The sequence below is a fragment of the Lolium rigidum genome, chromosome 4 (genome assembly GCF_022539505.1).
Source record: "Lolium rigidum isolate FL_2022 chromosome 4, APGP_CSIRO_Lrig_0.1, whole genome shotgun sequence".
NCBI lineage: Eukaryota > Viridiplantae > Streptophyta > Magnoliopsida > Poales > Poaceae > Lolium > Lolium rigidum.
Genome location: NC_061511.1, coordinates 29,332,571 through 29,402,993, shown reverse-complemented (window position 1 = coordinate 29,402,993; position 70,423 = coordinate 29,332,571). Strand labels below are relative to the sequence as shown.

General features: G+C 45.4%; 5 protein-coding genes, 1 long non-coding RNA gene and 1 pseudogene across 7 annotated transcripts; 5 read left to right on the top strand and 2 right to left on the bottom strand.

The window, feature by feature from the left end:
* Positions 1-10,300: 10,300 nt before the first annotated feature.
* On the top strand, positions 10,301-15,703 carry LOC124650135. Its single transcript, XM_047189692.1, has 4 exons — positions 10,301-11,398; positions 12,225-12,737; positions 12,819-13,400; positions 13,529-15,703. Exons 1-4 carry the CDS (start codon positions 10,301-10,303, stop codon positions 15,554-15,556), a joined length of 4,221 nt encoding a protein of 1,406 aa, XP_047045648.1. The 3' UTR covers positions 15,557-15,703.
* Positions 15,704-16,486: 783 nt separating this feature from the next.
* LOC124705631 (protein NRT1/ PTR FAMILY 5.16-like) lies at positions 16,487-19,497 on the top strand. 2 transcript variants are annotated; one of them, XM_047237341.1, is made up of 4 exons: positions 16,487-16,628; positions 16,731-16,948; positions 18,186-18,554; positions 19,179-19,497. In XM_047237341.1, the coding sequence occupies exons 1-4, from the start codon at positions 16,487-16,489 to the stop codon at positions 19,458-19,460; spliced, it is 1,011 nt and encodes a 336-aa protein (XP_047093297.1). In that variant the 3' UTR covers positions 19,461-19,497. The 2 variants fall into 2 exon arrangements, with proteins under 2 accessions (XP_047093297.1, XP_047093296.1); XM_047237340.1 differs by lacking the exon at positions 16,487-16,628 and having other exon boundaries at positions 16,858-16,948; positions 18,390-19,497.
* A 1,437-nt stretch (positions 19,498-20,934) lies between these two features.
* LOC124649831 (deoxymugineic acid synthase 1-D-like) lies at positions 20,935-22,331 on the top strand. Its single transcript, XM_047189398.1, has 4 exons — positions 20,935-21,257; positions 21,333-21,576; positions 21,670-21,852; positions 21,923-22,331. The coding sequence occupies exons 1-4, from the start codon at positions 20,935-20,937 to the stop codon at positions 22,154-22,156; spliced, it is 984 nt and encodes a 327-aa protein (XP_047045354.1). The 3' UTR covers positions 22,157-22,331.
* A 1,782-nt stretch (positions 22,332-24,113) lies between these two features.
* Positions 24,114-24,590, top strand: LOC124646823 (annotated as a pseudogene).
* A 396-nt stretch (positions 24,591-24,986) lies between these two features.
* LOC124646822 lies at positions 24,987-26,964 on the bottom strand. Its single transcript, XM_047186876.1, has 2 exons — positions 26,858-26,964; positions 24,987-26,472 (listed from the first exon to the last, which is right to left on the bottom strand). The coding sequence occupies exons 1-2, from the start codon at positions 26,962-26,964 to the stop codon at positions 25,299-25,301; spliced, it is 1,281 nt and encodes a 426-aa protein (XP_047042832.1). The 3' UTR covers positions 24,987-25,298.
* A 1,573-nt stretch (positions 26,965-28,537) lies between these two features.
* LOC124708357 (interactor of constitutive active ROPs 2, chloroplastic-like) lies at positions 28,538-35,961 on the bottom strand. Its single transcript, XM_047240026.1, has 11 exons — positions 35,945-35,961; positions 35,317-35,377; positions 34,608-34,782; positions 33,049-34,290; positions 32,639-32,716; positions 30,065-30,116; positions 29,849-29,977; positions 29,460-29,577; positions 29,164-29,350; positions 28,956-29,069; positions 28,538-28,869 (listed from the first exon to the last, which is right to left on the bottom strand). Exons 2-11 carry the CDS (start codon positions 35,334-35,336, stop codon positions 28,744-28,746), a joined length of 2,241 nt encoding a protein of 746 aa, XP_047095982.1. The 5' UTR covers positions 35,337-35,377; positions 35,945-35,961; the 3' UTR covers positions 28,538-28,743.
* A 15,105-nt stretch (positions 35,962-51,066) lies between these two features.
* Positions 51,067-53,279, top strand: LOC124708808. Its single transcript, XR_007005330.1, has 4 exons — positions 51,067-51,159; positions 51,287-51,667; positions 52,087-52,215; positions 53,143-53,279. It is a non-coding gene; the product is annotated as an uncharacterized LOC124708808 (long non-coding RNA).
* The last annotated feature ends 17,144 nt before the right edge of the window (positions 53,280-70,423 follow it).

Genomic DNA, 70,423 nt, shown 5'->3' with positions numbered 1-70,423 from the left:
ACTCTTATTTTCAGAACCTCTTCAGCGTCGTGAGGGTAGAACAAAGAGTTAACCAAATCTTCGTTCCATCCATTTGTACCATTTCCAAGCAGTTCTTTAACTCTCTTTATCCGTGTGTTTTTCTTCTTCCAGTGATCTTAAGACTGCCATTGCGCCTAATCCAATTATCTCTCCATATCTGGATTTTTCCCCATTTCCGACTCACCAAATGATCCCTCTTTTTATCAAATCCAGTCCATGTTCCACTCCTTTCCAGCTTTGTGAAGTGTCTTTAGGAAAGACAGTGTCCAGAATGTTTCCATGTGGATAATATTTGGCTTTTAGCAGTCTGGTACATAGAGATTCAGGTTTGTTCAATAATTTCCATGCTTGTCTAGCAAGAAGGGCTTGGCTGAAGCATCTTGAGTCCCTAAACCCCATTCCTCCCATACATTTTGGGTCAGTTAGCGTATCCCAAGATTCCCAGCGCACCTTCCTTTTATTTTCTTCCTCTCCCCACCCTGATCATCTTCATATAATCATCATGGAAACTTGCAGATAGTTGGAACACTCCCATCACATACATGGATAAAGCTTGTGCAACTGCCTTGATCAATGTCTCTTTTGCTGCCATCGACATGTATTTCTCAGCATAGTTCAGTGAGCCTTTTTCTGTATCTTTCTTTTAATGGTTGGAATCTCTCCGCATTCATTCTTCCATCCAGGGTCGGCAGACCGAGGTATTTTTCGTCAAAGGAGTTGTGTTCCACTTCTAGGATTTGCTTTACGCTTTGTTGTATTTCTTCAGGGCAAGCTTCATTGAAAAGAATAGAGCACTTGTTCTGGTTTATGAGTTGTCCAGAACCAACTTCAAAAATTCCAATGGCTGCTTTTATCACTCCAGCTTGGGTGGCATCTGCTTCAAAAAACAGAAGACAATCATCGGCAAACAAAAGGTGTGATATACCCGGCGCCCTTTTGCATATCCTTAGGTCTTTTAATTCCTCTAGATAGACAGCATGTTGCAAGACTTTTGAAAGTCCTTCAGAGACGAACAAGAATAGGAAGGGAGAGAGAGGATCTCCCTGCGTAATACCCCTTGTTGGTTTGAAACCACTTGTTATTCTCCATTAACTTTGACCTTGTATTTTACAGAGGTGATGCAACTCATAATCCAGCGAACGAAAGTGGTGTGGAACCCAACCTTGGTGAGAATAGTCTCCAAGTATCTCCAGTACACTATTTCGTAAGCCTTGGTGAGGTCAAGTTTGTAAGTGTAGAAGCTGCCCCTTTCCTTCTTGTTTCTTTGGATACTGTGGAAGCACTCAAACGCAATTAAGGCATTGCCTGTTATCAGTCTACCCGGTAAAAAAGCACTCTGGGCTTCATTGATCATCTCATCTAACAAGGGTCTTAGTCTATTTACAATGCATTTCGCAACAATTTTGTAGACAACATTGCAAAGTGATACCGGTCTGAAATCCTTCAAAGTCTCTGGATCATTATTTTTTGGGATTAAAACAATGACCGTCTCATTTATCTCATATGGCATTACTCCTTCCTTGAAGAATTTTTTAACAGCCGCAATGATTTCATCTTTTAGAATTTCCCAGTTCCTCTAGAAGAACCTTGCTGGAAAGCCATCAACTCTAGGTGTCTTTAGAGGGCCAATCTGAAACAGAGCATCCCCTATTTCCCTGTCAGTAAAATATTTGGTTTGATCATCATTCATCTGCTGATTTACCTTCTGTTATATAAGTTCCTCAATAAGCTCCGCCTGCTCCGGTGCAACAAGCATGTCCGTTGTGTACATTTTGGTGAAATAGTCATTAGCTAGAGTTTCCAACTCATTTTGCTTCACAACTGTTTGTCCCTCCTCTGTTTTCAGAATCCTTATTTTGTTCTTTTTTGCACGCCAAGTGGCCTTTCTGTGGAAATATCTAGTGTTCTTGTCACCATGTTTTAGCCAAGTTGTTCTAGATCTCGGTTTCCACATTATCTCCTCTTTCAGGAGCAACTCATCGAGCCTACGATTCAAGTTGTCAATTTCAACTGAGTATTCTCACGGTTGTTGATAAGATAACCATTGAAGCATGTTTTTTATTTTGTTTATTTCCTTTGAGACAGCTCCAAAGTTTTCTCTACTCCAACTTTTAAGGCAAATCATAGTTGATTTTAGCTTTTGATGCACATTCTGAAGACAGTCTGCACGCACATGCATGTCCATTCCATGCTACATTGATTTCTTCCTCTAGTGACTCAACTCTCTCCCACATCATCTCATAACGAAAACATCCATTTCCTATTGGGAACTCATCATTTTTTGTAGATTTATGAGTATTGGGAAATGGTGAAGATATCAGATGTTTTACTTTATATTAAATTATTAACACATACTACAAAGTTATAGGCATGTTGCACATACATCCAAAATATTCCCTCCGTTCCTCGAATAGATTTTTGATCGAGAAAAGTCTCTAAAATATAAGATATATTGTGTTGGACAACTTGTATGTCGTTTTCGTATCTTTTGAAAAATCCTCTATTTTATCATGTCAATTGTCTCAAATCAATCCTGCCAAAACCTTGCATACTTTTCTCTCCACATGCATTTTCTTAATTTCCGTGCCGAGGGAGTATGTATTAATGTGTGCAGTGATCGTTTATGGCCATGGGCGGCGTGAAGAAGCCGCGCGCACCGCTTCCGCCCTGGCACCGTCGCGCTTGGGGAGATCTGCAAGTACCAGAAGAGCACGGAGCTGCTCATCCGGAAGTTGCCCTTCCAGCGCCTGGTGGTGCGGGAGATCGCGCAGGACTTCAAGACGGACCTCCGCTTCAAGAGCTCCGCCGTGTCGGCCCTGCAGGAGGCCGCGCGCCGAGGCCTACCTCGTGGGCCTATTCGAGGACACCAACCTCTGCGCCATCCACGCCAAGCGCGTTACCATCATGCCCAAGGACATCGAGCTCGCGCGGCACATCCGGGGCGAGAGGGCATAGGGCCGTTGCTTCCTCCCGTGTTTGTTCTTTGAGGTCTAGCTAGATATGTCTCTGATGTAACAGTATTATGATGTTATCATCCTGAATGGAAAGCTACCCATCTGATCCTAAAAACGAATGCTTCCTCCCGTGTTTCTCTGAATTCAGCAAGTGATTTCTCTGCTGAAAACGTTTCCAATTTGTGCGCATTCCATCATACCTAGTCTTAACTTTTCAGCATTATAATTTTGAGTTCACCGTGAGAAAAGGAAAGGGGAATACGAAGGAGGTTGAACTGCTTTTGTACGAGCAAGGGACGGACATCGGGGAAGGAGGCTCAGCCAGTCAGCCACCACCTACATATCTCGGACACGAACACAGTTCACCTCCTCGGATGGATGGAACTCGGCGAGCGGGAGGGCGGGAACACGCAGTGGCGGCCTCGGGAGGATGGAGGACAAGCTCGTCTTGGACCTGGAGTTGGACCAGGGAGGTATGGGGATGGGGTAAGGAGGTGTGACGCCGCCTCAGCCCAACAGCCATGGCGCACCATTGAACCGGCAAGGAACCAAGAGAGGCTCGCCGACCTGATGGTCAAAGCCAAGGAACCGCCTCGAAACCTATCCACGCGTTTCCAAGCGACCCAACACACGCGCGTTGTTGCGCTGGCAGGTAGACCGAGAACAAACGAGCACGCCACGCAATGCGGTCAGCCGCCAACATGTAGGACCAAAACCAGCGATCAAGGCCAGCAAAACACTGGGAGCTTAGAGCTCTTTAGATATATTTAACGATGGCATGAAACATATTTTTGATTGCTTGAAATATTCATTTTGTCAAGAGCACGCAAATCTTGTGCCATATTTTTGTGGAAGGCAAAAAATTGTTTACAAGAGGGCATTACACGCTGCAGACAACGGCTATAACCCACTACGTACACCTACTGCCATTCCTAACTAAACTCCAGTGTATAGATATAGATACACTAATATTAGTTGTGACTCCAACGTGTCACACACTCTATGGGTCTGTCACTATATCAAATATCTAGAGTGAGGGTGCTCGCTACTGCATAATTGATGTCTATGTGCTACTTAAGAACTTGTTGAAGTGACGAAAACATTGATTGCATGGTTGTTGCACCACAAAGTATCACCTAGCACTTTACTTTTCCTACACTCTATTAAAGATGACAAGATACAGAGTAGGGACTATTCGCACACAAAGCGCCCAACGCAAGCCGGAGCCAAAGCTTGGAGGTAGAGCTAAGTTGCAACATATATCACATATGCCACACCGTGTACATAAAATACTTCCTAGGATTAGGAAGCATCAGGATTTGCGACAATGACTCTGGACACAACATTGCGGTTATTAACTACAAAATTTGCTTTGCACTGCTAGCATGGCTCACATAACTTCACGTTGATGGATTAGTGCAAGGGATCCAAGGGTGTAGCACTTTTCATTTTCATTTTACTCTTATGCGCCACATCCCTATGGGGCTTACATGTTTGCACTTATTGGCGCAATAGCAGCATTTTCTGGAGTCAATTAGTACAATGTTGTTGATAGCTTCTAGAATTAAAAAAACAAGTAGCTAAACTGACTTTTGAAAATGATGTCTAATCAAGAAAAGATGGTCTGTGTTCTTGTGCTCTGATGTAGTAGTCTCTAATGTTACCATCTTGACATCATCAGTTCGAAGCTAACGGTCTGATCTTAAACACAGATGACTGTTTCTCTGAATTCAGTAAGAAGTCGTTTGGAAGCCAGGTTTTCATTTCATTTGTAGCATTTTGAAATGAATACATGTATTCATTTCATTTACATTGTAATTTCAGAAATGGACACTTGTTTGGTTGCCACAGGAATTGTAAATGGTTGCCACAGGAATTGTGAATGACAGGTTTCAGCTCGGAATTGTGATTACACATGGCATCATTTTGCTGGATTTCCCAAATGAAATGATGACCCAATTCTGTGGCAACCAAACAGCCCACCTATGGAATTTTAAAATGAATTCCAGAATTTCAGGCTTAAATGATGGATACCAAACAACCTCTAAGTGGTTTCTCTGCTTAAAACCATTTCCAAATTACTTGGATTCCATTATACCAAGTCCTAACTTTTCAGCATTATATGCTTAAGTTCAGCTCAGTCTGTTCATCATTGTATATTTCTGAAGCTGCTAGGGCTCCTCAAATTCAGCTTTTTGGTTACTGACGAGGCTGCATGAAATTGTTTTAGGTTGTTGATTTATCAAATACTTTGAGTATGCGTTAGGTCACTTAACTTTGGAGACTGATTTTTCCTTGATTGGACAGGTTCAGTAAATGGTCTTTCACTGATGTTACCATCTTGTTGCCATGGTTTTAAAGGCGTTAAGGCGTCTTAGAGCGGTTAGGGGGCGTTCTGACGCCTAGGCGGGCACTTTGGACACCTAGGCGCCTAAAGCGATCGATTTTCCAAAGCAGAGGGCGGGCGCCTTGACGCCTAAGCGTCGCCTAGGCGACGCCTTAGGGACGCCATCATAACCATGCTTGTTACTTCTCCGTTCGGGATTATAAGGCCGGCGCATATATCTAGGTCATAAATTTAACTAACATAATATAAGGTATATATTTTAAAATAAATATCATTAGAAAGTTTAGATGTTCTATTTTCTAATAATATATTTTTTGTTCTGTAAAATTCATGTCATGTTGATCAAATTGAGGACCTAAGATATACACGCCGGTCTTATAATCCCGAGCGAAGGTAGTACCATCATCAGTGGAAAGTTAGCTATCTGATCCTAAAAACAAATGTCCATTTATCTGAATTCAGAAAAATGGTTTGGATAGGTTTCTCCACCCAAAAACCTTTACAGAATTGCTTTGATCCCAGCCTAGTGATTCTTGAAGTGTAGGGATGTGTTCTGTGTAAGGTTAACTTGTCTGTTGTGTTAGGCTGTGGATGTAGTGTCTGGTGTTACTGTCTTGTTATCATCATCCATGGGCAGATAGCTATGTGATCTTAAACATCTTTAAATTCACCCATGGTTTGGATAGATCTCTCTGCTGAAAATGGTTTCAAAATTGCTTGGCTTTCAGCGTACTAATTATTGCCCCTGTTGTATCTAAATCACTACATGTGATGTTTATATCTTTCAGTTCAGTTCAATCTGTTCCATGCTGACGTGCATGTATATTCCCACAGCTACTCGGTCTCATCAACTTCAGGTTTAGACTAGTTAGTGATATTGCCCAAGATTGTTTCAGGTTGCTGATTTATCGAACAGTTCAGTATGCATTAGGTCACTTAATTCATCACTGGTTTTTTTTTCTTTGGCTGTCATAGTGTCATGACTCTAAGCCCAGAACTGCAGTTATGTATGTGTTCTCCTTGGAATCGTTGAGACTAATCTTTCCTCGATTGAACATGTTTATTCAAGAGCATGACTTGCTTTCTTGGACGCGCTAACTATTTAGATACTTAAATGATAGGCATTTCTCTGCTCAGAACCGCTTGAAGTTATTTATAGATACACAAATATTAGTTTTTTCTCTGAGCGTGTGACACATTTTACGAGTCTATCACATATATCATAGAAGCTAGAGTAAGGGTGTTCGCTTCTCCGCAGTTTTTGACTGAAAATGCAGAGCGCATCTACCTTTTTATTGATTATAGAGGGAAACAAATGTATATAAAGGAAACACAAAAACACTGATCTAAGCTAGAAACTACTTCTCCGCAGTTTAATGCCCATGTGCTCTGAAGGCATTATTGAAAGCGATCAAAATATCCATTGCATGGTTGTTGTCAGTTTTCCTAGTACTAAAGAAGAGAAGAAGTGGAGTAGGACTATTCACAAGCAAAGCATCCAACTCCGGTCGGAGCGAAAGATAGGAGATAGAGTTAAGCTGCAGCCATATCACATATGACACACCGTGTATAGAGGGTTCTTACGATTAGGAAGCACCGAGATTTGAGATGATGACTGTGGACACAAAACTGAATCGTTGATTAGGAAGCATCGGGATTTAAGGCGATGAATATGAACGCAACACTGCATCATTGACACAGACACTTGGCATAGCACCATGCCACTATTGGCATGGCTCACAAAATTTCTCAGGACTACAACAAGTGAGCCTCGGGCGTAGAACTTCCATCGAACTCGACGCAGATCCTGCAAGAATAAGAATCTTTGAACAATTTAACAAACCCGTAACAAGCAAAACAGAACATATCTGAGAAACCTAAATAGAACCATGCATACCTGCCGGTGTCGGCGTGTGGAGGAGGCCAGCAGGGGCAGCGGTGTGTCGGGGCGGTAGCAGCGTGGCCGAGCCGCAGCATGCAGCAGAGGGGCTGGCTGGCAGCAGCAGCAGCAGCGCGTCAGCTAGCTCGAGCCTCCACGGTGCAGCGATGGTGGCGGCGTGCCGGGGCGACAAACCCTCCTTGCACAACAAGAACAAGTAGGGGCTTATTGGAACGCCCTGACAAATACCTCTGATAGGAATCCGGTTGGATAAGATCACCATTTACCCGTACAACATACCTCACATTGGTCATGCATCACACCAGCCCCGTCTCCAGGATTTGGGGGCCCCGGTGCAACCTATAATAAGGCTGGACGTTCGGGCCGAGCCACTCGGCCCGAGCTTTTCCTGGCTCGGCTCGTTTTGGGCTCGGCCCGTGTTAGACAGAGACCGAGCCGAGCCTACTTTTCTGGACCGCGGCGGGCTGAAAGCTCGCCTGGCTCGGCCCGAGCCAGCCCGAAAGCTCGCCAGATTTTTTTTTTTGAATTCACGGGAAGGCCAAGGGAGATAGAGTGGGCTGTTTTCTGGCCCATGAGGAGATCAAACGAACGGGGTAGGTCACGACTCACGAAGTGTTCCTCACATCCTTCGTTCTGTCGTTCTCCAGAGCCACACGCGCCGCCGCCGGGAGGAAGAAGACCAGCGCCCGCGCCCAATCCAGCGAGGAAGAAGACCGTCCGCCGTCCTTGTCATCGCCCCCGACGTCCGTCGTCCTTGCCATCGCCCGGCCCCGACGTCCGCCGTCCTTGCCGACCCATGTCCCGCGCAGACTCTCTGCCTCGTCATCTCCCTGGCCACATCGCTGCTGGCACCCGCGATCTGCTGCTCCACCATGGACCCGCCTGCGCCAAGTTCGTCGAGACTCTGCCATCTTCTTCCTCGCTGCTCCACCATGGGCCCACCTGGCAGTGACCAATGGCGTCTGACTCGCGAGCCAGCCCGAGCCAGACCGAGTTTCTGTGAAACTCGAGCCGAGCCTGTTTTCCCGGCTCGTCACCACAGCGAGCCAGACCGAGCCGAGCCAGAAAACGTCGAGCCAAATGGCGGCTCGGACCGAGCCCAGCCCGAGCTGGCTCGTGTCCACCCTACCAGCTTTCATCATGTCGATCTTCAGACGAAAAAGTGTTTCTTGGTACGTTGTCTCCTAATTGTATGAAGACACTCGTAAGCCACCAAAGCATTCTCCGTAATCAACCGTCCAGGCATAAACGCGCTCTGATGCTCGGAGATGATAACTGGGAATATCACTTTGAGCCGATTGGCCAACACTTTGGAGGCAATTTTGTTTAAAACGTTGCAGAAGCTGATAGGATGGAAATTCTTCATATTCTCACGATTATTGAGTTTCAGAATCCGCACAATAATCGAATCACATTATCCTTCAGGTACCGACTTCACACCCCCCCCCCCCCCCTAAAAAAACCTCGGACAGAGGTCTTGCAAATTTCATCTTTGAAGAAATTCATGTGTGTTTGATAGAACAAGGACCCATCTGGCCCCGGTGCCTTTGAAGGCCCCATCTGGAATAAACCAAGATTGATTTCTTCATCAGTGTACGGTTTGCACAATTCTGCATTCATGTCGTCTGTTACTTTGCCACGAATTGCATCAACCACTTGATCAGTCCCATCACAAGGCTCAGAAGTAAACAGATTTTCATAGAAGTGATCCACTGTACCTTTGATATCAGACATGTTTGTGCACCTAGAACCATCGTCACGGACTAAGTATTTAATTTTATTTGTCCTCAGCCTCGCTGATGCTCGTGCATGGAAGAACGAGGTATTCCGATCACCCTCCTTTAGCCAATCAACTCGTGAGTGCTGGCGAGCCATGATCTCCTCTTGTTCAAACATTTCTCAAAGTTTTTTCTCCGCCTCCTTCACCTCGACAGTCGAGTCACCCCACAGTGCCAAGCTTAAATATTTGAGCCGACGTTCTAGGCGGTTAATTTCTTTCTTTGCCAACAGACCCAAATGTATCCATGCTCCATTGGGCGAGAGAGGTTGCAACGCCATGCAAGGTGGTTCAGGAGCATATTGTTCCCTCTCCAGGAGACTATTTCGCTGGCGGCACGTGGTGTTTGATTAATTTTTGTTGGTTGCATATGATGATACTCCGGAATGTAAACGCAGAGGACGACGAACGGAAATATCTGGATGGACGGATGGACAAATAACAGCCATGCATATAAGCGCACGACACAGTCGGCGTGCGAGCCAGGCCTAAGCAGTTATGCTCGCATTAAGGCCATCGGTGGCAGCAGCCTACTGCTCCACTGAATGCGCTCGCTTTGGCCCATGTGATGTGTTTTCTCTCAAGGGATGTGACTACGTGAGAAGTGAGATAGAGTGTGTCGTTGTGCTTCGGCAGGTGGTGGCGGCGGCGTTGGGTGCAGCCCTGTGGCTGCTGCTCAACCCTCCGGTATCTTCTGGTCGGTTTCAACTTGTGGTGGCACCCCGGAGTTTGCTCCGCATCAAGAGGGAGCCCAGGACGACGACCCTGGGCTTGGCGCGATGGGAAGAGAAGTTTTTCGTTTTGGTGCTTCCAGGTATTTCTCTGATATTTCACTATCAGAATGAGACTTGCCACCTACTCAGACAAACGAGTACTAAGAGGACAAACGTATATTTATTGGCCGGCCGATCGACGGAGACCTTACAGGACCATCAAATATGATGTAGAGACAACCGTTCTGCTCCAGCTCACATGCATGGGAAGGGACCTCTCTAGGTACGTACCAAACCAAGCATGAACAATTCAACATTTATGTTAAATAAATGGTAGTATAATTTTTTCAAAATATTTGTTTAGATTTTACAAAGCTCGACTTTGACTAAACCAGAATGCGATATAATTGTGAATGGAGGGAGTAGAGAAGAGTTGATCTAGGGATATATCTCATGTCGGAAAATGTATTTGGAGCTAGACCTCTCCTCTGGCCGGCGGCCTACCCCATATATAACTAGCTTCCTGCATGCTTCTCGATCGACTTGGTAGCTGCAGATATTCCACACCAGACACCACAAACAGTAACAATGGCGGAGTTCGCGCTTGGGCTGACCAAGACAGCGGTGGCTGGGACGGTGAGCAGGGTGAAGTCGGCGATCGAGGAGGAGGCGAATCTGCGTGTGCGCGTGCAGGACGACCTGGTGTTCATCTCGGGGGAGTTGGAGATGATGCAGGCCTTCCTCAGCGCCTCCGGTGCCGGGGAGCGTGCCTCCAAGAACCAGGTGGTGCGGACGTGGGTGAGGCAGCTCCGCGACCTGGCCTTCGACGTTGAGGACTGCGTCGAGTTCGTGGTCCACCTGGACAACAAGACGTCGCGCTGGGACTGGGTCCGACGCCTGGCTTCCTCCTTCCTGGTATGCATGTCGATGCCGCCGCTGCCCCTGGACGCGGCGGTGGAGGAGATAAAACGGCTCAAGGCGAGGGTGGAGGACGTAAGCCAGAGGAACATCCGCTACAAGCTCATCACGAGCGGCGGCGATGATCAGCAGATTCTTACACAGCCTGCCGTCGGCGGTGCATCATCATCATCATTATCATCATCATCAGCGGCGGCGGCGGCAACATTCCAGGCTCTGAGGAAGGTGTGGAAGGACACGGGAAAGCTTCACGACGCCGTGAGTAGCAGCGATCTCAGCAAGTTGATCGACTGCCAAGGCAGTGAACTCCAAGTGATCTCGCTGTGGGGCAGTCCGCAAGCTGATGCTGTCGGGCAGCTTGGGTGGAAGGCTATGGTGAAGCAGGCGTACGATGACGCAGGCACGTGCCGGGAATTCAAGAACCGCGCCTGGGTAAAGCCGACACATCCTTTCAACCCGGTAGAGTTCCTCAACACCTTGCTGTGTCACTTCACATCTCACCTCCACCACTGCCGACACGACGACATGTCGGAGCTCGTGCAAAATGTCAGCCAACACAAGTATCTCATCGTCCTGGAGCAAGAACTATCCAGCATCGCAGACTGGGATGCCATCAGACTGTGCCTTCCAGATGGCAACAACGGCAGCCGGATCATCGTCTGCACTAGGCACTTGGGGATTGCACTTGCTTGCACCAGGGAGCCATACCAGGTGTGGGAGCTAAGGCCCTTCTTTCGTGATCAATACCTTTATGCAATTTTCCCCAAGGTACGTGGCTCCCTACCTAGCTCTACTAAATTTTGATTGGTTGAGGTGAGACTAATTTGCCCAACAATTGAGTTTGAGAGAGGACTTTCTGAGCAGTGCTCAGTGCACACCCCTGGACTCCATGCTAGCTCTTTTTCCCCCTCTTAAACAACTTCTATTTTTTTAATCTCTCACACCACATAATCCTTGAATTTGATATTTTGCTAACATAATAACTAGAATGTGGAAAAAGTAGTTCAGATTTTAATGTAATTATATATATTTCAAGAATTTATGTTGAGTTTTAAATAATTAAAATTGCACAAATTCTGAATTATTTTTCCACATTTGATTTGCACTTCAACTTTTTTCCCTTAATTAAGTATTTTCCCAATAAACAATAAAACACCTTTTAAGAAATGTGGGGCGTCATTTCCTCCACAAGCACTTTGCGCTTATCTTTTTTGGCTGCAGGCTGTCACTGCTTGGTTTATTTGTCGTGCCTTTGTAGCATGGCGTTTAGCTTTTTTTTTTTCTGTGCTACGCTTGTTCTTTGCAATAAAAGAAATAGCGATAAATGGGTTGATAAATAGGTTGCAGTTGAGAAAAATGTTCGAGTCCATTGGGTTACATCTCGATTCGTCCTATTTTAAGGAGTTACACATTAGTCGCAACTGATACTTTTTTGAGTTGCATGTGGGTCGCAACTGAGATTTTTCCTAGGTCTGCGTGTGTTGTATCCTTGGAAATATTCGTTTTTCGGTTTGTTCCCCCACTTCGCTCCAATCAAGTACGACTACGCAAAACCTAAATTTGATGATCAACTCACTAATAAATTTATCTACAGGGTCGTGGACATCGCATCGGCATGGGTGAACTATATTGGCAACTTAGACGCCCTGGTGTTGTCTCTTTGTTGTGGAATCATCCTGATGACCGCAACGAATTTATGCAACCGTTGCGTGGCGACGGATGGAGAAATTATTTGAGAGGGCCAGATCCAGATGGGGTGGAATTTGAACACTGCTGCTTGTACGACGTTCCTTATAGAACAACTAGTATTGACATGCTGGTCGAGTTGACTGACAAATTACTTAGAAGTTGTTATCCAGAAGAAAAGCTCAAGACGATGAGCTCCCAGGATAGGATTGCAAGGAGTCGTAAGCTTCTAACTGAACACAACTGGCTCGTCTGTATCAGTATCATCAAGCGGGACTCCATGGACTGGGACTTGATAAAGCGGGAGCTCTTACACGAGTCTTCCAGAGGTTCTATACTTGTTGTAACAAAAGAACAAAGTGTGGCCAACTACTGTGTAGACCACGAATCTCGAGTTCTCGACGTCAGAGATCTGCTAAGGGTATGCCGTATGCAGGTACTTACTTAATTGGGCAACCAATTTATATACGTACTTACATGTGTATATACCATGTACCTGCAGGATTCCCATCATCGTGGACATGGAGATCGAGGAGGCGAAATAGAGAAAGAGGATAAATCCAAACCTGGTAATTTTGTTGGGTCTTCCAGGTGTGCCTTTTCGCTGGCGTTGGAAAATAACGGTGTGGTGTCTTTTTGGGGAATTGCTGGCGTTGGAAAGTCAGCTTCGGTCAGAGAAAGGTACTATGAAGAAAAGACACATTCTCGAAAAAAGTTCGGCTGGGTGGATGTGCCCCATCCGTTCGATATGGAGGATATGTGTCGGCGATTGCTTCTGGATTTTTATTCGGATGAAGCCAAGGAAGGTGTGGCAATTGCTATGATGGAAGGCCAGGACCCTACGCAGTGGTGTTCTAAAATTCTGCATGAAAACAAATTCGTCCTTGTTTTTGATGGTCTGCAGTCCAAGCATGACTGGGACTTGATAAAAGCAGCCCTGTTATCCGAACCTATTACTCCTGGTGGTACTACTGTTGTAATTACACGTGAAGAAAGCATCGCCACACATTGTACAGTAGGCTCTCGTGATATTCACAACATCAAAGGCCTAGATGCTGAATTAGCCCTTGATCTCTTCACGGAGGTAATGTGTGTGCTATCTACTCTATCTTTCTATCCGTTAACTCTCACTACCCATACTGATGAAGCTTCAGAGTGGACTTTGCTATATATAGTTCAAATATCGGAATAATTTTGAATTAATTGTAGCAGATAGCTTTGGACGGCAAGCAATTGTCTTCCCACGCGGCAGACATTTTAAATCTTATCATATGCAAGTGTGGTGGGCTTCCAGAAATAATAACTGCTGTGGCGAGCGGTTGCAGAGACGTAAGACTTGTCGAGGGCTCACTGGGGTTGGGAGCTTTGAATAACATAAATGATAACTTCATGTATATTTTGGAGGAGTTGCCAGATCTAAAGGGCCTGTTTTGTTGGATGCAATCCTACTTTGATTCTTGCTTGGATGAACTCAAGCCATGCATCTTCTATCTGTCTGTCTTCCCTTTGGACCAAAGCATTAGGCGGAGGCGTTTGGGAAGGCGCTGGATCGCAGAGGGTTACTCATCTGGTGGTGGTGCTGCTGCTGCGGAAAAGAAGGGAGAAGAGCACTTGTCCAAGCTCATGAAGTTGAGCATATTATACAAGGAGCAAGAGACAATAGGAAAATTGAAAAGCTGCAAGGTCAATGGTTTCTTCGGTTCATACATCAAGTCACGGCCCATGGAAGATAACCTTGTGTTTGCACTAGAGGGGTGTTGCAGCCCTAGCTCGGGACTCACTGGACAACACCTCACCATAAGAAGCAGCTGGGACAGAGACGAGGCGGTATTCAACAGCATCGACTTGTCACGGCTGCGGTCTCTGACAGTGTTTGGGGAGTGGAAGTCATTCCTCACCTCTGAAAAGATGAGGCTGCTTCGGGTGCTTGATCTGGAGGGCACTAATACTTCAGATGATACAACTTGTGTAACAGATGACCACCTGGAGGAGATGGGCAAGATGCTGCATCGTCTCAAGTTCCTGTCGCTGCGAGGATGCCAGCAAATCACCCGTCTCCCAGATTCACTAGGTGACATGAGCCAGCTGCAGACCCTAGATGTGAGATACACATCCATAGTCGAGCTGCCATCTAATATCATCACCAAGCTACACAAGCTGCAGTACATCCGTGCTGGCGCAAGAATTGACACAAGCCTCCTCCTAGGGCAAACAGAAACACAAACAGAAACAGCAGGATTACCTGTCCTAGGACCCAGTGCAGCAGTACCTGTGGCATTCGTCACTGAGTCATGGAAGAGGAAGGCACGGGCTTTGGTGGAATCCACAAGCTGGTGGCAGTGCAAGAAACAGCAGGATCTGCGCAGGCGCCGCCGTGTTGCATCGAATGGCGGTGGTGTTGAAGTTTGTCTTGCTGCTGCAAAGGGGGTATGGAGGCTGACAGACATGCATACACTTGGTGTTGTGAATGTTGCAGTTGGAAAGGGCGCCTTCCTCTTTCTGGAGGAGGTGAAGAAGCTTACCCAGCTGCGCAAGCTCGGGCTTTCCGGCATAAACCGTAACAACTGGGACATGCTCTGCAATGCCATCTCAAGCAACCTCCCTCACCTGGAATCCTTGTCGCTCCAATTGATGCTGCTAGAGGAGGAAGGCGGCAGCTTTGACTTTGCCTGCTTCGACCACATCGCCGAGCCGCCCAAGACCCTAGAGAGCCTTAAGGTACTTTACACGACGACGACGACGACCGGACCTTCAGCTGCAGGCGTTGCACGCATAAACCTTTCCTGGTTGGCCAAGTGTCCAACCTTTAGCCATGAGGTTAGAATATCAAGTCAAGAGGACATACGCCACATCGCTACTCTTCAACAACTCGGAGTTCGCGTAGTTCATATCAAGCCCATCGAGGAGCATCTCAGTTTTGAGAATGACCAAGACGGACGTGAGATATATTTCAACTATGTCGACTCCCTCAAGATCGAATGCTCCGGTACCTTGTCACCATCAAAGGTAACGTTTGGAGATTTGGTTAGGTTTAATGTCGATCAAGTCAGCATCCACTGTTGCTGCAGCTCGTCAGCTGGTACTAGTACTGCGGGGTCGTCGTCGTGTAGTTTGCAGATTGCTAAGTTCGCTCTAGAAGGAAGACTCGGTTGTGGCACGCTGACGGTAACGGGTACCTACGCCGATGGCCTCGAGCGAGACTTGCTCAATAGCATCGGGTTGGAACGTTCAGAATTTTGAGTACCGTGTGATCTGTGTGTTGGGGGTTGTAGCATGTGTGTATTTAGCTGCTCTGGGAATGTATCCCCTTTTTTTCTTTCTCCACATTTATATTTCCTGTAATAGCTGGCAGCCCCAGCACAAGGCTTCTGTATCAGTTTTCTTTGCTTGGAGTAAAAGCAGACGCCTTTGATTGTACTATGTTTCGCAAAAAAAGAGGGGGATCGGCCACAACATAGCAAAGTGTGAACATTCGACTGTTTCTCTCGGCATTTTCCTAAATATAATTTCGCCGACGTGCGACATTCAACCGCCGCCGCTGCCCTACGTTATGCTGCTGGTCTACCGCTGCCCAAGTTCCTTCCTGCTACAGCCGCATGAGAGATCACTAGAGGAGTGTGCAAGCTACGACACAGGCATGGGCAGGGACGGGAGCACCAGACAGGGGTGGCGCCGGACAATATGGTAGGGTCAGCTATGGTGAGAGATAGGGCGGCCCACGTGTGGTGTTGTGGGGTACGGTGTCGATTAGCGGTATCTGACATTGTATAAATCTAGATGTATCTAGACGCTACTTAGTGTATATTCAGATTTACAAAAAATCTCATACATCTATTTATAGATGGAGGGAGTATTATTTGACTAGATGGTCTAGATAGTTTAAATCTACCATTGTGAATCATTTTACATTATTAGTGGAGATGGAGATAAAGATGGATATGGATATGGAGATGAAGATTAGTGGAGACATAGCAAGTCCTGATTTTTTGTAGGATCGCGGCCAAGCGAACGCCCCGAAGAAGTGAATTTTTCCACCGTTCCATGCACCGTGAGTACTCGGTAGTTGGTAATATATGATCGTACCATCCTCACTCTAACCAGTCAACAATCTGGTACTAGTATATGATAGTTGAGAGCGAGCTGGGAGAGAGGTAGAGAGAGATGGCGCCAATGGGAGACGCCGAGGCCCCCTTGCTTGCTGGCGCGGACACTGATGATCAGGAGCCACCGCTCGCCGGCGTCTCCGACTTCCGCGGCCGCCCCGTCCGCCGCATCACGTCCGGCGGCTGGCACTCCGCCCTCTTCGTCGTTGGTACGTACTTCCCCAGTTTGCTGAGCGACACCCATAGACAATTCTGCAATATCTCAACCTCTGCTGATACTTACGCGCGCCACGATCGATCGCTATCTGCAGTGGTGGAGATCGCCGGCAGCTTCGCCTTATTTGGCGTCTCGACGAACCTCATCACCTACCTGACGGGCCCTCTCGGTCGCTCCAACGCCGCTGCGGCCTCCGCCGTGAACGTGTGGTCCGGCACGGCCAGCCTCATGCCGCTGCTGGGCGCCGTCGTCGCCGATTCGTTCCTGGGGCGCTACCGCTCCATCATCCTCGCCTACACACTCTACGTCCTGGTAACTCACTAACACAGTCTCCCAGACCCAGGTCGTCTCGTTCAATTTTTTTTGCCATGATGATTGCTAATCCTGCGTCAGCGCGATAGAGCATTTACACGCTGAACACGAGGCTGGGGTGATGCAGGCACAACCAGTTAATTAGTGGCAGGGTCGACCTCCAAGAGTAGTATACTACCAGTCGCATTTTTTTTATTAAATGCAACAAATATATGAACGAACAGTAAGGTACCTTTCGCAGAAAAAAAAAGAATGGTCATATTAATATCTCTACAAATTTTCAGTTGGATATATACAACTGAAAAATCACATCTCTACAATTTTTAAATCTTTTCGAACAAATCCAACAGAGAACCATATACACTTAAAGATCCCATAAAACATGTATTTAGCTGAATTCAAAATAATCATTTCAAACCAAACGCAACAAACTAAGTCTATTCGAGACAATTCTTGGTTTGGCGCTCAATGTTAATTCATTTTCAAATATGACCTTTATGCTTTCTCCTTTAGGACTTCCCCTACCAACTACGATTATTTAGTTGTAGTTTAAGATTGGTCCTTTCCATCATTGAGGTCGTATGTAAGATGTCGTTTTCTGTACATTGTAGTCGGTAATTTGGACTAGTTTTAAGATTATTGTCTTAGCATGTCTTCATCCAGAGGTTTAGGATAGAGGTTGTTACCGAGTGTGCAGGGGTGAGACGTGTGGGTATTTTACCATTCCCAAAGGGCCAACATGATATTACATCTACTTAAGCCGTTAAATACAAAATTTTGATGGCATTTTGGAATTAAAGATAGTTTTTTAACGTATCGAAAACCCAGCCAAATTAGAGAGACAAATTTGTAACTCCCTCGAAAACTTTATAATGATTTTTATGATTTCAAGTTTTTTAACTCTGTTTTAGGATTATTGGAATGTTAATAATTTTTCTAATGATCCATACTGCAACAATTTAAAAAAAAATTGATTTATTATAGTGTTGTCCAAATGTTACGTGTTTTCTGAGTTTCCGATAAACCAACAAGTATGGGACACGATTTCAGAATTACAAGAAAATATCTTGACATGTATCTGAGGCAGAGCCAATAATTATCTCAGATTTTGCAATGATCCATGTTATTACCAATTCAACTACAGTATTCAGATTTTGCAATGACATGTATTTTAGGATTATTGCAATAATTCTTGTAGGCTTTTGCAAACAGTGACAAGTTGCACATGTGCATGTAGGGGTATGGTATGATCACTATAGCGTCCACGCTCCTGGTACAACCCTCATCGCCCGCAGACGGAATCGACAACTCTCTCAAGCCTTCGTCGCTGCAGGTGGCCTTCTTCTATGTGTCGCTCTACCTCATCGCCATCGCGCAGGGCGCAGACAAGCCATGCGGCCTCGCCTTCGCTGCCGACCAGTTCGACCCTGGTCACCCCAAGGAGCGCGCATCCCGAAGCTCCCTCTTCAACTGGTGGTTCTTCTCGATGTCCGTCGGCATCTACATCGCCGTCATCGTTGTCAGCTACGTCCAGGAGAACGTAGGGTGGGGAATCGCATTCGGCTCGCTCTGCGCCATCATGCTATGCACCTTCACCTTCTTCCTCGTCGGCACCCCCACCTACCGCCTGTACAAGCCCACCCCCAGCGCCGAGATCCCATTTGCACGCTTCGCGCGTAGCCTCGCCACACTGGCCAGGAGCTCGGGCTTCATGAAGAGACACCGCCAGCGCGAGGAGGAAGACGAAGAAGCCACAGGCAAATCTGAGAAGGCGCGCGAAGTGCTACGGCTGGTGCCGATCTGGGCGGCGTGCCTGGCGTACGGCATGGTGTACGCACAACTCATGACGCTCTTCAACAAACAGGGCCGCACCATGGACCGCCGCGTCTTCGACGGCCTGGAGCTGCCGCCGGCAGCCCTGCAAACTATCGGAGCGGCTTCTGTCCTGACCTTCGTGCCCATCTATGACCATCTACTGGTCCCGGCGTTGCGGTACGCCACAGGTAATCCGTCAGGACTGACGCTGCTGCAGCGTGTGGGGACTGGCATGGCCATTTCCCTAGCCGCGGTGTCGTTCGCGGCGCTGGTGGAGGCTCGGCGGCTGGAGGTTGCGTGGAAGCACGGCTTGGTTGACGACCCCGGGGTGACGGTGCCGATGAGCTGCGCGTGGCTGGTGCCGCAGTACGCGATGATGGGGGTGGCAGACGTATTCGCCCTGGTCGGCATGCAGGAGTTCTTCTACGACCAGATGCCCGGCGAGCTGCGCAGCCTGGGGCTAGCGTTGTACCTTAGCGTCACCGGCATTGGCGCGCTCATCAGCAGCGCCCTCATCTCCTTCGTCGATCGTGTCACAAGTAGAGGCAGCGGGGACAGCTGGTTCACGGACAACCTCAATCGCGCGCACCTCGACTACTTCTACTGGCTGCTCGCCGGCATCAGTGCCGCCGACCTCGTGCTCTACCTCTGGTTGGCTAGATCCTACGTCTACAACAACCGCAAGACGACTATCTAAGCACCGAGGATGATCACTCGTGGTCTTGACACACGAGTCACGACACATAATTGTTACTCCGAAAAACATGAAAAACATGAAATCTGCCACTATCTAAGCACCGAGGAGTACATTCTTCGGTAGGTCATGAAAAACATGAAAAACAACCGCAAGACGACTATCTAAGCACCGAGGAGTACATTCTTCGGTAGGTCCGAAAAACATGAAATCTGCCACTACCTCTGTTCCAAAATGTAAAAGGTCTCTAAAAAGGCTACATTTGGGAAAGGAGTAATATTATTAAGCAGATAACATGTAAAAAGGGATGAGCTGAAAGGAAGCTGAAGAACCCTAGCTTCCACACCTACCATGAGCAAGGTTCAGCTTATTGTTACATCGTGTACCTAGCTGTTCGTCAGCAGCTACTACTGATGGTAGTAACCCTGATTATGAGTAATAAAGTTCCCTAATTCTCCGGAAAAAAATGATGATGCGCTCATTGATAGGATAAGATGCAACCATAGAGCAGTTGTTGGCTAGGTGTTGTCATGAACTCGTGACACCTTTCTTTTATTCTGAAGGGATCCTCTGTTTTTCATTGCATTTTTCAAGGATTTGGGTCTCTACTCCACTGACATGACAAATCAAACTTCTCTTGTGACATTTAACCTTGGTAAATTTTATAAACTGGCCGGCAGACTAATAATTTGTATATATGTGGTCATTCTGAAGAAGCCTAACTAGTGGTCTAGATATCAATTATTCTAGTGATGAGGACTTTTTGGATGATGCCAAGCTAGTTGCAAATCCTGTTTAGAATGCAACTGAAAGCACCTTGATACTTATCTCTTAAATAAACCGGCTATATTTTAGGGCCTGATTTGTCAGGAGCTAACTTCTCAACAATTAACCACGCAACCTTTACCAAACTTGCTTAAACTTAGGTCACAAAACGTATGCAAACTAATTAGAGCAACTCTTAGCAGAGACTCCCAAAACGCTACTACAAAACGGCAAAATACCTACTCCCCTTTAAAAAAAATGCTGACTTCAATAACATAAAAACCTAGAAAAAACACTTTTGCTTCACTACATACCTCTTAAAAAGAATCAATAATTGAGATTAACTCAAGAGCCTGATGGGCCATCTACGGGATTTGGTGAGATTAAGTGCTACTTAGCTGGATGGAGTCCTGCTTAGCATCAGCAATTATTGTTGATTCTGAATTGTTCGTCACACATGCAATTATTGCAGATCCATCCGTGTCTCACGCGAGCAGCTTCAGCAAAAAACAAAGATGAGCGCTACTCCAGTGTGGGGATACTGAGACAACAATTCATGACGTTGCGGATTTTGGCTAGGAAAGGACAAATGAGCATACCTTCAGTTGGAAGCAGTTGTTGAGACAAGCACAACAAGAACAACAAATACACCTTCAATTGCGCACCAGGCCGGCCTCCTCAGTGTGAAGCAGGTGGTGACCGGAGACGACACATGGCGCCGACAGCAGCGGCGCCAGAGGTGGCACTGCGGTCCGGGAACGCCAGGCCTATGCCAGCGATTGGCATGGGCACGTCCAAGTACCCGCTGGTGCCGGAGACCACGAGGGATGCCGTGCTTGCGGCCGTGGAGGTCGGCTTCCGCCACTTCGACACGGCCTCCCTATACGGGTCGGAGCGGTCGGTGGGTGAGGCCGTAGTGCAGGCACTGCGGTGCGGGCTGGTGGCGTCCCGGGAGGAGGTGTTCATCACGTCCAAGCTCTGGTGCACGCAGTGCCACCCACACCTGGTGCTCCCGTCCCTCCGGGAAAGCCTCCAGTAAGTATCACGCAGCAGATCAATTCGGCCTAACCGGACCACCGTCAATCAATTTTCTTGATCTCCACGATTCAGGAACCTGCAACTGGAGTACGTGGACCTATACCTGGTCCACTTGCCTGTCTGCCTGAAGCCTGGGCCAGCAGCGTTCCCGGCGAAGCGGGAGGACGCCATGCCATTTGACTTTGAGGGTGTGTGGCGGGAGATGGAGGAGTGCCACCGCCTCGGGCTCGCCAAGGCCATCGGCGTCAGTAACTTCACCACCAGGCACCTAGACAAGATCCTTGCAGCTGCCACTGTCCCACCAGCAGTCAACCAGGTTACCAGAATATCGAATACTGATCTTAATATATTGTAGCAATGGTCCGGATAGATCGTCACTGCAGTGAACTCTTGATGGTGTGATGCGCAGGTGGAGTTAAACCCAGCCTGGCAGCAGAGGAAGCTGAGGGCGTACTGCGCTGAGAAGGGCATCCACGTCACGGCGTACTCGCCATTGGGTGGGCAAAAATGGTCTGGAACAGAGGGCAACGCCGTGCTGGAATCTGAGGTGCTGACGGAGATTGCCAAGTCTAGAGGAAAGAGCATCGCACAGGTACATCGGCAGGCACTGGCAATCCAGTATCCATATGACAGTAACGGATCGCTTCTTCCTTCTTCTTCAGGTAGCGTTGAGGTGGATTTATGAACAAGGAGTGAGCCCCATCGTCAAGAGCTTCAGCAAGGAGAGGCTCAAACAAAACCTTGAGATCTTCGACTGGGAGCTGACTGATGACGACCTCGTCAAGATCTCTCAGATTCCACAGAAGAAGATTGTCATTGCTGCCAACGGAATCTTCTCGACAGAGGGGGAGTTCACTTCAGTTGATCTTTTAGACATCGAAATTGTCGAGGAATAGAATTAGGTGCATAGAACGCCTGCCTGCATCACTGTTTGCTTTAAACTGCAGGAGCTTCCTTACCGAGCGAGAACAATTAAAGGAGTGTTCAGTCCGTGTTATGCTTCGGTATGTTGGACATGTATATTGAGCAACACCTCCTGTTAAAGAGAAGCAAACATCATGAGAACCCAAACTGAACCAGAGAAACAAATAATTAAAGAAAGAGAGTGAAGCTCTATTCCTGAATGAAGCATTTATCTTAATAACAATGCATTTCTTGCACGAGAGCTCAAATAAGAATCATCTTATCTTAGTAACTCAACCATCATTGTACTCTATAAGAATCATCTTAAATCAAAAGATCACAACACGAAGGAGAGTGAAGAAGAAAGACAAGATGCACGAACATAAGACATGAATGAGCTTGATAAAAAAAAAATTGGGTGCATAAATGTTTTATGCTTTCTTGTTCGGCACACATGATAAACCTCAACCACACTACCACATCAGAAGTCCAAGCCACAAATGCTTCATGGCACAGCACAATTACTGGTGAGAGACAATTTAGATTAGGATTCTTATGCTCTGCACATTTGATGCCAATTCAAGAAACCATGGAGGTTACAGAAAACTGACCAAGCAAACTAACAATATTGCGCTGCTTTTTTTTTCTGATAAGGTCGGAATAAGATACAAGCATTCCATGCATACTGGAATTCAATTCTAAAGAGAAACTACAACTGATACAAGTCATGTTGAAGTTTCATACAGATCTTTTGTCTAGTGAACTATACACCAGAATCACCTATTTCATAAAATTAACAGTAAGCACAATGACTAATGCCTTGATGTCTGCAACACTAAAAGCAGGAGAAAATAAAAGAGCTGAATTTTTTGTTAGCTTGATTTGTTGCGTCATCACAATATTGTCATCCCAGGTTTGAATGCATAACTAAAACAGAACTGAAAAGTAGTTGAATATGCCCCATCCCAGGTTTTAATGCATAACTGAACCACCAAAGTAATGTGAGTTCAGAGAGGGGAACATAAGGCAAGTAAGGGTTCAAGATTTCACAACAGCGTCGAGGCCACCGACACAAGGCAAAGGGTTAGGTCTGGAACTCTGACGATGACTGTGCCACCACATGTGTTGCAGCATATGCTATCCCTGCTTACTGAACAAGCACCACAGTTTAGGTAAGCTCCAGATGTTAATGCTTTACAATCCTAACCCAGTCCAGTGAACATAATTTTGACAACGGGTTGATGGGCCAAGTATGGGATTCAAACAATAAATAGCCACCTTGCAAGAGTAAGTTATTGCTCATGATGCAAGCATACACCATAGATCTTCTATTACAAATGACAACAAATTCGGTTTATTGCTCATGATGCAAGCATACACCATAGATCTTCTATTACAAATGACAACAAATTCGGTTCAAAGACTAGAGCAAAACCATGACATGTAAAGGGGATTTTATGAGTCATCGCGTGTTCTTATATCACCAATCAATGCAAAACCAGTTTCGGGAAACAATTAATGGAGTGTAAAGGTTTCAGATATGATTACAAGAAATGATTTCCATAAAAAAACATGGAGTTGAGAACAAGCCTTGACATTTAAAGTGAGACAAAAAGTCATGCTAATCTGGTTTATATCTAGCAACTTATACAAGATAGCAAAATGGGTTTCACAAACGGATGAATCAAAATCTATGCTTGACATGTACAGTGATGAGGGATGAGTCATATCGATTATCGATATCAGCTGACATCTAGATGATATGTGCTAAAAAGTAAAATTGATAATAATCCAAGATTCGACTTGTAGCACCCCCAAAAGGCATGCAAACACTTCAGCAAAACAACTTAGGGAGGGGATGCAGAAAACCATACCATGGTAGCTATAAATAGACTTGCACAATGAAGACACTCCATCATCCTTCACACAAACATAAACATCAAAACCAACATGAAGACCTTACTCATTCTTGCTCTCATCTCCCTCATGGTGACCAATGTCGTTGCGCGGCTGGACACTACCTGCAGCCAGCAGCAACAAAAGTGGCAGCATAAGATGAACACATGTAGAGCATTCCTGCAACACTGTGGCCCAGTCATGGCACCACTTGTCCGACCCCAATGTGGCAGGTGAGCAGCTGCCAGGTGCTGTAGCAGAAGAGCTGCCAGCAGGTAGCGCAGATCGGTTCGGTGCCAAGCCGTCTGCAGCATGGCACAGTCCATCATGCAACAGCAGCAAGGCCAGAGTTTCGATCAGCCACAGCATTAGGTTCAGTTTGAGATAATGAGGATGGTGCTTCATAACCTTCCGTCCATGTGCAAGGTGTACATCCCAGAATATTGCACCACAATCCCCTGCAGTACAATCACCCCTACCCCGTATAGCATCCCTATTGTCGCTACATGTGCCGCTGGTGCCTGCCGCTGAAAAGAGAAGATGTGTCTTGCTAGGTAAATCGATCACCGTTAGTTGATCGATGAAGTGGTGAAAAAATAAAAGTGTCATACATCATCATGTGTGACCAGTACTATTGCAAGGTTGCAACTTGGAAATATGAACATCTGTTCTTAAATAAAGCTTTTGTTTGAATGGAACTGCATGTCGTGCAAAATTGATGAAATCTCCGAAGCATCTTAATATACTGAACCATCATTGTACACTGTATGTTCTATCATTAGATCAAAAAAAAATCCAGGACATAAAACAGAAAAGAGGAGTACACAAGGAACATATGGAGAGACCAGATAAGGGAGCACACAGCCATAGACATGATTGTGTAATCTAAAAAATTACCAGATTCGAAACAGTTTGGCATATCCAGAATGTACTTTCTGGTTCAGTCACATAACTAACCTCAACCAAGCTGCTACATCAGAAACAGACTAATCACTGCTGAGCCATACATGTTGGCTGTTACGATGTGTCACTGCGCAGGAGGATCACTGCCTCAAGAAAACATAGATAAATATTCTTGTACATGATACATTTGGTGCGGAGTCAAGAAACCCTGGAAGTTACAAGAACCTACTGACTAACTAAACCATATAAAAGGAGCAGTTGATAGTGTTTGTGTTGTAAAAGACTAATAAAAACCCTACAACTGCAACTGCTACTGAAACAACCAACGATGATCAATTACTGGCAAACTCCGTAAACCAAACTGGGGAGCACCCAGAGGCTATTTAGTGGACTGGAATGGGCAGTGGCTGCAGAACTGAATGACAAGCGGTGTGTTGAGTTGGGCACTGGTTGTCCAACCTCTATTGCAGTCCATGGCTCATCAGAATCTTGGGATGCCGTCGGAACATAAATGTAGTTACTTTTTCCTCCCCATCTTTCGGGGTTCATGCACGAAAATGTGGGGTTCCTCCTATCATTGGCAAGAAAGAGAGCCCAATTGTCCAACTTCTCCATCTTCACCCACTTCGCCGGTTGGTCCGAAAAGTCGAGGCGGAAGACTCGTAAGGTGCCAGGGAAGCCAAACAGTAGGTCCGTGCTTACCGAGAGATCAACCAAGAGAAGCATGTCACCACAGATCACCAACCATGGCTTAGAATGCAGGCCTACAAGCATGCCCTCTTCCCACACAACTGCTACTTCTTGTATGCTGAGTTGAGGCACGACGCTTATGGTATGTAGCCTCTGAACAAAGTCCATGGCAAACATCTGACCTTTGAAGAAGACAATCTGATGGATGGGTTCACCAGCAAGAGGGTGCTCTGTCCAGGAATTAGCTCCAACTTGCCACTGGAACATGGAGGTTCTCGATAAAAGGGTGAGACGTGAGTTGGGTGAGGTGAGTGGAGCCACAAGGAAGCCATAGTAGATCAAAGAGCTGCCATCGGATTGGAGTTTGGGAGGCCTCACCTTAGTACCAGTGTACACATCGAGGAGATGGCAGTGCTCCCGGTCGGAGAAAATAAGATGCCCATATGAGCAGCCCAGATAGCGCATGCGGCATGGATTAATTCTGGCCGCTGAAAAGCCAAGGGATAAAGCTCTCTTGGCAGGGTCAACAAGCTTCCATTTAGGTTTATAGTTGAAAAATCCATGGCTAATATCTGGTTCGAGTTGGAGAGGTGGGAAGGTGAAGGTATACACGGATGGGAAGGACGAGGCCGCAGCGCGCCAAGAGCGGCAGGTGCCTCTGAAAGCAAGGAGGTCATGGAATGAGCTAATGAGAGCTATGATTTGATGGAGCAGGCTGTCCAGAGGGTAATCCCAATCATGGCATCCCGAAGAGGGTGAAGAGGTAGATCCCGAGGCGTCGCAGATTTTCTTAGAAGGCTCCTCTCCAACAACAGCTTCTCTGTCAATATAGAAAAATCAGTATCAATGGACCAGAATAGAGAGATTAGGTATATTAACAAGTAAACTGCAAAAAAAATGGGTATGTGCTTACTAATACCATACGGCAAACAAAAATGACCACTTAACTGAACTCCAAATATTCCCACGGTAAGCTGTATACCAACAGTGCTAAGCTTCATTCAGAATAGGCTACATCAGAACCACATACAGCATGACATTTTGTAACCCTATTCCCCTTTCAGAATTTTCAATTCCATTTGTACAGATCATGCCCAAAAATCATGTCACCTTAAAAGTATGCTATCCTAATTCACATGTGCCATAATGGGGTTCAGAATCGCGAAGCAACTTATTCGGTCGTTAAGCAAAAAATTCGAGCTGACCTGATGCCGAGACGAGCTGGTGCCGCCTCCGGCGGCGAGGAAGGTTCCTCGGCCTGCGGCGGCCGCTCTCTCAGGCGACGACGCCGGCGGCGACTTCCTCCGGCCATGGATCCGAGCCGCCGACGGGGAGATGGAAGCGGTTCTCGCCGATCGATATGCGCGATGCGTCCGAGCCGAGGAGACGTACTTGTTAGTATGGGCTAGCCCAATCTAAGAAGTGGGCTGGTACTGTAGGCCCAAATTGCCCCCAGGAAAGTGAATTTTTTTTCTTTTGCCTCAGACAGTACAAATGCAAACGCAAAGTCTCACAAATACAATCACTTATCTTTATAAAAATGCATGAAGACATCCTACTTCTATAAACACCTTCCAGAGACTGATTACAAAAACTGATCTAATAGATCTTGAAATTAATGAAGTCTATTGATATCTCGTGAAATCATCATGTCCCGCAGAAAAAATATTCCACGCCGGCATCGACCATCCATCCAGGTACCGCGCAGTCTTCTCCAATCTATATTCCCTGGCTCCTCTGCAACGTCCTTTTTGGTTCATGATCTGGTGTACTCGTCTTCCGGTTATCATCATCAACACGGCCTCCTCCGGCCTCCACTCTCTCTACCGTCGTCGGCGCGCGCGTGCGGGCAAATGCATGTGATGCTTTGGGCGGCGACAGGCACCCCTCTCGAGTCGCACGCACATAGGAGGCGCGGGATCGGCATCGGAGATCACCGGCTGGTTGCGGGGCTGGCTGGAGGATTGGCGTGGCTGGGTCTTGGGCGGGATCCAGGGTGGCAGCCTCGGGCTGTGGATCGGTGGTGTGTCGCGTCTGGGTACCCCGGCATGGGTTGCGGCGGGCGGGTGATGCTTGGTGATGCGTCCGGTGGCGGGGGTGACCCTGACGGGCGTGGATCCGGCGTCTACGGCGGCGTGGCCGTTCTTGGTGGTGGCCAACAGGTCGTATGCGCCTCTACCTCCCGGCGGCTCAAGGTGGTGGCCCGTTTCGGGGTTGGGGGTGGCGACCGGCGGGCGGCGGCATGCGAGCCTGCCGTTCTGCCTCATAAAGATGGTTGTCCTAGCATTCCTCTTCTGCAAAGATGGTGATCTTACTGAGATCTATCTTTCTTCATCTGGCTAGAGTGGTGAGTTTGGAAAAGCTCCGCTAGCAATTCGATCGTGAACACACATGCTTTTATTCCGACCGTTTGATTCTGAAGGGAGGGACGCGACCATAGTGAAATTAGAGGCAGAACATCATGAAGGCCGGATTGAAGGACCAACAAAGGAGTTTAGAGTCTCTATAATATTGAGGGCCTTGTTTGGTGTTCCGAGTTTCGTACCACCAATATTCAAGTGGAGGTGGCAGCACAAGTTTAGAGTCCTGAACAAAAAGTTTATATGCATATTCTTTTCCCGAAGCTGCTCCGTGTCACTTAATCCATCACTGTTTTTCCTCTTTGGCTGTTATGACTCTGGTGAGCCAGAACTGCAGTTATGTATGTCGTTCTCCCTGCAATCCTTGGATGCTGGTCTTTCCTCAATTGGACAGGCTAATTCAAGATGATTTTTCTATCATACTATCGTTCAAAAACTATGGAGAATACATGCAACAATTATTCAGACAGTTAAAATAATCAACATGATTTTTCTTCGTTAGATTGCTAACTCTCATATTGCAAACAGGCTTTCCAGAAACATTTCCCAAACTTGTGATAAATATATAATGCGTGCACCTCATTATCTGTGAAGCATTGCCATAGCAACATTCACTTTCTTTTGTCACAACTAACATCTGCAATAACAGTATCTCTCCCATGAACTTAAATAGGGCAGTAGTAACCATACAAAATCGCCTCCTACAACACGTTCTCAAGGATGGTGTGGACCTAAGCGCTCTTCTTTGAAGATTTCTTGTGGATTTTCTTCCCAGGCTTCAACTTATCTGATCCAGATGAGGACTTCTTGTCTTTTCTTCTGTTGTTGTCCTTCTTCACCTTGTACATCGTGATTGCCTGGTATCAAAGTTATGTAGAGCTGTTTGTTAGATGGTGTGGACTAAACAAACAAACATACAGTGTTATTTGTTTTCAGAGCTTGCCTTGCTGACATCCAACGGTTCCTCGAAGTTCTTGGCTAGTAGGCTGTTCAAGATTTTGTCGTTTTGCTGCTTCTCCAGGTTGCCCATTCCTTTCCCTTCAGCCACAGGGAGGAACTGCGGAAAAGAAACAGTTAAGCTACTGAAACTATCAACTTACAAACGGATATGGATTCACAAAAGGTGAACAAGTTTAGAGGAGGAGAAAAACCTTTCTATGTTTGCCAGTTTTCTTAAGAGGTTTCTCGCCCGGCAACTTCTTGTCAAACTTTCCACCACTAGCTGTTGCTGAAGAAGCCATACCAGCAACATTCTCAACGTCTTCCTTTTTAGATTTTCTAGGCAGATCAGCTTTAGTTCCTGTGATCGGAATGGCTGTGGCAGCAAGCTGTATATGACTGCATAATATTTTTCAGGAAGCATTTAGATCAGAAACTTGAGTTGCCAATGTAATGAATAACAGAAAACGTAGTGTTATGAGGTACATAGATAGTAGGAAAGGATTACCTTGGCAGAGCACCAACTTTTGCGGCATTCTTTAGATTACCAAGTCTGTTCTTTTCTTGCTTATCAACCCTGCCCTTCTTCTCTTCCCTTCTTTTAGCAAATGGATCAACACCTGGTTCTGTAGAAGACCAATATATTTAATTAGAAGGGTAACAGATTGCGCAAAGAGGTGTGAAGACACATACATGGTATAACTAATTACATATAAACTGAGCACTCTTACATTCAGTCAAGTCATAAATGAAAAGAGCATTGTAAACTGATTGCTGGACTAAATCTGTGTACATATGCAAAAGCATACAGGCTGCTAAGCATTTGTATCACGGCACAGGATAACCTATGCTAAGTAAAGCTTTGCTGGCCATAGATAAAGGAGAAAGGTTGCTTACCATCTGTCATTTTGGCTTCAATAATGGGAATGTCTCTGTCGTCATTAACGCGATCATAGCCATAATTCCGCTTCCACGAATTGGTTTGCTCATCCCATGTACGCTTGTTCTTCTTGCGGTTGACAATGCCTGGAAGTATGTTACTGTTATACTAAATCCAGGCAAATAGACTTCCAACAAAAACACACAAAGAGCTGGCAAGAATAAGAATTTCACCTTTCTGCTTTGCGAAAGCCTCCCACTTTGTAGGAGGCGCTGGCCTTGGTAGCTGGTGACGGGAAAGAAAATGGTTAGACAAATATGCTCGTTTACGGATTATATCAACATATTAGAAGTTCCCGTTCGACTTGATAACTCGTTTACGGATTAGCACGGGAAAGTTCAGAACCCATACAGGCAGTAATTAAAGCAATACATCAGGGCAGCTAGAATTTCATCCTGGTATGTTACTCTTGCATCGGTAACCTACAGTATAACCTGAAAACAACGTTTCTACACAGGCTGAAGAAGCAATTCCTACCAGAGTGACTGCAGCTCGACTACTACTACATCATGGGCATAAAACTTCGTGAAACTGAGATCAACGCAATCGATACTAGCGAGCAGAGATGATAGAGAAAGAGAGACGTTGTCTTCTCACATGCTTCTCGCGGGGTAGGCGGTTGGCGGGCGGCGGGAGGCGCACGACGGGCCCGTCGCGGCCCTCGGTGGCCGGCAGCGAGAAGAGGGCGTCGGCGACGGCCTGCGCCAGCTCCGCGGCCTTGCGCAGGCACTCCTCCCGCAGCTCCGCCCTGGAGGACGGCGCGGCTGCGAGGTGGTGCGAGGGGTCGTAGGCCATGAGGTGGCCCAGGTCCACCTCGTGGTTGGTGGAGGCGGCGGGTTCCGACATGGCTGCGGCGGCGCCGGCGAGCTGCGAGGGGACGGGGCGGGGTGGAGACTGGAGAGGGGTGGAGCGAGGCTAGGGCTTCGTGGTTTTAGTAAGCTGGGCTGAGGGATGCGGTTTGGGCCTCTGGGCTGGGTGAATTCGGCCCGGTATGAATACTTCTGTGTACGTTGAGCTTGTATGGGCTGGGCCTTTGGGATTGTTTTAAATGGGCCAAATTGGTCCACTGAGCGTCACTGAAAAAGATGTTCTCCGATATTAGTTTACCTAGGCAGGCTCAACACGGGATCTAGCCGACGGCGGCGACGGCCATCGTTGCCGGTGGCGGTGGCCGTCGTTTTTGCCTGACCTCGGCGGGTTTCGTTTGCGGATAATAGCCAATGTGAGTGCAACCTCTCCTTGTCATTTATACCCTGATTTTTAATCTCATCGTTTGAGTTTACGTCTTTTGCTAGCTTACCTGATCTAACTCCAGTTCGGAAGAGCGGCTGTAACAGTGTCCGTATAAACACGAACCGAAAACGCGAACTGAAAAATAGAAATCAAACATCGCGGGAAATGTTGCTCCGATGAACCATGCGAAATGAAACGAAATTTGGCTCTACATTAGAACATAATTTACATGTACAAATCAAAATACTAACTAAACCTACTCCTGCGTGCTAATTTGATCCAAAATTCGGCCCGGGATTGTCACCGGGGCTATACGCGCTTCGGAGGAGGAGGGTTTTTGGCGCGGGGCGACGCCTATGTGAGGACGACTGCGGCCACCTCGAACGGCGCCGCCTCCGCCGAGCTCCCGCAGGTGAGAGCCGGCCCGTCTTCCTCGTCGTCGTCGTTGTCGCCGCGCGACGAAAGCGCCGGCAGCAGCGGGCGGCGCATCGGCTTCCCCATCGCGCCGGCCGGCGCGCGAACCTGCGCGGCCACCTGCGGCCGCCCACTGGTCCGCGGGCACTTGCGGCCGCCCACTTCCAAGCTCCGTCAAAGCGCGCCCATCTCACGCGGTCCACCTCTGACCGCACACCCGGCGGACGCCGGCGGCGATCCTTCGCCGCCGATTCGGCCCCCTCCCCTACTAGCCCATCGTGCGTGCGCGATTGCGAAGGGAGGGGTGGTGGCGGCGGAGCGAATAAGCCGAAGACGGCGAAGAAATTGCTCGCCGAAGGTCAAGGCTTTTCGCGGCGGGGGAGTAGGGTTTTGGAACCCAACTCACCTCCGCGCCCTGTATAAATACATGGCCGCCGTCCAGTTTCTCGGGCCTCCGAACTCTTAGCCGTCCAGTTTCTCGGGCCTCCAAACTCATTTCACGGGCTAAGCCGCGAGTTCGAGTTCCAGGCCTCTTTCAGCCCGAACCTGTATTCCGCCATTAAAATACGGGTCCAGCTCGTTTTTCGGTTGCTGTTATATTTGCTCTAAGCGGTCTAACAAAAAGGGTGTGTTAATTTAGTGTTACCATCAAATGACACAGTAGAACTCTGAGATCAAACTTCAAAACTGTAGACATTTGTAAGACTAGTACTGCTAGCTTACCTGTCTTTTTTTTTTTTTGCAGTTTGCATCTTTCCAGATGCGGAATGTATGGATCAGAGCCCGAACTGGAACAAGATGGCAGTACATGATAGTGAAATATCAAGGTCTCTCTTTCAACATAATAAAACATAGGCAGCCAAACAAAAGCAGCTGCTCCAGAATCTGATGACACCACAAAGGTCTCTCTTTCAGCTAGCTCCCAACAAAGAGGCACTTCTACCATCCATCACCCTAACCCTACAATAGCAGCTACAGATTTCTAATACTCGTCATCAGCAACCTCTACTAACCAATGCGGACTGGATCTGGCTGTTGTTACACAGAAAAGTAAACAGGTGTTTTGCACATTCGGTTTCTTGCTGCTGCTGCTACCTTACCTCACTGATGTTGACCAGTCCCAGGGTCTTCACTTGGGGCCTTTCTTCCACAGCCCGCTCATCCTCCGCAGCACACCGCTGTTCCGCCGCTTCGGGGACTCATCATCTGAGAATGGTGACCCCATCAGCTTCCCGCCGATCGAGCCATTGTACTCTGGGTCCAGCGACCCCGTACGCTCCACCATCCGGCCACCGGCATTGTTTGCTTCCCCAATACCACCGCCCGAGAGAGCGGCGGCAGCGGCCTCTGCGGCCTTGCGCCACTGGTCGGACTGCACCCGCAGCCTGCGCAGCTCCGCGTCCGCCTCAGCGCTCGCTGCCTGCGCGGCGTCCAGCTGCTCCGAGGCCCGGGCGGCGCGCCGGCTGCTCTTGTCGGCCTCCTCGGTGACGTACCCGAGCCGCATCCTCACGTCCTGCTCCGCCGCCTTGGCGAGCTCCAGCTCCGCCACCGCCGCCTCGTACCTCTGCTGCACGTCGGCCTCCTTCCTGCCCGCCTCAGACTTGAGGGTCTCGTTTTCCTCCGCCATGCTCTGCAGCGCGTTCTCCTTGTCCATCATGTTCGCCTTGAGCTCAGCAATGTCGGTGATCGACTTCATCAGCTTGGCCTCCAGCTCTGGCTGCATTTCGCTCAACCCCTCTGACCTGTGAAGGTCCTGCGCCTTGCCTGCTAAAGCTGCCACCAGCTCCTCGTTCTTGCTCTTTAGCTTGAGCTCCATATCACACAGTTGGCGCGCGCACTCTGACTTCATGTTCTCCAGCATCTCATAGGCTGTTTTTGTCTCAATGGTCATCCGTGTTTGCTCCTCCTGGTACCTCATCTCAGCCACCTCAAGCGCTGTACGCCAGTGTTCAACCTCCAAGTCAGGACTTCCATTGACACTCTTCAGAACTTCAGTCAGCGGACTGCCAAAGCCGCCATTGGCATTGCCAGCCTGTGCCTCACTCAAAGATTCATTACCTGCAGCTTGCACCTTCTTCAGATCTTCCTCGAGCGAGACTACCCGAGCTTTAGACTCACTGAGCTCTATATCCTTTGACCTCAGGCATTCCTGCAACCGCGCACCCTCTGCTACGAGTGAGTCAATGGTGGCTTTTGCAGTCTCCAGCTGCAGCTTCGTCTCAGTTGCCATTGCATTTGCATCAGCTGCAGCCTTGTCGCTTTCCCCGACATTCACTTTCAGGCCTTCAATTGTTGCAAGCCGCAGCTCCATCTCCTGCTTCAACCCTTCAAGTTCAGAGTCTGTGTACTCACATTGCTTGGCATGGGCTGCATCAGACTGCACTGTGGCCTCTAGCTGCAGCTTCAGCCTCTGGATCTCAGACATGGCTGAGTTGAGTGCAGCCGCATCCACTGATTGCTGCTTCTGCAAAGCCTCGATCTCAGATTCCCATGCACGGTCACGCTCCTGCTGTATCTTGCGCAGCTCCTGGAGACGAGATTCCTCCGCGGCGGATAACTCGGTAAACTGGCGCTGCGAGTCCGCTAGCTTCGAGGAAGCTTCCTGCTCCAGCTTCTTTGCTTCATCAGCCTCCTGCTGTGCATGCCGCCTCCGTGCCTCTGATGCAGTCAGCTGTTCCTTGGTCTTCTTCAGTTCATCTTGGAGCTGGCTGACCTTAGAGTCCAACTCGTTTAGCCGACTTGGGCGTTTCTTCTGAAAAAGTAAGTGCAAACTGTATGAGTTAACTAATTCAAAAGAATCTTGCTGTAAAATATTCTGCATTTTCTGGTGGTAAACTGACTGTAGATGATCAAGTTATCATCATACCATTCAGATAGTATCTTATTTAATTAAAATAACTTCTAGGATAAATAATTGCACACATGAAAAATTAACTAAATCGGACAAAGCTTTTGAAAAATGGAAGTGTAGCTCTAGTAAATAAAACATCTCTATGGATGGAGCAGGAAACTTGAATTCAGCTGAGGGCAGTCAGCAATGACATGACTGCAAAACAAGTAGCTTTCTACCTCAGTAATTGGGCTTCGTGGTGAACGGCGCTCAGTGACCTTGGGGCTCCTCTCTGTAGGCGTTCTTGTTGGTGTAATCCCGGGGGAGTCGGTTTCATTTCCTCCAGTTTTCGCCACACGAGACGACCGTGGAGTTGCTGGAGACGTCCTCTGTGGAGCATCTGAAGGGCCATTCCTAAAGAAGTTTAAAAGGCAAAAATCTTAGTATAAAGTATTTAAGTGTAATACCCAATGCTAGTTAAACTTTATACAGGGATTAAAACAATGTCCATGCAATGTAGTAGTAGTAGTAGTAGTAGTAGTATTTAGAAAAACAAACCTAGCAGCTTTGCTAATGCCAGCTAGGTAAGCCAATTTTGATATAATACTAGTGGCAAGCTTCACTTGGAAAAGAAAATAGGCATAATCTACAGTGTTAGCATGCTAACCCAACAGATACAAATCATAGAAAAGTACACTACAGCTATCTCCTAGTCAACACAAGAGTTGTAAATATTATTTCACTATGCAAAAGTAAATGGCTGGTTTGACCTGCACTGGTCCCAGTACATTAGACCTATTTAATACAGACAATATGCCATACCAAGTTGGTAGACACTGCCTCAGAGAAGCACATGCATGTGTAGAACCGCAGGTGTGCTTGAGCAAACACATGCACAAAGGAAGGAAGTAAATAACACATGAAAGTTCCAGGACATGTTGAGCTAACCTTGTCTTTGAACTCTGCATGGTGAGATCCCTCAGAAAATCCTTCTGCACTCACTTAACTCCTGCAATAATGACAGAAAGCAGTACTGTTGAAACACTAGAGGAACTGAAACATGAAATTAGCTATACACAAAATAATCCTACATGGTTGCCATTTAGCATGATGCAGATTACTATTAGGAAACAATTTAAAAAATCCAGCCCAGCAAGTTATGGAGTAATGCAAGATGCCAAGACACAAAATGACTAGTTAACCTGATATGTTTACAGTTTCATGAGAGCTGAAAAAGAAAAGGAGGTGGCGGCATTGCATTCATCTTTACTCGTACGCCCTGTAGCCTCAGGCAGAGGTAAACAGTGGAGCAAGTTGTACACACACAAGGACTGAGGTTGGCCCAATCTAAGGACTCTCAGGTTGAAGGAATCCAGCAAAAAGACAGCAGCAACCTACTCCCACAATCAAAATGCCCAAAATATCGCAGACATACCAACACTGAGGGCTAGAACGGGCATTTTCTTCTCCAGGGTGGTGAACAATAATGGGAGCCAGCCTTACAGGGAATGGAAGGGAGGAGCAATAGCAGGGCAGGAAGTAAAGAAACGGGGGTAAACCTTTCAAAGGGGGAAACCTTTCAAAGGGGGGTAGTAAGCTGCGGTAAGTTGCACGGTTACAGAGCAGGGCCCTGTGGTGATTACAGGCCATTATTGTGAATCCCCAATGGGTTGTAGACTAGATCCTGCTGTCGCAGGTGTAGTGGAGGAATGCATTGATGGGGAAGAACAAGTGCCAGAGGACGAACGTTTGCTGGTAGTAGTAAATGTGCAGCCCTAATAGTAACAGATGCAACAGTAAGACTGAGATTGAAACATTTGAAGGGCTGAAGCACAAAACAGATTTCTTGTGAGTTGCAACGGATCAAAACATTGTACTAATAGAAAAGAAGAAGAAAAAGATATTCAAAAAGGAAAGAACTTGTCCCTAAACCCAAATAAATAAAGCAGAGAAAAGATGGAAGTATCTAAACAAACTAACTGCAAAGTAGGGATGCAAAAGCAGAAGCTTTTCTTGATCTTTGGCACTCAAGAAACCGCGGAGAAAAAGGTGAGGCATCCAACACCAAATCTTCCAGGAGCCTCAATATACTCCCCTTCTTCCTCCTCCTACATTCACGGAATCGAACAGCGAAAAAGAAAGATCTATGTTCCTCCTCCCCTCTCCCTCCTCATACAAGACATGCTACAAATATCCAAGCAGATAAGCAAGAAACATATGCATAGATTTTCTGAAACGGAAGGGGGAGGATGGATCAAAGGTGCAGCAATGTGGAGCAAAGAAGGGGAGGAAATCTCTCTCACCTCCCTCTCGCCCTCTCTCTCCTCGGAGCCTTCTTGTTCTTGTTTCTTCTCACTCCTCCTCTTCTACTCCTGCAGTGGTGCGGCTGCGGGTGTCTGCTAGTGTGTGTAGCGTCTTCTCCTCTCTCGGGTACCGTATGGCATCCCACGCTCGCTTCCCTTTCCCTCGCCTCGATGGAGCCAGCCAGCCACGGATTTCCTGCGCCCGCTGCGCCTGTGGCCCGGTCGCCGGCACGTGTCCCGGAGCGTGCGGCTCGTGGGCCCCGCGCGTCAGTGTCTACCCGCACCGGTGGTCTCGAGGAGGGGTTGTGGCCTCGTCGTCGTCTACCGAGATGTGTGACCTGACGTGCTGACATGTGGGGTACATGCGTCGCAGGGCCCGGCTTGACAGTCTGTGTGGAGGCAGGATATTGGAAAAAGTACGTCTGGCTCTGGAGAACTCGACATGACATGGTGAGTCAAACGGGAATCGCTTCTGAGTTGTGACAGTGTGAGCAGATAGTGGATATCATCAAATCGAAGAAACGAAAAGTATCGCCGCAGAGGTAATTTCATACATAACTTATACCCTATAAGTTATCAATGGAAAATTCATGAGTTTTGAATGAAAAATTATTTTTCTATGATTTGTTTAGCATGTCACTAGTAATTGATTCCTAAAACTATATAGGCTATTTTTTAGAAACCATTGAACCTTCATGTACTAATGTGGTCCAGTACTGTATTCGGCACCGTGAGGCCGTCTCCCAGGTAAAGGATGTGCAGATGTGTACTACTGTGACATGATTTTGAAAGAAATCATCGACCGAATGGCGGCGTCTTTGGCAGCGGTAGCAGCTTCAGTATCGGCATCGGCGTCGGAACCCAACTTGTTCTTCTAGATTTATTTGTGCCCGGTTATGTAATATTCGAGACATCATGTAGCGGTGGAGGGAACTTTGAACTATACCATTTAAACGCGGCAAACCTATTTTGATTTATATTTCTATTGCAAAAAAACTGTTTGGTGACACATTTGGTGGCCGCGGCTGGAAATGCTCGCGCCCCAAAGGAGGCACCATTGGACGGCGTGCCCCAATCGATATATGGTGCTATTGGAGATGCTCTTCCTTGGACATTTTAATGTCTAATTTCTTTGCACATTTATTCATGCATTGACATGCGAGATCCAACTACTGTTTTGTCATCAACTTGGCCAATTGGTTGATTAGATGATTAAGTGGTGGAAACCGCAACAAATTAGACCAGTACGTGGTGGAAACCATAAAATATCTGTCTAAGTGGTGTTTTATGCAACATATGGAATAGGAGGTGGCGAAATCTGCAATTCCTTCTATCGCCGCACTAGGAGAGATGTTTTCTTCTCCCAGATTTTGATCTCCTAGTTTTCCCTTTCCCTTTTCTCAAATGTGTGCATGCAAGATTAATACTGTATTTATTTTTGAGTTTGAATATTAAAGTTGCAGGTGTTTAGTAACACAAAGAAAGAACTTCCCAAATCCTGGTCGTTGGCACATTGAACTTGTGAACTGGTCTAAATCAAACCCTAGACATGTTTGGTGCACCGGGGACGACGATCCTGACCCACTAGGATTGCAGGCTACTCACGCTAACATGTGGGTCCTAGTGTAAGACCATTCCATAATCTTCTTTCTCCCTCGTCTTACTCTCTGTTTCGATTCCATCTCGCACCCACCTCCTCAATTCCCCCCGCAATCTCGTTGTCCAGGTTAGCGTAGTTGGCCACCTGGGCCTCTTTACATTGTCGTGTGCCCTACTCCACACGCAAGGTCGACATGGCACGAAATTCGACCAAGCGGAGCTCGACATGCCATCACAGTGTTTGTTGACACCGCCACCACATACTATTAGGTCATCTGCTCTATGCTCACCCATCACGTTGAAGCTCGGGTGCGCCTCAATAACTTCCCTGGTGTGCTCGCCAACGTCAACTACCTCTCGGCGGCCACTGTGTGTCCTCATCGTTCATAACATGATCACATGATGAAGGCACGTGTAAGCTCACCCACTAGGCCACGTCCAGGTGCACCACTTTGTTGTGATCCAGGTTGGTTGCTCGGACGCGACAAACGTAAGGGTTTCTTGAATTATAGGATTTGCATAAGAATTCTATACAATTTAAATCTTATGGGAAAATTTCTACACTACTTATTTGATTCATAGGAACAAATTCTATAAGAGTGTTATAGTGTAAATCGCAGGGAAAAATCATACCTCATGGAAACTTCATTTGCTACAATTAAACACACTACATCTTCCCATATAATTCAAGTAGGTATAACATCTAAATCATATGTTTTTCATATTACTATGTTTTTCCTCTTCAATGAACCAAAGGAGCCTGGGTGAGCGTAGCCAAGATTCGGAGGATCTAGAGGAGGCATAGGGGAATAGAAGAGGAAGGCGCACAGTTGTGCACTACGTACGTTCAGCTGTGTATCCCTCCCCCTAGTGTGCCCGACAACCCGAGTTCCGGTCCTCTCGTATGCCTCCTAATTTTGATAGGCATACAAATTAGAGATTGAAAATAGAGACAGGAGGTAGAAGATAGATATAATAGGTGGGCCATCTTATTAGGTTAGAATAGAAAATTATCCAATTTGAGATTTTTTCCCATGGTGGAAAACTTCAGGGTTTAGATTAGACATGAGTTCACAAGTTCTAGATTCGAATTGTGAAGCCTCTATGTTCAAGGTTTATAATTGCATTTTTTCTACATATTTTAAAATATGTGAGGTTTATTGACGTGGCATTGTGTAATACGGTACTACAAACAACATGGTTTTACCTAAGGTGCTGTTTTGGCTCATAGGTGCATATGAACTATTATGAAAAATAATTTAAAACAAATTAAAAATGTTAAAAATTGAAATAAATTTCGCGTGTACATCTGAACATTCTATGTTTGTACATAAGTACTCGTGGGAAAAAACATTTTAAGTGGCATGTATAAAAAATACAAAGGAATGTCCAGTAAATAATCGTATTGGAGCATCAAATTTATTTTTACACGGAACACAAAAATGTCCTTTTTCCCCGAAAACTTATGTACAAATATATACATAATTTTATTTTATATTTATTTTAACCTTTTAAAATATATTTTCACACACAATAGATTTCAGGGTTTTACCATTGCTCTCTGAACTACATAGTACAATTGCCTTTTCAGTGGTTGGTCTGATTTCACATCTTGATATACTGGTCTTTGTACGATGTGTGGTGACACGCAAGAAATGGTGCATACCTTCTTCACCTAGTGGATTTGGGGATACATCCGCGATTAGTCTAACTCGTCGGTGAACCTGCCTCATCTTGCTATCCTCATCATTCTCCTGGAAATAAAGTAATAATCAATTTTTATTAAAGAAATATATCCACTGGAATCCGCTCCAACGCACTCCCTCCCCAGTCTCTCACAAAAAATGTACATTTTGTATTTGTTCTAAGTTAAACTTTACTAACTAATAACTCTATCAAAAAAGTGATATCTAAGTTGTTACCACTATTTGGCATAATTCACTAATACTGTTCTCTATAGTAGAGTATCGTAGATAGTATCATGCAGTTTACGTTGGCAAAAAGCTGATTTAGCACAATAATTAATGATGCGAGAGATGATAGTGCTCTTACAGTACCATGATATCTAAAACTAGAAAAATCAGTGACAAATAGATTTTATACAAATGTTTCCATTGAGATTTTATCAACCAACAAATATAATAAATAAAATATAGTGCTACTATATGTAACCGGAAATAAAATTTAGCTCCCAAGAGCATATGATTTGTCCGTAAAAATAATTTTATAGATATCAGAAGAATATTAAAAAATAGACATGTATATATGTTTGTATCAATTGGTTGTTTGCAAAGGTATACGAACAAAAAAAAATTGCGAACCAAATTCCATGCTTATTTACACATCAATCCTTGTCTTGTTTATTGCAGAAACATACAAGTTGACTTTGGCATAAAATTTGCATAGACACGGGCCAAAGTACACAAATTTCAGACGTTTTTTTTTTATTTTGTCAAGCGCATAAAATTTCAGACGCTCTGGAATATGAGTTAATAATGCCAGACATACACGAACTTGTCTGTCAAGAGCAAACATGATGGACAAGTTTGTGTTTGTCTAGTGCTATTAACTCTTGAAATATTTATATATACCCATCTTTAGATGTGTGAATTAGTTGTAGAGGATGGAAAAATCCCCCTTTTCGAAAAAAAGGGTACAAAGTACTTTGGGCGGTATATTTTGGTGGCGATCCTTCATGCTATTTGAATTAGCAACGGAAGCACAAGCACTGAACAATAAGAGAGGTGCTAATCATCAGTTCAGTACCTGGTGGTAGTACAAGATTGTACACGAGCATGGAGTTAGTAGTATCGCATGGGCATCACTAGCTAGCTAGCCTTTATATTAGGTGCATGCAGGCGCTGGTGCGGTTGCATTCTTTGCTTGATTAACTGAAACTTTTGTTGACAAAGCGCACACATGACACGCAAAGTAGTTCCTGGATTCCTGGCTCATGATGTCGGATAGCTATCAGGGCCGAGCCGGCAAAATTCGGGGCCCTGTGCGAAACTCTTAAATGAGGCCCTATTTTACAAGTAAATTTTGACTATTTAACAAATATAATATGTATGTCTTAATATATTGCGCAAACAGTGGATATATATCAAGAACCATACCTATTCAACTCCTAGTAGCATATATTTATTTGAACAACATCATATTTTAAGGGTTCTTCGTAATAAAATTTTCAATGATATCTCATAATCAATCTTAGCCAACACTTCACTCTCATATAAAATTGTCGCCAAATCATTGAGCCTTTCTTGTGTCATCGTAGTACGCATATGTGACTTCAATAGCATCAATTTGAAAAAGCTCGGGATGCAACTGTCACAAGAATGATCTACATAATTCTATATGCAATACTTTCATTCGAAAACCAATCATGGCACTTCAAATAATTCATAACTTCAACAGGCCCTATAATTTCTTTTCAAATGAATTCTTGAAGAAACTTCAACTCAACATACAAATCATTTGCATCAATGTTAGATTTTTTTTTATCTTTTGTAAGGGCAGACTCAAGATTTTCACAAGAAGATTTCAAGTTATCATTATCTAGTGACTGCAATATTTCAAAGGTAAATAAGAAAACAAAGATTTTCTGGTGGCCCTTATATTGTTTAAATCTGTTCGTGAGTGAGAAAATTGCTTGATCAACAAGACGTATAAAATAGTTGGTTCGACAGATCTGTTTAATCCGTCACGATTGGCAGAGAGGAAGCGTTGAAAATAAATCTAAAACACCTGATTCAAAAATTAAAATAACAAATGAAAAGATCAGCCGCGTGCCACAACATTACTGACCAGGTGAGGTCGTGAGGAGACGAACAGATGAGTCTGCTTTGGCGCGTCGTTCCACGATCCTTGAGGCTAGGACGGTTCGATGGTTGGCTCTTGCAACTACCTCGCTCGATTCACAAGTCATTGCTGAATCGCACGATCCACGAAGAGTCTTCTTCGCGTCCATGACTGTCGTCCAGCTAGCTGCTAGCGTTCCAAGGCTGCAAGGCCCAGGTAAGCTTCCTTCTACTTTTTTTCTATATACGTATATAGGCCTGTATAGAAATTTGGGGCCCCTCAAATTATGGGGCCCTGTGCAGCTCGCGCAGTCGGCACATGTGGCCGCCCGGGCCTGATAGCTATTACCTACCGCACTGACAGTTTTTTGTTAGACATGCAGTAGTAGTAATTTTCTGTGTGGAAATAACTTTTTTTGAGCGAATTTCGAGACACAAAGCTCCGGAGATCCTTGCTGCGATGGAGGCCCATTCTGTAACCAAGTGCAGTATGGTTCTGTTACTAGCGGAGCAAACTGTAATGGGCTAGGTTAGGGGTTGGCGAAAGCTTAAGTGGTGTCTGGCACAGCTTTAGGCCCAGGACAGGCCAGGTTAGGGGTTGTCCAGTTCGGCGCTGCCGGGGCCAGCGTTTGGACAGAGGGAGCTCCTCCTTCATTTCGCAGTCCTATCACCAATCAGGTCAGTGCCTACCAGCCACTGTACAACCTGATCGGATATTGGGTCCGGTTCATTTAGCTTTGTTTCTCCTTTACGTTTTCTGTTTCTGTTTTTTCTTTTTATATTTTTCATGCTTTCTTTTTTCTTTCCTTTTCTTTTATGTTTATTTTTCTTTTTGTTTAATTTCAAAAAAGTTTAAATTTAAGAATTACTAAAAAAATAAAATCAAATATGAAAATTGTTCAAATATGAAAATTGTTCAAATATAAACATTGTTGTATTTCAAATTATTCAAATTTAAAAATCGTTCAAATTCGAGAAAATTATAAGATTATAAAAATGTTCAAATTCAGAAATTGTTCATATATAAAAATAATAAAATTTTGAAAATAACGTGTTTCAAATTTATGAAAATTTAAAATATGTTCATATTTTTTAAAAAATATTCAAAAAATTAGATTTTGGAAAAAATAGTTTGCCCAAAAAAGTTCAGGTTATTTTTTTTGAATTTTAAAAAAACATAGAAAAAAGAAGAAAGAAACAACGGAAACAGAGGAAAACGGGAAAAGGAGAAATAAAAGGACCCGTGGCTAGACCTATGTGATTCTTTTCATGTAGTACAAAAGCGCGCTATGCACACTGAGATCGGGACACGATGCTATAATAATTTTATACTAGTATTTTTAAGGCACACGAACATTTTTTTGAACGGTATGAATATTTTTAAGAGTCTCGAATATTTTTGAAACCTCGCGATATTGTGATTCTGATGAACAATTTTTAAACCTCACAAACTATTATTCCGAACCGTACGGACATTTTGAAGCCCGGCGAACATTTTTAAAACCTCACGGTTTTTTAAATTTCTACAGACATTTTTTGAATCTCGAGAACAATTTTTTAAGCTTCCCAAAGTTTTTTTTAAACATACAGATATTTTTAAGACTCATGAACATTTTAAAACCTCAAGATTATTTCTAATTGTAAGTTTTTTTTGAACCTCACAAACAATTTTTAAAACCTTGCAAACTATTTATTGAATAGTACGAACATTTTTAAGCCTTGCAGAAATTTTTGAAACCTCATGAATTTCTTGAATTGTACAGAAAAATTGAATCTCGCGAGCAATTTTTAAACCCTCGCAAATTATTTATTGAATAGTACGAACATTGTTACGCCTAGCAGACGTTATTGAAACCTCATGAATTTTTTTGAACTGTACGAACTTTTTGGAATCTACTGAATAATTTTTAAACCTCACTCACTAGTTATTGAACCACAACAACATTTTTAAGGCCCGCAAACATTTTTGAAACCCCGTGCTTATTTTTGAAATGTATGAACATTTTTTGAATCTCGTGAACAATTTTTAAACCTCACACACAAATTTTTGAACCGTCCTAACATCTTTAGCGCTCGTGAAATTTTTTGAAACCTCGCGATTTGTCTTTAAAATTGCACGAACATTTTTTGAATATGTGAACATTTTTTGAATATGTGAACATTTCCTAACCCTTTCAAAACAAATGTTTTGAACCGTAACAACATTTTTAAGGCTTGCGAACATTTTTGAAACCTCACGATTTTGTTTAATTGTACAAATTGTATTTGAATCTTGCTAATATTTTTAAACCTCGCAAACAATTTTTGAACAATATGAACATTTTAGAGGGACATGAACATTTTGAAACATTTTTTTTCAATTGTACGGATATTCTTTTGGTGAAACATCTTTTGATCAAATTATCAGCTCCACTATTTTCTTTCACGTGAACTGATGCCCTCAACACGAATTCAAACAGTACAAAAACTTTTGTAACCAGTAAAGACGCTAGCACAGACAAATTTTTATAACAGTACTCGAAGTTTTCAACCATGTTTTCAACCAGTATACAGAGCAAACGCATTCAAGTGTCCGTGCGCAATGTTTTTTCTGCGAAACCAGTGTATGCAATGTTATATCCTGATAAATTAACTGTCGCGCATGGACGGACATAAGAACAAAATCAGAAAGCTGCACCCGAAGAAAATGTTGAAGAAGATAGCTGCCTGCAAAGAAAACAGTAGAGAAGAAACAGTGTGTACTGGGTGTCATCAAATGTCTATCGAATTGGGGCCATTGAGAGTACAAAAAACAAAGCTAACTAACTGATCCAATAAAAAAAAACACCGTGACATGAAACATATACTGTAGTTTTCTTAGATTCGCGTACGTTGAAGAGTTCCGCTTCCTCTCGGAGCTTGGAGAAAATGCCATCGATAGGGATAAAAGACTATGTTGAACATCTTTTTCTCTTTAGTTTGTTCTTGTCGTCGACGTTGCTGATGGCGACGCTGAGATCATCGAAAAACCAGCAGTTACCTTTGTTAGCGTAGTAGAGCTCGGAGGTGGCTGTGGCCAGATCGTGCACCATCACCCTGGAGGGAGCACCGTGCAGCCCGTTGTTGATCCAGTACACACAGTCGGCTCTCACGCCGCGGACGCCTCGCACCACCGCCGGGTTGCTGTTTTCGCCGACGAACACAGAGCAACCCCCAAGATCCTTCACGACGTCCCAGCTCGGCCGGCGTCCGGGAAGGAACCTCAGCACGAAGATCTCGCCCCGGTGCTTCCTTTCCGCCTGCCACACCTGGTACAGGCTGCCGTCGCAAAAGAAGAGGTGCTTGGTGGGGTTTCGCAGGGTTGCCACGTCGTAGGGAGGGGCGAGTCCGCCCGAGGCCATGATAGGTCCTGGTGCCGGATCCTGCTTGTTCTGGCCGCGATGATGGGGGATGCGGATTACGCGCACGCCCCCACTTATGTCGACGCAGTAGACGTTCTCGCCTCTGGCGTCGAAGGCCAGATCGACCAGCTGCTCCAGCGGCACCGCCTTGAAGGGGATGTCGACGGTCGTCCACTCCTTGCTTGTGGTCGCGTCGATGTAGGCCACCTTGTTCCGACCATATAGGGCCACGACGGTCGGCCAGTCCTTAGGTCGTCCGTGCGGCGGGTTTGGCGCGAAGACGACCTTGCGCACGCGTTGATTGTGGGCCCTGGACGGAGGGCGGAGCTCCGTCTCCTCGCCGGAGCGGGGATGGAGGAGGTAGATCCTCCACGTCCAGGATTTGACATCCAGCTGGCTGTGGACGGCGATGGCCAAGCGGCCGCTACCCGAGCCGACGATGCTGGCGTGGCTGTCGATGAGACTGTTGAATAGGCAGTCGTCGAGCGCCGTGGAGGACCCCATGTAGATGTAGCGGAACAAGCACCGCAACGGGAGGAAGAAGACGGCGACGCGGACAGGCGGTCGGCGGCCGCCGTCGGTGAGGCGGAGGAGGGCAGGGAACGGCGGCGCAAGCGCAGAGCGCCACGCGGTGCAGACGCCGCGGAGACTCATGTAGTCTCCCAGAGACAAGCCGTCGCCGGCAGCGTCGTTGGCGATGAACGTGAGCATATCCCTGCTGAGATTGGCCCAAGACCCGGTAGCCGCCATGGCCTCCAGCGCCCGGCCGGAGTACTATGCAGGAATCAGATCGGGCGACTGCGCGAGCACGGTAGGTGTAGGTCACGCCAGCACAGGACTACACGAGATATATATTTGCAAGAAATTTGCGTGTACGTTTTCTACTCGGACTCATTGGGCTTTTTTGTTGTTTTGAAACCCATGTACTCCGTAGATGGGTATTTATTAGGCTAATTATAGTGGGAAAAGTAATAACACTAGTAATTTGTTAGTACCCTTATACTCGAAAGCATCAGTCGCCCTCCTTCAAACAAAAAAAAAAGAAAGCATCAGTCGCCCCAACGGCCATCCGATCTAGTTAAGTGAGTGAATCATGCACGTCCGATTGTCGAACAAAAATAGTTCATATGTGACATTTTTTTCTGCAGGTGGTACAAAAATTCCGCCCAGTAATACAAAATAATTCAAAACGTAACTTTTTTGCTCTTGTATGTCCAGCTCTTTGAGAGAGAACCCTAACCAAGCTTCTAAACCTTCTTCCATCTGGAGGCTTCTCCTTGACGCCATTCGGCTCTACCAGCTGGTGCACCGCTGCTCCTTCGGACTCCGACGAATAAAGCCCCACGTCGCATTTGCTCCTCCGGTCGCGGGTGCGCTAGATCTATCTCCCAACACCTGCCGCCTTCCTCCAGTCGTGCCTTCAGCTAGCGAGGAGCTTGCCCTACCGCGGACACTCCATGGAAGTCCTCCTCGAGCTCGCCCCACGCAGCCGTGCTCTACCGCGATGGACGATGCCTCTTCCTGCCTACCTCCATCCACCGCTCGTGTCGCTCAACTCCGCATGTGAGCGCCAGTGAAGGTCAAGAACCTCGCCATAGATGGTAGGCAGAGCTCGCCCAAACACAATAATTTGAGAAGGCGTTGGCCCACGAGTGGATTGGTTGGGACTTCACTCGATTTGTCTCAGACAGACCACCGGCGTGGTGTATCGGTGGCCGGCGTGATCCAATAGGCCATGGCAGTGCCTCCATGATCGTTGGGGAAGGTCAGGTTTTGGGAAATTTATTGATACTCTGCGCTACGATTTGCTACATGTGTACATAGGTTTTGATGTGTAAGTATGAGCAACGTGCTATAATAATTTCTGTGCATATGCTACTGAGAGACGGCTCAAATGTTACATGTGTTTCTTGTAATGTTGGATGAGTTAGGCAATAATGTTTGATGTGTTGGTTCTTTTTGTTGGAGACTCTAACATGTTTTTTAGATTTTTCTCCAAACATATAGGGATTTGCTACATACTGTATTTTTTCTACATGGACAAGTGCTACAATATTTTTCCCATACGTCACAATCTTTTATGTTTTATGGAAAAATGTTCATATACACAAAAAAAAAGTTGCTACATGAGAAGTATTTTGCTACATGATCGGATGCGCGCGATTTTGTTACTTAGGTGCATCCGACGGCTCCGAATGCGGCTGATGATTTGCATTTTTACGGCCGCCGGTGGCCCAGCGTTCGCCAGAAAATAGATTTGGGACAGACCGAAGATTGTTAGTTATGTACTGCTATTGTGAGAGGCTGCTTGCCTTAACATGATGGCTCTGCCTTGGACATTTTCCGGAACACGAGTCCACAGTCCTTGACTTTAGGCAAACGAAGAGTCCATAGCTGAAAAGAAAGGTGGGAGATTTAGGAATTCTCCGTGGTCGGGGAAAAAGAAAACGTAGGAGGTTGGGAATTCGTCTAGAGTCAGAATCATACCGAGCTAGCGACAATACTATAAATACACCCCCTCGGCTACCTAACAACACCGCGCCTCCACGATCGATCGATCTTGATCTTCATCTACCAAAGCCGGACAACCATGTCCGCCACCCTCAGGCCATGCTCCATTGGCGGCCTCGCTTCGTTCTCCGGCTTCCTCCTAACCAGCCGCCAGCCTCGCAGCAGCACAGTGTCGCTGCCGGTGCGGGGGCTGGGTGAGGGGAACAGTCTGAAGCTCGTCAACCCCAGGACGCGCCACGGCCAGGGGATCGTCAATGGCGTCGCCGACGGCCGTCAGGTCGTCGTCAACCGGGAGGATCCAGCGGAGATGGATTATGTAAGACACTTCAACTCTGCTTTAAGTTGTTTCGATGTACTCGTTGTGTCAGCCCATTGGCATATTCAAACTCTGTTAATGTTTACCAGGCCAATGAATTCTGAAGAAATAGTATGCATGATACATGAGTGCAAACTCAATATCAACATAGGCATGCAAATCCAGTTCATTTAATTTTCCAAGACAATACTCGGGTGCTAAGTTTGAATATTTGTATGTTTTTGGTGTTTTTAATTTTATATATATTGTTGCATGCGGCTTTGAGCTTCAATTCAGTCTTTCGGTTTCAAGAAATTCATCCAGATTCTAAGTCAGTCTCACCATGAGAGGCCGCAGTCCAGTGCCACTCCATGGCTTAGTCTTTTGTTTCATCCTGCTTTCATATTTCGTTGTGTCGGTGGATTATTCTCTCCTTCAATTGCAACTCATGGACAATAATCCACACTGTTTCAGCAAAGTGTTGTTCCGTGTCAGGTTTCTGCCCATTAAATTTTTACAGGCCAACAAGTTCTTGAGAAACTATATGCATGATCCCTCAGTGCAAACCCAGTGTCGACATAGGCACGCAAATACAGTTCGTTTAGTTTATCCAATACAGTTCTAGGGTTCTAAGTTTGCACATTTTTAGGTGTTTGGTGTTTTTAATTGTATATACTGTTGTCGCTGGTTTTGTTTGCTTCAATTCAGTCTTACGGTTTCATGAAATTCATGCCCCTCATGGCCACACCTCAGTGTTACTCCGAGACATATTTTTTGTGTTTCATTTGGTTCTCATAATTCGTCAGATGTCATTGCTTATTCGTCAGTGAATTATTCTCTCCTTTTAATAGAAAATTCTTTCCACTAAACAATATTATTTCAGCAAAGGCTTTGTTAATTTTAAGTTTTTTTAATTCTCCATGGTGACTCAATTCTGCGTCAACTCCAAAAATGTACTATAGACATACATAGTGATAAAGTAAAACCAAACAATGAAGGACTCCAGAAATAGTGTAGAGCTAAAATAGATGTCCCATACCAAATTTTATAATCCTATATAATATGTTCGTCCACTTTCTTCACATTGTTATATTTACTTGAAGCCTTATTTGTTTATGTTTCTTTCGAAAAGGAGTTATGTGAAGAACGGGATAGGATTCAGGAGTTCTTTACGAAGATTTCTCATACTGGCATTCTGGTAAGCCTTGTTCCTAGTTTGTTTTCCTTTACGATGCGAAGCAATTTAGCACCAGAAGCAAAGCAGCAGCGCCAAAATCATGAAAACAAGCACTATGCATTTTGTACTAAGTTATCCTATTCTTCTGAAGACTGTAATCGTAAAATCACATACTTATTTTCTATTATAAATGAGTAATTAATGAAGAAAAAAAGGCTGAGTAAAGAAGGAACTAAAAGTACAAAACTACTGCTAGATATGACCTAAATTTTCCCCTTTGTTTATTTCGTGAGAGTTGCAGTATCGGGAAACAACAGGATTTCGACGTTATCTTTGCACGGTAGCTGAAGATTCAGTGAAGCTGGTTTCCACTATCATGGTAACCACATTATTTCTGATATCCAAACCTGCAAAGTATCGTATCAATTTCTGAGCTTTCGCACCTCAACAAAATGACGATATCTTCTATTTTCCTCTATGAAATTATTTCAGGGCAAGCCAGGCATAATTCCTCAAAGTGCACTTCTCACCAAACTGATGACTCCAACAAAGAGAGAAATGCTGGTAACTCAATAAACTATTTATGGGGTACATGGAAAACATTGTTGTGGTATATGTAATATTTGTATCTAATTAACCCACATCCCTACAAAATACATAGGTTCTTCAGGTGTATTTGCGCACCTTTGTCAGTACAGCTGAGGCTGCGTACCATGACAGGGTCACTAAGGAAAGTATTGTCTCCTTTGTTGGTGCTCTTGAAGGTGTGGCGGCAATGAGCTACTTCATGGCTCGAGATACTCTGGCAAATTTTAGTGATGATGAGTCCATTTCAGCGAACTACGGTCCAAATATTGATGTAAAGAAAAGGCGTCGCGAGTATATGCTGACAATGGACAGTTTGAAACATGAATTCAATACAGCTCCACCGTATAACACGATGAAGGTAAGGTCTATTTTCGTTTGGCCGAACACCCGAAAAGATCATTCCCTTATATATTTCAACTGTCGCACTAACATCCATTTGGTGTCCTAGTGCAGATTCTGCATAATACAGTGACTCACGCACTGGTACATACAGAATTCTTTGTTACCGCAATGACCGTTTGTCGCATACAAGTGCTTCGAGGCCTTGCCCAAGGTAACTATGCTTCTTCTTGCGATCGTCGTCTTACCATCGTCTTTTTTCATGCTAATTTTGCCTGATCTTGCATGTGACAGGTACGCAAGACCGGCAGCAGCAGTTTGATGGCAAACCAGGCTTCAGAGAGCCAGCGTTTGGGAAGTATGCATGGCCGGGACTCCAATTCTGAGTCAATTCAAATCCACGTGCTAGCTAGTTTTGCCGATATGCAGTACACACAACTTTGTAGAAGGTTTAATACAATAGAAATCCCAGTTGGTGCTTATAAAATGGGGCGCAGTCGAAATCCCAGTCGCCCGCCATCGCTGTGAGATTCGGACGCTGGGGCCCGCGTCCAAGTCATTGACCGGTGTTTTCCTCATATACGAGCGCACCTACGTACAATCGCTGTGTACTTTATACGAATATACGGTGGGCCAACCCCACGTCGCTCGGTGTACCAAGCCACTGCGCCACCTGCCCCAGTTCTAATTTCGAAGCACTCGTCCTCCCAAACCGAGCCTCCCCTTCCTCTGCTCTTCCGCCGTCGTCCTCCATGCAGATCCATGGCCGCCCCCAAGGTTTTACTGAGCTGCTTATCAGGTAAGATCACACAGTTTGGTTTTCCTTGCATCCGATTTTCTGAGGTTTCCTCCAATCTGTTTCTGGGATCTCCTCCGATCTATTTCTGAGATTTCCTCCGATCTGATGGAAGATAATCAAACTGCAGCATGAAGAGGTCTGGCGTGGCAGCAGGTCGAGTGCTTGGAGAAGTTCGTCGCCGGCAACGCCATGGACACCCGTCGTGCGTCCACCGGGCTCCACGATGACTTGCGTCGAGGACGCCTCCACCTTGGTTGGATCTGCAGCTCGCTGTCATCTCGCAGCTTGTCAGACGAGGGACCCCGTGGAATTAGGTTATCTTTTGGAGGCGCCGCGTCGCCGGGATCTGAAACCGGCGCCATCCATCCAAGTGGATCTGGCTCCAGATACAAAAGTGAGGCCAGATTCGTCAGTCGCCATCCTCAGGCACGTCGTCGGTGCCTGAGATTCCGTCCAAGTCCACGCTCGCCGGGCATCCGGCTCTCCGTATTTTTTCTGGCGCTTTGTGGTATGGTTATGACTGTAAATTTTTGCAGTTCAAAATCTGCTTGTGTTTGGCGAATTAAAAATTGTAGACATCTTAGTATTTAAGGTATTTTTGCTTCTATGCTTTCTAATTTTAGTTGTACACAAAACACCGTGAGATGCTGAATAATCAGATCGACCTGGCACTACCTTCTCCTGCTTGCAGGCTGCGATCATGTAGTATGTCACTGACCTCCCAAAGACCAATGGTGCTAAATGCCACATGTGCTGAAAAATACTCTAAACTGCCATATGCTAGTTATACTTATTATATAGCTTATCTGCAGTGTGTGCTTCTCCTTTTTTTTCTTCTCTAGTATCTTTGACATCTTGGTGTTTTATCTTCTCAGCTGTAGTAATTTCATGAGGCTTACTTCATGTTTCGTGAATTTAAATATACAGGCCTACTGAATCAGCTTCTTCTGAGCTTCGGTCCTCTGTTTGGGCGGATGACATCTGTAATTTCATGGGTTCCGCAAAGAGGCACTATACAGAAAAGAGCAAGATACCTGTAGATAGCGACGTAATCAGGTGAAGTGCTTTATTTGCTCCGAGTTTTGTGCTTCAGCTTTCCTTTTCTTGTGCTTTTCAACATATATGAAGCATGGGAATAGTTTCACTGCCCATGAGATTTTTATGGAAATGTTGCACTAACGTTCTCCATGCAGCTGTTGGCACATTATACGGGTTTCCTTTTTTACTTGTATTCCACTAAGTCAGATATCTGCTTGTTCCAATAGTGCTGTGTGGTTGCAGTATGATTGTATTATTGTTGTCACTCTTAATTGTTTTGTAATGTAATTCTATTGACAGTCCTTACTTTTGTCGTACGCAGCAAATAGGTATTCGTTTTGCATGGCATTTGCTTCAAATAGTTGTCGTTAATTCGCATATTTATAATCTAGTAATAGTTATTTTCTCCATGAGGTTCTTTTGCTAAAATGCTTATAATACAGTCTTTGTTCTTGAAGCCTGTGATCTGTAAGTATGATTAGGTTGCACTGTACATGTTAGGAAATGTATTCATTTACCTGGCTAAGTTATTATTCACATATGCCAAATATGAAACTGTATTCTCCTTGTCTACATTTCATTCAATATATCTGAATTTGTTTACTTTATCCTGTAATGCATAAAACAGCTAACAAGTGATTCTGGAAGAGTATTTAAGTCAAAAATTCCGGAGCAGATAAGGGAAGACCTGATTCAATCCCTTATATTATACTTCCATGACATATTTGATGGATGCTAAAGCTTTTTCGTGGAATTTTTTCTGAAGGTAATAATAATAAGCTTACCTATATTTTTTCACAACCGGTGCAAACATAATCTTACTGAAAATTCCATGTCTCATGCGGAAATGCATGTTTCTGGTTATGGTGATGATCCTATTGTCCAGTTGGTATATTTACAATATTGCCGTTCAATACTAACAGGTTGTCGTGCTTCACAATGTAGGTGGCGGTGGAATCCTGTTGGTCTACTACTCTACTACGAGCTACTTGTGCCTTCTGCTGCTTATTTTTTTAGGAAATTTTTGTTTTCTAAGATGAGATGAGAAGTAGAGTGGCCAACTCAGTTTGCTTTCGTTCTATATGCTATGGGCTTGTAACCACAGTCTCGTTCCACCCCTTCTGTTTGTACTATGCCGCAAATTATCTCTGACTTTCTAATAGACATACCATTGAGGATACACTATCAGTTACCACAATGTACTCTATGGAACAGTATCAAAGGACAGAATGCTTAAGAAAATTTTCCTTTATCCAATATCGATTTTGGGGCTCCAAGATGTACTCTATGAGACAGTACGCTAGATACCACAATGTACTCTATAGATAGTCTACAATATATCTATGGATTAGTCTATAAGATATGCAACAAGATTTTTCATGCTGAATTACCAATCAACATATGCAAATTTTCGATGCAAAAATTAATATTAAGTGCGTGACATCATTCAACGAATGAGAAATACAAATTTATAATAGTGCATGAAAGTGGTGTAATTATAGTGGTGCCCGAAGCGAAGGTGCAAAGCTGTGCATGAGGTATGTTCAGAGAGGTCTTCACTGAGGCCTGAGGGCATAGAAGTTCAAACGTGTAAATTTATCTAGATATGTAGATGATTCAAAGAGGTCTTCATCGAGGGCATAGAAGTTCAAATGTGTAAATTTATCTCATAGCACTTCAGTGACACCAAAAATCTTTCCAGACGAATATACAAGAGTGCCACACCAAAAATCTTTCCAAACGAGGATACAAGTGCCACTTCCAGCCGAATAGCTGGCAATCCTTTGATAATTCTCCACTAAACCAATAATATATCACTATCATTCCATGTTATTCTAATTTGTTGTTGAGAACAGGTGTGCACGATCACACATGGTCATATTTGACATAGAATCGGGCGAGTAGGTTCATAACTGAGATGGGAAGGACTCCAGATCACTCATAAATGTACCACATGGTATATTTTCAAAGGACAACATGGTTAACACCGTCGGCTTTTTTTCTTCTTCTATATGCTCGATTGTCATTCTCCTTGCGCCAAAAGTATTTTGTGCTCAATTTTTAAGCACCAAACCTTGTCATGAACTATCGGCTGAATGATGAGACCATCTTTTAATCCATGCTCTTTGTATGGATTTATTGGAAACGGGTGACAATGAATTCCCCGCTCGCCTCCGACATTGTCATGAATTTGGGCCTAATGATAAGATCAGTCTTTACTTTCTTGGCTACATATTTGCTTACGGGCTCAAAGCTTACCAACGAGGATCATCATGTTTTTCAATGCTAAACCATGAATCATGTTATTCCGTACTAATTTCTAAATTGTTGTTAGTAAAGGTGTGTATGATCACCTAGAGACGAAAAATACTTGGAATCTGGTGGGTAGTTTCACACCCGAGATGGAAGAGACTATATATCATTCAAAATGCACCATATGGCATAATTTTGAATAATCGCACGGTTAGTTTCACACCCGAGCTGGAATGGACTATATCATTAAAAAAATGTACCATATGGCTGGTCATTTTTCGTGCTCAGAGCTTTTTTTCGTGCTTATGCGCTAGAAGTTCTTCGTGATCAAAACGTTTTTCAACCCAGGATTGCATGAACTAGGGCTCCGAGAGATGAACACCAGCCTCGCATACGAGATGAGAGGGTATGCTATGAGATAACACAATGTACTTCATGAAATGGTATTGAAGAACAGAATGATTATGGCAAAGGACTCTCTCATTGTAGACTATTTTATGAGGGAGTACGCTATAAGATAACACAACGTACTCTATAGAGTAGCCTACAATGTACTCTATAAAATAGTCTACAATACTCTATAGATTAGTCTATAATATATTCTCCAAGAATTTTCATGGTGAATTACCAATCAACATGAGCTTATTTTCAATGCACAAACTAATGTTAACAAATATGCAATGTGAATAGTCATGATGAATTACCAGTCAACATGAAATTATTTTTCAATGCACATATAACCAATCAACATGACCATAATTCTACAAGGATATTTATGAGCCCATGCCGAAAGTGCGACCCATGCAAGTAATCAATGTGTTAGACCTTTCTGAAAATGATCATTTTGCGGATGCCATCTGGGTGACTGGTAGGATGGGCTTGCAGGATCTGATGAAGATTAAGTGTGACTATAGTCCAGAGTTGGTGAAGCAATTCTTTGCCACTTTGGCCATCCAGAAAGATGAGGACCGCACTATGGAATGGATGACTGGTTCCACTCACTGTAGCGCAACCTTGCGCCGATTTGCTGCTATTCTTGGAGTTCCTGCAGAAGGAGGTCGTCGTCTTCATGGACCACAGAAGACAGATAAGAATGTGCTGTTTGATCTCTATACCTCAGCTGGAAAAGTTGGTTCTTCTAAGGGGCTGCTTCCCATCTATAGTCAGTTACTCAGATTCTTTCGGGCCACCATCTCTCCAAGTGGTGGTAACAATGATGCTCTCCGGGGAGCTCTTGTGAATCTTATGCACCTCAGCTTTAGGTGTGCCCGTGATACTAATGGGGATCGTGACTACACTATTGATGTCATGGACTTCATCTTCAATGAGATTCATGATGCCATCGTATCCCGGACCACCATACCTTATGCACCATATATACAGCTCCTCATCAACAACTCTGTGGCCATGGATAAAGACTTGAGCGGGTACTCATTGGTGAAGCATTCTGTCAAGAAGGCTTACAAGCTCAAGCCAGTATCTTCTGCTGCTCCTGCACCTGACTCCTTCATGGGTGATGCTCGTTCTAGTGGTTTTGCTCCTGCTCGCCGTCCTGATCTCCCGGCTATGAAGAAACAAGTGAACAGGCTTAGTTGGTTTCAGCGTCACATCCTTTGCATGAACATTGAGATCCATAAGGAGAACTATGCGGCCAGCCGAGAGCGTTCTGAGACTAAGCATACTCAGGCGGTTATTCTGCACAAGCTCAGTGGTGAGCAAGGACCCCCGCCTCAGCCTCCAGTTCACCTAGGTTACAGTGGGTGGCATTCTGCTCAGGTTCCGTGGAGTGATCTTGACAGTTGCATTCAAAGGTCCAACCTCACTCGCCGCTCTCCGGATGCCCCTGACACTGATGAAGATGAAGAGGAAGAGGAACATGAGTACCAGTCCGAGGACGACGAGGGCTCCGAGTGATCTCCATGGGGCGAGTAGCATCGCGCTTATCCCCTTTTTGGCGTCTCGATGCCAAAGGGGGAGAAGTGTTCTATTAGGAACTCTCTCGGGGATTTGCATAGTTTGCATGGTTTGGGCACAAGCATACGCATTTATCATTCCTATATTGCTTGTGTTCCCTCTTATTTGAACTATTTGGTTTGCTTGTGTTCCATTTAAAACTATGTGCTATGTGGTGTGAGACATTGTTATGGTTTTCGGAATTCTATATGTTGAAATCAAGACTATTATATTATGAGTGATGCTATATCTCCGTATTATATATCTACACATGGGTATGATTTCGAGCATCCTATCTCAACTTCATATATGTCTATGTCTCTTGTTAGAGCTCATGTTGGATACCTCTTGTGTTGAGGCACCTCGGTCCTATGTGTTGTGTATTTGTATTCAAATGCAAATTACTTATATGCACACATGTAGGGGGAGTGCCTCTATGTTTTGCCATCATGCTTGTCTCTATAGTGATTCTCTTGCAAATCCAGTATATTGTCATCAAACACCAAAAAGGAGGAGATTGAAAGAACATCTCTCATATTATGTTTTGTGTGTTTGATGTCAATGTATGTGATACACTAATGTTTGTTTAAGTGGTACAGGGATTATATAGATACATTTTTATGTGTGTTGGATGTGGTCAGTTCTGTCAAAAAGATGCAGCAAAAAGATCATCAGGCCGGATAATCCGGGCCGGATATTTCCAAAATATCCGGTCCCCAGATTTTCGGCTAAGGACTTAGGATTTGCGGCTCAGTATGCCTCTGGATAGAGGCCGGATATTTGGCCGGATATTGTCCTGGTTTTGTCCCAAGGCCGGATTATCCGGGCCGGACATTTCGGAAATATCCGGCCCCCTCGAAAATGGCTAAGGACCTAAAGAAAAGCAAGTCTGGTTAGAGGCCGGATTTTTGGCCGGACATTGTCCCGGTTTTGTACCTGAGGCCGGATTATCCTGGGGGGGCGGATTATCCGGCCCTTACTTAGGCCGGAATATCCGCCCCCCCCCCCCCGGATGCCCCAACGGCTGGATTTTGGGGAGGGGTATTTATACCCCTCTTCTTCTTCCTTTCTCCTTTGCTCAATCATTGCAAGAAAAATCTGCCAAGGTTCACCACCATTAGAGCCACCTCAAGAACACAAGATTTGCAAGATCTCCTTCCTCCCCCAACCAAAGCTCTTGATCTTTGGAGATTCGAAGGAGAAGTCACCGATCTACATCCTCACCGAAGCGATTTACATTTCCCCCTCATTTGTTTGAGGGCCCCCTTGCTAGTGTTTCTCTTTGGATCCCTAGTTGATTTGTGTTGATGTATTGTTGTTGATTGTTGTGTTGTTATAGATTTGGGAGCCTCCAATTCGGTTGTGGATGTGTGCCCCAAGAACCTTGTAAAGGCCCGGTTTCCGCCTCGAGGAAATCACTTAGTGGAAGTGGGCTAGGCCTTCGTGGCGTTGCTCACAGGAGATCTGAGTGAAGCCTTCGTGGCTGTTGGTTTGGCTTGCGTAGCAACCACACTCCTCCAAACGTAGACGTACCTTCTTGCAAAGGAAGGGAACTACGGGAATCATCTCCGTGTCATCGCGTGCTCCACTCTCGGTTACCTCTATCCCATTCTATCTCCTATATATTGCGTAGCTATATCTTGCTTAGTTGATAACCTTGTCATATAGGTAAATTCACTTAGTTGCATATGTAGAGAATTTACCTTTGTGTCAAGCCTAAATTTAAAAAGAACTAAAAATTGGTTAGCACCTATTCACCCCCCCTCTAGGTGCGGCATACGATCCTTTCACGTTGGATTATGCCACTATAATTTTCATGGTGCATTAACAAACAATGAGATAAGGTTTCTTAGGTCAATGCTTTTTACACCCGAGCTGGAATGGACTCTACAAATCGTTAGTCATTGTACACTATAGATATGGAACAAGATCTATTTTACGAGAACACATTCACATTTTTTTTACTTGTCTCCTTTAAGATGCAACAATGTAACTATGCGGGTGTTCTATTTATTTGAGGGGTCCATGCCAATATCTTTTTATCGATTGAGGATACATGAAGGACTCTATGATATTACATTGTGAAACAATATGAAGATTTTGATAAGGACCGCATGTACTATACGAGGTTAAATCGATAAGACGACGATATCACACCCGTAGGCATGAGGAGAGCTAAAGGAGATTCAACTATGTAAGTCTTGAATAATTCGTGTCTTGACTTGTCAACCTCTATGAGACGCAACAATGTACCGTGTAGATGATTCTTTGAGGGTGGCATGCCAATAACTTCACGATTAATCTAGCCTGTGTATGAGGTTACATGAAGTACTCTATGATATTACGATGTGTACGATATGGAGATTTTGATAAGGACTATATGATATTACCTGGTGTACGATATGACTATTTAGTTAAGGACTGCATTGCTATACTAGTTCTAAAGACGACGAGATCACATTCGGAGGTATTACCAAGGCTATAATAGATGGAAGGGTGTATTTTTTATGAATTTTTTTATTTTACTTGTCTCCCATGAGATGCAACAATGTACTATTGGGGTATTTATTTATTTGAGATCCCCATGCTAATATTGGTTCCTCGGTTAGTTCCGCCCATGAAGAGATCAATGCCTAAGGTAATTTTTCTTGATCCAATATCAATTTTGAGGCCCTAAGATCTCCAAACAACTAGGGCTTATTTTCAATGAACATATAACCAATCAATAAGATTAAGACCATCTTATCTATTTTATTAAAAAACATAAACAACTGTTAGATTCGGGCCAATGTTAACATATGCGAGCTCTAAGATTAAGAGTACTCTATGAGATTCAACAATGTACAATATGCATGGGAGTTTATTTGAAGAACCGCATGCTCCAGACAATTGGTATCCATATAGATGATAAGAAGAAGAGGACTCTATGAAATTTAACAACATACCCTACTTTATATGTTAAGGACTCCATATCATCCAACCATATACTACAAATCGTTAGTCATTGTACTCTAAAGATATGGAACAAGATCTATTTTATGAAAACACCTGCACAATTTTTGTTTTTAATTCTCTCCTATGAGATGCAACAATTTACTATGGGTGTTCCATTTATTTGAGGACCCCATGCCAATATCTTCTTTTCTATTAATGTCGCATGTATTTGAAGATACATGAAGGACCATATGATATTACACTGTGAACGATATGAAGAATTTGATAAGGACCGCTTGCACTATACAGGGTTAAATCGATAAGACGACGATATCACACTCACAAATATGAGGAGAGATAAAATAGATTCAACTGTGTAAGTCTTAAATAGTTCTTGTCTTGACTTTTCACCTCTATGAGATGCAACAATTTATCATTTAGATGATTCTTTGAGGGCAGCAAGTCAATATCTTCACGATTAATCCCGCCTGTATATGAGGTTACATGAAGTACTCTATTATATTACGCTGTGTAAGATATGAAGTTTTAGATAAAGACTACATGATATTACCCGGTGTACGATATGGCCATCTTGTTAAGGACAGCATCGCTATACTAGTTCATGTAATAAGACAACGGGATCACACCCGGAGGTATCAGCAGGGCTATAATAGATGCAACTGTGTAACTTTTATGAAATTTTTGGTTTTACTTGTCTCCTATGAGATGCAAACATGTACTATGCTGGTGTTTCATTTATTTGAGAGCCCCATGCCAATATCTTCTTCTCCATTAATGTCGCCCGTATTTGAGGATACATGAAGGATTCTATGATATTGCACTATGAATGATATGAAGGTTTCGATAAGAATCACATGTACTGTAAAAGGTCAAATCAACAAGACGACGACTTTACCATGTTAACCGCCGAGACACCGCTTATTACCCTTCTCTTCACTGTTTCGAATGAGCGTCCAAACCTGCTACACTCGGCATGGATGAAGCTCCACCTCTTTGCAAGTGAGAAATCTTTTCGATCACTATAAAGGGGTTTTGCCCCAACTTCATATGCTCATGGAAGTATTTGCCCACGTGGGTCCAATAGGCAAATCCCTTTTGCTCGGCACCGCAAAGTGGATCTTGTGAAATATCTATCTAAGAATTGCATAGGAACTTGTCCTCTTCGGTGGTGTAGCTCGTCGTCCTTTGGCTAACCTTCTTGCCGTCGGAAACCGTTGCAGAAAGTGATGCGGCCAGTGTCGCGGTTGTGACTTGGGTGATGCCCTCGGCCATGGCTTTGCTAATGTCGTCGCCCATGGCTTGGGTGAAGCCGTCATTGTCAAACAATGGTTGATTGACAATGGAGTAGCCCTCATGAGCCTCATCATACCAAGACTCATCATATTGAGCGTAGACGTCGTCTTCCTCATCGGCGTCGTTGTTGATCATGTCATGCAAGAGGGCCTCACCATTGTTCTCCATGTTCTACACACATAATGGCCATGGAAAGCCGCGAGCAGGACCGACTAGCAATGGAAAATAATTATAAGATCAAGTTGGCAGGCGGAGCAATGGGCAAGAAATTACCGTCTTGCTCGCCGAAGGTAGTTCGTCAATCAATCTGTCGAACAGGTTGACTGGCGGTGGCATATCGGCGGCATAGATTCGTCGTTGCTTCTTTGTTGCCTCGAGCGATGATTGTCCGGCCTTGGGAGTGCGATTGAGGTTGCTGCCTTGCCCAGGCATCTCGGACGACATCGCGCGGGGATCACCTAGCCGGGACAACGTGCATCCAGCCCTCCCGTGGCCGCCTCCCTGGGATGGCGTATGCGGGCCTGGCGGCCTGGGTGGAAGAGAAGGTCGGCCGCTCGGCGTAGACTTGTGGAGTTCGTGAAAGATGTGTCGGCCACGACACGGCCAGGGGGAGCCAGAGGGATAACCACACCATGGCCGAACGCCACGCTCGGTGCCTCCTAGTTCATCATCATGACGGCCTGCTATGCGGCTTTCTACACGAGCAACTCACCGTCGGCATACACACGCTGGGCAATGACGCGCTTGTTCGCCTTGAGCCGCTCTTCTTCCAGCTTGGCGTCGGCTCCTCTTCGGCATGCACGCTTGTCCGACTCAACCCGACGCTCGTCCGGCTTTTGCCGGTGGTACCCGTGGCGAGATCACAATTTATGTGGAAAGGTTTTTGGATGGAATTGCGAGCCACTGGCGAGAGGGACTAGGATCTTCTAGGGAGGACGCGCGCATTATCTGACCCGACTCATCGACTGCCCAAATTTGGTGAACGGATAGGTCGGTTCGCGCGAGCTAGTCTATTTAGATCGTACCGCTGCAGCGTGTGCAGTCTGTCCGCCAGTCCACACGGAGATAGAATAGATCGCTAGCTAGAGATACCCTTAGTAGGTAATTTGCTATGTATTTGGCGAATTAGCTAAAAAAAAGTTGAACAGCCGAATTTGCTAATTTGATTTGGGGTTGCTCTATGCTTCGGTTTGCTCATTCCACCGTGACCAGATTCCGTTGATTTGATTCGTCACCAGAGTTCTTGAGAAAAGGCATGGAACCTTGTGAGATAGTATACTGACTTAGTACAATAATATGGAAGAACCCTACAATCGCAGTTCTGAAAATCACTGCCATCTATAAATGCATAGGACTTCATAGATATGTTATATGTACTCCATGAGACAAAAAAGTGGTACTGTAGAACTCTTCATATCTGTATGTAGAGAATCTTTGCAATTTATGGATAAGCACAGAACTTTTTTTTTGAAACGCACAGGACTTTATGAATATGTCATATGTGCATAATTGGAAGAACTCTATACAATCAGCAATTCTCTTTTTCTAGAAGAACACATGAGACTTATATTAAAGAACAGAGTACATCCGACGTGTACACACCCGAATATTCCAGAAGTACAAGACAAACCGCTGGAAAAATGCACAGACAATCTCCACAATTTTTTTAAAAAGCAATCAGATCCTTGACGTTGCTGTGCAACCGAACTCGCCGCAAGCCTCGGAAAGAAACCCGAATTTCTCCAGGCCCGGCTCCTCTTCCACGCCGGGAAGAGCCACCGGAGCCAACCAGCCGTCTAGCCCAGACCAGAAACCACCGGGGGGTGGGTGGGGGGTGTATGTTAGAGCATCTCTACTCGTCCCCCCCGAACAGGCCCCCGGCGAGCGTTTTTTACATCCGGACGGCGTAAATCGGCCCAGTCGCGCCCCCGGTTCCTCGTTTTCGTCCGGATTTGGGCCTAGTTTCATCCGGCGATCCCACGCCATCCCCGGCCCCCCGGGGAGCGCTCGGGGACTCCGGACGAGTGAAAAGCGGGGAAGGGCCCGGTCTGTCGGTGACTCGACGCACGAACCCCACCGCCACGTCGCTCAAAATCTCCCCCACCCCTCCTATCTCTCTCGCCGCCGGCACCACCCCGCCGGCTTGTTGCCTAGATTCCGCCGCCCCTCCTTCCCCACCTGCCTATATTCCGCCGGTCTGCTTGCTCTTCCGCCGGCCTGCTTGCTCTTCCGCCGGCCTGCTTGCTCCTCGCCGCTCGCGGCTCGGGTTGCCTCGACCACGCCCGTCAGGTGTTCGTCCATTTGCCTCGCCGGCCATGGACTCGGACGAAGAGGAGGAGCAGATGTTCGTCGAGCTGATGCAAGAAGAGATGGCAGCCGAGCCGCCCAAGACGAGGAGCACATGATGATCCTCGGTTGCTTGGCAAGCATGTACGCCGGACCGGCAACCGGGTCGACGTGGTGGGTCGGCACCAGTGTCGCCGGAAGTGCAAGCCGAGACAGCGAATGGAGGGCTACTGCATGTTGTACGCCGACTACTTCGCCGACAATCCGTTGCACGGTGAGAGTGTTTTCCTGGCGTCGTTGTCAGGATGAGCAGAAAGTTATTTCGCAAATTGTGTATGCCATCCGCCACTTTGATCCCTACTTCGGATGCAAGGCGGATTGCACCGGTTTGGTTGGATTTTCGTCACCGCGAAGTGCACAAGTGGCAATGAGGATGCTGGCGTATGGAGCTCCCGGTGATACCGCTGCATGACTATCTTCGGATGGCGGAGTCCACCGCCCTTGATTGTTTCTACCGGTCTACGCAGGGCCGTCATAGCAGTTGTTCGGGGACTATTACTTGAGATCACCCACTGTCGAAGACACCGAGAGGATCCTTGCAACAAATGAAGCTAGAGGTTTTCCAGGGATGCTTGGAAGCATTGACTCGCATGCATTGGCAATGGAAGAACTGTCCGTTTGCGTGGCAGGGAATGTACAAGGGTCACAAAAAGGCTGCATCTGTGATACTTGAAGCAAGTGGCTACCCATGATCTCTCGGATTTGGCACTCTTTCTTTGGTATGCCTGGATCCAACAATGACATCAACGTCCTAAACCGCTCCCCCGGTCTTTTCCAAGCTTGTTGAGGGTCATGCTCCCCGGTGGACTATGTGATCAATGGTCGGCACTACAACAAAGGATACTACCTTGCGGACGGTATCTATCCAAAGTGGGCAACATTTGTGAAGACTATCTCGAATCCTAGCACCCCCAAACTTTGCGAGTTTGTGAAGAGACAAGAAGCTTGCCGAAAGGACGTCGAGCGTGCATTTGGTGTCCTCCAGCAGAGATTTGTTGTCGTCCGGTTCCCCGCTCTGACTTGGTCCAAAGATCAGATGTGGGAGATGATGAACTGCTGTGTGTGCCTACACAATATGATTATTGAAAATGAGCGAAAGCATCCGGTTCCTCTGGCTGAGCAAGAAGCACCATATGAGAGAGAGGGCCTCTTGCACAGCCCTAATCACCAGGTGCCTCCATCATGGGCCGCCTTCATTGCTATGCGTCAGGAGATTCGAGACTCTACAATGCATCACCGCCGCAAGATGATCTAGTGGAGCACATATGGAGGCTCCGAGGCAACGCCAACGCTAACGCCAACGCCGACGCCAACGTCTAATTTGTTTGAAAAATTGTGAAATTGTGTGCTTCATTTGTTTCAGCACTTGTTAAACATTGTACAATTATTTTCGCCGAATTTGTTTCAGCAATTTTCGTACTGTTGGTCGCCGAACTTGTTAAATTTAATAAATTCGTTTGAAATATGTCAAATGGTCGAGGTTGGGGGTTTCCTGCCGGTGACGGGCTGGAACTTCGGCGCTCCCCACGCCAAATCTTCCTCCAATCCGGACGAAAATATCGCCGGATTTGGGCGTGGGGAGCGCCAACGAGCGGGGATGCTCTTAGGTGCCTATCGGAAGCCACCGCGGACACCAAGCAAGACAGGCCGGACTGCCGTCGCTGCCCACTGACTACTGTACAGACCTCCAGAACTCGTCAATGGCGACGGAGCCAACCGCCATCGAAGCGAGGCACGAGCCCGAGGACACAAGCCCAAAGCGTGGCCACCGCCGGCGCCTCGCCAGCCACGCCCGAGGGCACCAAAAGGGCCGTCCCCAGGGAGCCACGCCTACCAGGCCGGACCAGCTCCCCGACGCCGCCGTCAAAGATGCGACCTGACTCAAACGCCGCCGTCAAAGGTGGGGTAGGAACTGCCGCAAACTTATTCGACGCGGCGGCGCTGCCACCAACAAAACGCCATCGACGGAAGACCTGACTCTCCTTCTCTCACTCACCACCGAAAGCAGCAGATGAAGATAGACGGAAATCGCGGCTTGGCCGGCGGCGGAGCCAAGGAAACGGGCGAATATTCCTTCTAGACCGAGCTCATAGGCCAGGGGCATGTGCTGGCCTGTGCGCCCTGTGCAGGGTCAGGTCCCACCCAAAAGGAATCTTTCGTGCAATACGTCTGTCTAGAAAAACTGCTATACTCTGAATACCCGGATATACAGACACATGCATGCAGTTTGGCCAACAACTGACTCGAATCTCTAAGCGACAGCAACGGCCACGATATCACTTGCGCCCCCTTATATAAGCACCAATTATCTACGCAGACAATAGAACATCAACCATAGATATCATAGTTAATCAAAGATCCAAATGTATGTAGACATAAAAGTATCAGCAGCTTTGATGTTTTTGCACCACAGTTAACTCATCCGCAGCATACACTTCGGACTGAAGTACTACTTCATCTCAGCCTCGAGGAAAGAAAAGTAGCTTAGCTGACTAAATCGTAAGTACTCCCGGTATTTCCTGACACTTCAGGACCTTTTTGCTTGATATCTGGTTCAACATTACGTTTCATTGCCTCCTTGTTTGTTAGTCACAGTTGTCCCAGTCGGTTTTCTTGTCTATCTCAAATTCTCAATTTTCACACAGTCGCCATGGTACTTTACATATAACATACCTAATCTAAACAAAGAATGATCATCATGGCAGCAATGTCGTTGATGCCATATTAATTGACTCAACTTTATCTAGATGTAGATGTATCTAGTTAACAAACGCATCTAGATACATCTGTATCCAGAGAAAGCTGAGTCAATTAATCTGAATCAGAGAAAGAAAATTTAAAACCAGTAGACTTGATAAATACTACTCCATCCCAAGGCTTAAGGCTTTTTTTTTTGGAAAAAGTCAAAGCAAGTAAAATTTGACCAAATTTTCAGAATAATCTGTCAACAAATATGATATTTTGAAGATAGCACATGAAAATATATTTCATTATCTATCTAATAATATTAATTTTATATTTTACATTTTAATGATTTTTGATAAAAACTAGGTCAAACTTGACATAGTTTGACTGTCTGAAAAAAAAATATATAGGCGTTAAGCCTTGGATGGAGGTAGTATATACAAGGGAAATATGATCAAATACTTGTGGATACGAGTGCTTGAAGTTCTAACATAACTGCGCCGTTAAAAGATGTCACAATGGCAATATGACACAGATGCAGCTAGCAAACAATGGGAAAGAGGACAGATGAAATCTGTTACGTACAAAATAAGAGGAGGCCAGAAAGCAAAAGTCGCCGTTTCAAAAGAAAAAATCATGGTGGTACAAAGTAGAATCCCTTGTCTTCACCTGCCGCAGCTGGTCTGCTGGTTGGTTTGTAAAACAGACATGTTGTCTTCGTCTCAAACCACAAGTGTGATGACACCCAATTAGTGATCAATGATGAAATGCTTAGAGACATTTTTTCTTCTAATCTCTTTTTTCCGATACATGAAATATATTAATATGCGATGATATCAATTACACCTTGTTTCTGGAATAACGAAATGCCTTAAAGACAATGCAGATGCACACAACCGTACTAACAAAAGGAACAAGAAGAAGAAAAAAAAAGATCTTGCTATAGTGATCAAAACCTTGTAGCAGCAACAGAAACCACTACTAAGACAACACGTGGATTCCAAAATCTCCAAAAAGAAGTCTCAATAAGGAAACAGTGCACAAACGTCATCGCCACCCGATCATAGTTTTTAGGTTTTCACCCTTGAGAAAGTCTCTGCTTTCAAACCAATGCCTTCAACCAGGACTTTATCAAGCACATCCAATTAAGGTCGGACCTTAGATTTTCACCATGAAAGATAAGACTATGTACTCCTCATGTGTTGCCGCTCGCTCGCCGATGCCGCCGCTACAAGTCAAGAAACATCTAGAAAAGTCCTCATCACCATAAATAGTCAGTCCGACATTACTAGACCTCAGACCTCGGCCGCGATATTCTCCACCACTATCATCTCCATGAAAACAAAAAAACCGACATGTCCCACGATGGCAACAGACATCAAAGCTTCGCGCCACTCTCTCGATAAGTCTCATGGCCAAAAATGTGTGTGCACACGACATCTCATCCGTTGCAGAAATCTACTGGCATCAGGCGCACTGGAGATCAATGAGGGCCGACATCAAGCAGAACATCGTCTTGGCATGAGAAGAACCCAACGTGCGTCTCCTTTATTAGGAAGATCGGCAACCCCCCACGCCGCCGCCGGCTAGCTCCCAACATTAGATTGGAGATCTTTGCAGGCACCACTACCACCGCCCGCACCACGCGGAGATGAGAGGCTGAACCGCGCCGAGTCCCCTGAACCAGGTGTCGTGCCGCCCTTGCAACCACAATAGTCGCCAAGGTCGTCGAAGAAGTCCGAGGTTGCCGCCTGATACGCGTAGATGCACACGTCCGTTGGGAACCCCAAGTGGAAGGTATGATGCGTATAGAAGCAAGTTTCCCTCAGTATGAAACCAAGGTTAAATCGAACCAGTAGGAGCCAAGAAGCACGTTGAAGGTTGATGGTCGCGAAATGTGATGCGGCGCAACACCAGGGATTCCGGCGCCAACGCGGAACCCGCACAACACAACCCAAGTACTTTGTCCCAACGAAACGGCTGAGGTTGTCAATCTCACCGGCTTGCCGTAACAAAGGATTAAACGTATCGAGTGGAAGATGTTTGCAAAGAAAACAGTAAAACAAGTAGATTGTATGCTATGTAAAGAATAGGACCGGGGTCCACAGCTCACTAGAGGTGTCTCTCCCATAAGATAAAAGCATGTTGGGTGAACAAATTACAGTCGGGCAATTGACAAATAGAGAAAGGCATAACAATGCATATACATGATATGATAAATATAGTGAGATTTAATTGGGCATTACGACAAAGTACATAGACCGCCATCCAACCGCATCTATGCCTAAAAAGTCCACCTTCAGGTTATCATCCGAACCCCTCCAGGTATTAAGTTGCAAAGCAACGAGACAATTGCATTAAGTATGGTGCGTAATGTAATCAACAACTACATCCTTAGACATAGAATCAATGTTTTATCCCTAGTGGCAACAAGCACATCCACAACCTTAGAACTTTCTCATCACTGTCCCGGATTCAATGGAGGCATGAACCCACTATCGAGCATAAATACTCCCTCTTGGAGTTAAGAGTAAAAACTTGGCCGGAGCCTCTACTAGTAACGGAGAGCATGCAAGATCATAAACAACACATGAACAATAGATTGATAATCACCATAATCATAGTACTCTCTATCCATCGGATCCCGACAAACACAACATATAGTATTACGAGATAGATGATCTTGATCATGTTAGGCAGCTCACAAGATCCAACAATGAAGCACAACAAGGAGAAGACGACCATCTAGCTACCGCTATGGACCCATGGTCCAGGGGTGGACTACTCACTCATCACTCCGGAGGCGACCATGGCGGTGTAGAGTCCTCCGGGAGATGAATCCCCTCTCCGGCAGGGTGCCGGAGGCGATCTCCGTAATCCCCCGAGATGGGATTCGCGGCGGCGGCGTCTCTGTAAGGTTTTCCGTATCGTGGCTCTCGGTACTGGGGGTTTCGCGACAGAGGCTTTAAGTAGGCGAAAGGTCAACGCGGGGGGCCACACGAGGGGCCCAGGAGGTAGGTCGGCGCGGCCAGGGCCTGGGCCGCGCCGGCCACCCCCCTGGCCGCCTCGTGGCCCCACTTCGTTATCTCTTCGGTCTTCCGGAAGCTTCGTGCAAAAATAGGACCCCGGGCGAAAGTTTCGTCCAATTCCGAGAATATTTCTTTACTAGGATTTCTGAAACCAAAAACAGCAGAAAACAAAGAATCGGCTCTTCGGCATCTTGTTAATAGGTTAGTTCCGGAAAATGCATAAATATGACATATAATGTGCATAAAACATGTAGGTATCATCAATAAAGTAGCATGGAACATAAGAAATTATCGATACGTTGGAGACGTATCAGCATCCCCAAGCTTAGTTCTGCTCGTCCCGAGCGAGTAAAACGATAACAAAGATAATTTCGAAGTGACATGCCATCATAATCTTGATCATACTATTTGTAAACATATGTAATGAATGCAGCGATCAAAACAAAGGTAATGACATGAGTAAACAAGTGAATCATATGACAAAGACTTTTCATGAATAGTACTTCAAGACAAGCATCAATAAGTCTTGCATAAGAGTTAACTCATAAAGCAATAATTTAAAGTAAAGACATTGAAGCAACACAATGGAAGATTAAGTTTCAGCGGTTGCTTTCAACTTGTAACATATATATCTCATGGATAATTGTCAACATAGAGTAATATAACAAGTGCAATATGCAAGTATGTAGGAATCAATGCACAGTTCACACAAGTGTTTGCTTCTAAGGTGGAAGGAGATAGGTAAACTGACTCAACAATAAAAGTAAAAGAATGGTCCTTCAAAGAGGAAAGCATCGATTGCTGTATTTGTGCTAGAGCTTTTATTTTGAAAACATGAAACAATTTTGTCAACGGTAGTAATAAAGCATATGAGTTATGTAAATTATATCTTACAAGTTGCAAGCCTCATGCATAGTATACTAATAGTGTCCGCACCTCGTCCTACTTAGCTTGGACTACTGGATCTTTGCATGCCATGTTTCAACCAAGTGTCACAAAGGGGTACCTCCATGCCGCCTGTACAAAGGTCTAAGGAGAATGCTCGCATTTCGGATTTCTCGCTTTTGATTATTCTCAACTTAGACATCCATACCGGGACAACATGGACAACAGATAATGGACTCCTCTTAAATGCATAAGCATGTAGCAATGATTATTATTCTCATATGAGATTGAGGATATATGTCCAAAATCGAAACTTCCACCATGGTTCATGGCTTTAGTTAGCGGCCCAATGTTCTTCTCTAACAATTTTGCATGCTCCAACCACTAAAATGATAGACCTTCGGACAAGACGGACATGCATAGCAACTCACATGATATTCAACAATAGCTGATGGCGTTCCCCGAAACATGGTTATCGCACAACAAGCAACTTAATAAAATATAAAGTGCATAAGTACATATTCAATACTACGATAGTTTTTAAGGCTATTTTGTCCCATGAGCTATATATTGCAAAGGTGAATGATGGAATTTTAAAGGTAGCACTCAAGCAATTTACTTTGGAATGGCGGAGAAATACCATGTAGTAGGTAGGTATGGTGGACACAAATGGCATAGTAGTTGGCTCAAGGATTTTGGATGCATGAGAAGTATTCCCTCTCGATACAAGGTTTAGGCTAGCAAGGTTATTTGAAACAAACTCAAGGATGAACAAGTGCAGCAAAACTCACATAAAAGACATATTGTAAACATTATAAGACTCTACA

What these genes read in the sequence shown, in the direction of transcription:
- LOC124650135 (XM_047189692.1), top strand. Translation starts at nt 10,301, where the DNA reads ATGGCGGAGTTCGCGCTTGGGCTGACCAAGACAGCGGTGGCTGGGACG. An exon ending in ACGTCAGAGATCTGCTAAGG is followed by an intron (nt 12,738 to 12,818) that starts GTATGCCGTATG and finishes ATGTACCTGCAG; the next exon opens with GATTCCCATCATCGTGGACA. An exon ending in CCCTTGATCTCTTCACGGAG is followed by an intron (nt 13,401 to 13,528) that starts GTAATGTGTGTG and finishes TAATTGTAGCAG; the next exon opens with ATAGCTTTGGACGGCAAGCA.
- LOC124705631 (XM_047237340.1), top strand. Translation starts at nt 16,865, where the DNA reads ATGCCGCTGCTGGGCGCCGTCGTCGCCGATTCGTTCCTGGGGCGCTAC. An exon ending in CCTACACACTCTACGTCCTG is followed by an intron (nt 16,949 to 18,389) that starts GTAACTCACTAA and finishes GGTCACCCCAAG; the next exon opens with GAGCGCGCATCCCGAAGCTC.
- LOC124649831 (XM_047189398.1), top strand. Translation starts at nt 20,935, where the DNA reads ATGGCGCCGACAGCAGCGGCGCCAGAGGTGGCACTGCGGTCCGGGAAC. An exon ending in TCCCTCCGGGAAAGCCTCCA is followed by an intron (nt 21,258 to 21,332) that starts GTAAGTATCACG and finishes TCCACGATTCAG; the next exon opens with GAACCTGCAACTGGAGTACG. An exon ending in TCCCACCAGCAGTCAACCAG is followed by an intron (nt 21,577 to 21,669) that starts GTTACCAGAATA and finishes TGTGATGCGCAG; the next exon opens with GTGGAGTTAAACCCAGCCTG.
- LOC124646822 (XM_047186876.1), bottom strand. Translation starts at nt 26,964, where the DNA reads ATGGCCGGAGGAAGTCGCCGCCGGCGTCGTCGCCTGAGAGAGCGGCCG. An exon ending in CCAGCTCGTCTCGGCATCAG is followed by an intron (nt 26,473 to 26,857) that starts GTCAGCTCGAAT and finishes CTATATTGACAG; the next exon opens with AGAAGCTGTTGTTGGAGAGG.
- LOC124708357 (XM_047240026.1), bottom strand. Translation starts at nt 35,336, where the DNA reads ATGCAGAGTTCAAAGACAAG. An exon ending in GACTGGTCAACATCAGTGAG is followed by an intron (nt 30,117 to 32,638) that starts GTAAGGTAGCAG and finishes TCCCGTCACCAG; the next exon opens with CTACCAAGGCCAGCGCCTCC. An exon ending in AAAGTTGGTGCTCTGCCAAG is followed by an intron (nt 29,351 to 29,459) that starts GTAATCCTTTCC and finishes AATATTATGCAG; the next exon opens with TCATATACAGCTTGCTGCCA.